This window comes from Chiloscyllium punctatum, chromosome 23 (assembly GCF_047496795.1).
Source record: "Chiloscyllium punctatum isolate Juve2018m chromosome 23, sChiPun1.3, whole genome shotgun sequence".
NCBI lineage: Eukaryota > Metazoa > Chordata > Chondrichthyes > Orectolobiformes > Hemiscylliidae > Chiloscyllium > Chiloscyllium punctatum.
Window position 1 is genome coordinate 60,215,813 of NC_092761.1, and position 72,089 is coordinate 60,287,901.

Sequence of the window (72,089 nt, forward strand, 5' to 3'; positions counted from 1 at the left end):
CTTCAGAGGGACGGTGTGGACCAGTTGAGGTGAATGGCCTGTTTCCACATTATCGAGATTTTATATGTACTCTGCTGTACTGCTCTATGTTCTATCGACTCTTGGGTAGGCATGTGGAAGTTAGTATAATGAAGGGTATGTAGGTTAGTCTGATCTTAGCCCTCAATGTTGTGCCAGCCTTTTAATCCTTCTGAGTGGCTTGTACTGTGCTGTAGTGTGTTCTCTGTTCTGTGCGACTTAATCTTGTAGCTAGCTACTTGCTCTCGGGGTCTCATATCAGTAGCAGTTACTGTCATTTGGGCCGAAACTATCCAGCTGGTACAGAATGAACTGAAATACATCTCTCCAATTACCTCATAGCACCTTGAAGAAGTTGAACAAAGTGAGCTGAGTGTTCCTGCCGATGGGTGGGATGACATAGCTGAATCATTCTGAGAAGAGAGAGATAAAGTATTTGTAACACTCAAGAGTCAAACACATGAGTAACAAGAAGAAAAAAAAAATCACCAGTGATAACAAAAGGAGATTTCACATGAGATAAACATGATCTAAGGGTTTGAGTTATTCAATATCACAGATTGACAAACAGTGTGGGTCTCAACCCTTGCTCACATTCGTATAAAAAAACCTAGCTAAAGAGCTAAGGCCTACAAGGTTGGGTCAAAGGCAGTAGGAGAGCATTTGAGTGAATTTAAAAAGTAACAATTAGAGGATGTCTAACTTTGCTTTAAAATACAGTTGGTTCTAATATAACGCAATAGTTTCATTCTTGGGTGATCTGGCCATGATAAGAAAATCGCACAATAGCCGCACCATTTAACTTAGCAACATATTTAGCAGAACACTGTGGGCTGAAGGGCCCGTCCCTGTGTTGTACTGTTCTATGTTTTATGTTCTACGTTCTACATTCTCTAAGTTTAACCTTTAAAGCCCTTCAACATTTTGAAGACTTCTAGTGGACACCCCTCAAGCGCCTCTCAAGGAAAGAACTCAAGTCCGTTTAATCTTTCCCGATAAGTACAATTCTCCACTGCTGATCTCACTTGCAAATCTGTTTACACGTTCTTCATGTAGTTTTGGTCACTATAACGCAATCTTTAGTCGGTTCTGTAAATATTTAGCTCAACCGCTTTGCTTGTCACTTATATTCTCACAGAAATTGGGTGCTAAGGTGGTCAAGCCTTAAAAAAGCAATGTTTCTAATTTTAATGATTTGCCAATCTCTACCCCTACATCACAGTTTTTCTATCCATTTTAGTCTTTTATTTTTCCAAGGTCATCTTGTTCTTTCTGTAAAGAAAGTACTAAATTGGAATCAATTTGGTATTTACATGTTCATTCTGCTGGTAGATCCATGTCTTCTATTCTAATCATGTTAACTATGGCCGTGTTTTGTTGTATTTCATGTAATGAGTTAGAGTACTTTTTTATCTATGTGCTTTGGTTTGGAGCTATGGTAGTGATAGGAAGGACTCCCATTTTCAATGCTCCATTACACTATGTGGTCATGACTAGTTTTATTCTTGACCATTGGCAAGTGTTGAAGGATTTACAGGTTGATATTCATCCCATTTGCCGGTGTTATGAATATACCTTCCTTCTCTCATCAAGTCCTGCGCTGGTACTTGAACCAGAGCTTCTGACTTAGAGGATACCAACTGCACTACAAGGCCTCCTTATTGTCCATTGTATTTCCACTAATTTTGGTATTCTGACCTCAGCATCAAATTGCTTCAACCAGATAATTTTGCAGTCTGCATCTGCACTGGGCAAAAGGATTGAAGCAGCTTTCTCTCTTGGCTTGCATTCAATCAATCTTCCTTCCCTCTGTTCTTCCAGCCATAGGCAAAGTTATCGCTTGTTTGGAATGGATGGGAAGATGAGAAGGACTGCCAGAAAGCACTGTAGGGGGTTCAAATGCAATTAGTCTCCTGAAGACTGCTTTCTGAGATGGATTTGGAGATGCCGGTGTTGGACTGGGGTGGACAAAGTTAAAAATCACACAACACCAGGTTATAGTCCAACAGGTTTATTTGGAAGCACTAGCTTTCGGAGCACTACTCCTTCATCAGGTGGTTGTCAGGAGCAGCGTTCCAAAAGCTAGTGTTCCCAAATAAACCTGTTGGACTACATCCTGAGATGGAGGTGTTTTCCAAGATGACCCATTTTACAAGATCACAGGTACAATAGTCTGTTCCCTTTCTCTCTACATAATCATGTGAAACTAGTCTCATTACATTCTGCAGATGTCTCATCATTCCACATTCACCAGTTTTAGGTTATCAGCCTGGCTTGTCTCTAAATCTGCTGTAGTCACATCATCCTGCACATCCTCTAACTTTAGCCTATTGTGGAATGAAAGCTTTAGTTAAAAATAAAATGCCTCAGCAGATTAGTGACAAGAAGTTGATCTGATATGGAGTCAAGGTGAACAATGGTGGCACTCTGAATTCACAACATTACCTCTTGAGACTAAGTGAGTTATTCAAACGATGACATCAATCACATGCCACTTGCAGGAAGTGAAAGATAAGAAAATAAAATGACAATTTGTTTCACTGCAAAATGTCAGGCCAACAGCAAACGGCAAAATTTTACACATTGTTTCCAAAATGATGTCAGTCAATAATCAGAGTGTAACTAGAGTCAATTGTTTGTGAGTAGCGTAAGAAACTTACTGTACCTCATGGAATGAATCAACACAAGCATGCAGAATTCTCCCTGATGATCACTGAAGTTGCTCACTTCCTTATCTTGATCATTAGCTTCACTACTTAAAACCAAACAGAAACATCTTATTTGAATCTTTTCCAATTGTAAACAGTCGGCCCTTTCAGAGCAGAGGGAAGGTTGCATGCTTCGTAAGCATTCACTTTGTTGTGCAGGCCTCTTGTTCGGAGAAGAATGGGGAGGGAGGGAGGGAGGTGAGTTACACTTTTCTTACAGTGATTGCTGAAGCCAAAAACCTGATACAACCCAATGACCATTGCATCTTTTATGGCATAAACATACAGGACTTCAGGATGAGAATGCCACAATGCCTTTGGTTTAGCTTTGACACCGATAAAATAGCAAAATATCTTTCTCTGTGGAGTAAAAGCCTTTTCAGGAAGACAACATTGGCTTTTTTTTGAATTCCAAATTCTATGAACACTGATGTGACTGTAGCACCAATGGTAATGATTAGTTAACTGAGCTCAGATTATGCATCTTTCTGTGTCCTGAACAACACAATTACTTACTGAGCTACTGGTCATATACTGGGTAGGGAAGAGTTATTGCTGGATCATTGCAGGAAGACCAATTGACTTAGTCAGAGAGATCCTTAAACAGGTTATCTCTACCCTGTGCCATATAAACCATCCATATAAGATGCTGTGTTGAGAAGGAGAGGCTTCTTCGGGAATCACAGTAATAAATTATTAAAGAGAGACTTGCATTTATATAGTGCCTTTCATGAACGCAGGATGTGCTCCAGCTGGTGAATTAGTTTTGAAACACAAACAGAAATTTCTGGAGAAACTCAGCAGGTCTGGCAGCATCTGTTAAGACTCGTCATCAGAACCGTTAGCAGCTAGGTAAACGTGATATTTACACTGAAGCCAAAGTGGGAGAGGGGGAGCGCGGTTGACGGGAGACTGAGCAGATAGGTGGCAGTAGAACCGAGAGAGAGACATTTCAAAGGAGCGGGTACACAAGGAGACACTGGATAGCAGGACAAGGGGAAAAAACTGCACAAGAGATAATAAGAGTTAACAGCGAGAAAATGGGTTATCTGTGCTGATTGCAACCCAAGCAGCACTCTCTTCATTATAACCTGCTTGCTGACAATGGATAAACGAGCTGAACTCAGGTGAGGTGTGTTCGAACCCTCACTAATCTTTCATTATTTTATTCCTTTAATCAATGTTTGAATTGTGAACTGAACTCTGGGATGGTTTGAAGTAAAAGGAAAACAAGCTTTGTTTGTTTGTGAGGCCAGGCCTGGAAGCTAATTGCGGCCTGAGTCTTGATTAAAAGGATGTAACAGATACAGTGGCCCGGGGAAAAGCATTTTGTTTGAACAGATAGCAGAAGTTGGCTATTGCTGAGGTCAGTACCTGGGAGTTGGATCTGGCAAGTCTGGAAGAGACGATCAGTACAAGCAAATAGATTAGTCTCAGTGCAGGACCAGAATTAAAGTTGCTTTTTTTAAATGATGTTTTTTGAGAGGTGCATCTGGGTCACTGCTGAGACAGCACGGAGATTTGACAGCCCCTTATTTAATCTGTTACACCAGCTTTCCGAAAAGATGTATTAGGTCTTTGCCTGGGTAAACTGGGAAGGTGACCCTGATCAACATTCAGAAAAAGCAGCCAAGAAGTCCACATTAATCCCTGTGAGTCAGCACATTGCCAGATTACTTTCACAGTTTTGTTATTTCCTTTTATTTATCCCGTAACTGTGTTTGTGGTGTGGTCTGTCCTTTGTTTGAATAGGAACTGAAAACAAATATTTTGGCTTGAAAGCGTAAATATTAATCAGCTAACTGTGCTTGTTAATTTTCTTTCTGCTAATGTGAATTTGTATTTAATAAATTGTTAAGTTTTTTTGTTTGAGATATAAAACAGATGTCCGGAAAATAATTATTCACAAAGTCAAGGATTGGCTATTCAAATGTTTGGTGAGGAATCACTGGAGTGATTATTTGGGGGGCTTTTGATGGTTTTATTTTTACTCCATTGCAAATATGGAAGTAGAAAGGCTGCTTTAGTTTGACTGCCTGTCTCCATGTCATAACAGGGGAGAGAGACTGCCCTTGACATCAAGACTGTTTGTGAACATGTGTGACATCAAGGAGTCCTAACAAAACTGCTGTCAATGGGAATTGGGGTAAACTCAGATTAGATTCCCTACAGTGTGAAAACAGGCCCTTCGGCCCAACAAGTCCACATCGACCCTCCGAAAAGTAACCCACCCAGACTCATTTCTCTATATTTACCCCTGACAGATGCACCTAACACTTTCGGCAATTTAGCATGACCAATTCACCTGATCTGCACATCTTTTGGAATGTGGGAGGAAACCAGAGCATCCCAAAGAAACCCACGCAGACATGGGGGGAGTGTGCAAACTCCACACAAGCAGTCACCTGAGGCTGGAATCAATTCCAAGTCCTTGGCGCTGTAAGGCAGCAGTACTAATCACTGACCCACCGTGCTGCCCTCATGGACGGTTGGAGTTATGCTTGGTACAAAGGAAGATAGTTGGGATTTGAGGTCATTTGACTCCAGGACATCTCTGAAGGCGCTCCTCAGGGCCCCTAGGCTCAAACATCTTCAGCTGCTTCATCAATAAGAATCCCACCATTATGAGATCAGAAGTGGGGATGTTCACTGACTGCACAATGTTCAGAACCATTTGTGATTCCTCAGCTATTAAAGTGGTACTTAGACAGCACCTTTCAAAACTTTGACCACTATCATTTAGAAGGTCAAGGGCAGCAGTTAGATGGGAACACTACTACCTGTAAGTTCTCCTCCAAGTCACTCACCATCCTGACTTGGAAACATCTCGCTGTTCCTTCAGTGTCGCTGAGTCAAAATCCTGGAACTCCCTCCCTAACTGCATTTTGATGTTATCTACACAAAATTCATTCAACTTTATTAGATCGAATTCCACGAAAATTCTCCCGATCAAATATAACTCTAACGTCGCTTTCACCCAGAAACCAAGAAAATAGACATCTATCTTCTAACATAATAGACAGATGGAAGGGGTTTTGCAGCATGTTGGTGAGACCTCTTTTGGAGTACTGTGTCCAGTTGCCCTGTTGTAGGAAGGATATTGTTAAGCTGGAAAGGGTTTAGGAATGGTTTATCAGGATGTTGCCTGGAATGGAGGATTTGACTTATAAGGAGAGACTGGATGGACTGGGAATTGGTTTCACTGCAACGTAGGAGGTTGGGAGGTGACCTTAGAGGTTTATTAAATAATCACAGCTATGAATAAGGTGAATGGTAGGTGTTCGTTCCCTAGGGATTTCAAGACTAGGGGGTATACTTTACAGATAAAAAGAGAAAGACATGGGGGTAACATTTTTATACAGAGACTGATTCATATGTGGAATGAGCTTCCAGAGGAAGTGGTGTTTGTGGGTACAACTGCAATGTTGAAAAAGCATTTTATAAGGTCATGAATAGAAATGTTTGGAGGGATATGGGCCAAATACAGGCAAGTAGGACCAGTCAGTATGGACTAACTGCACTAAAGAGCCTGTTTCCATGCTGTATGACTCTATGACATTCTTTAAAGCTAGTTAAGGCACCATCCATGCATGCACAAAACCACAAGATCCACTCTACACATCAGTATAACAGTTCAGGATCTGGAGTTCATTACTCAATGACAAGCTACATTCACCACAGCATGTGGTTCAGTAGTTAGCACTGTTGCCTCACAACACCAGGGACCCCGATTCGATTCAGGCCTTGGGTGACTGTCAGTGTGGAGTTTGAGCATTCTCCCAGTGTCTGTGCGGGTTTCCTCTGGGTGCTCTGGTTACTTCCCAAATCCAAATATGTGCAGGTTAGGTGAATTGACCATGCTAAATTTCCCATAGTGTTCACAGATATGTAGGTTAGGTGCATTAGTCAGGGTAAATGTAGAATAATAGGGTAGGGGAATGGGTCTGGGTGGGTTACTCTTTGGAGGTTTGGTGTGGACCTGTTGGGCGCAAGGGCCTGTTTCCACACTGTAGAGACTCTATGAAATTCTATTCTAAGTTGGCTTAACTCCAGATTGACATGGCAATTTACATTAGAACGTAGAACAGTACAGCACAGGAACCGGCCCTTCTGCCCACAGTGTTGTGCTGAACACGACGCCCAATGTCATCCATCAATGAACAGGATCTTTGTGAATGCCTGGTCTTCACTGAAAATATACATCTTTGTGACTTGTGACCTGCGGTGGGTCATAAGGATCGATGTTGGGTCCACTGTTGTTTGTCATTTATAAGAACAACTTAGATGAGAATGTCCGTCCATGGTCTCTATCCCTCCATTAATTGCATATTCATTTGCTTATCTAAAAGCCGCTTAAACATCCCTATCATATCTGCCTCCACCACCAGCTCTGACAGCACATTCCAGACATCTCCTTTGAACTTTGCCCTTCTCACTTTAAATGCATTCCCCCTAGTATTAGACATCTCAACTTTGAGAAAAAGATTCTGACTGTTAAATGGTCCTGTAAATGAGGAGCTAAAATCAATCGATGATACTTAAAGTATTCAGACAGGCCATAAACGGTCACTAATACTTTAGAAACATAGTGCATCAACACAAGCCTGCTGAAAGTGGGATCTGATTTTCAGAGAATCTATTCTGTTTTTCTGAAGCATATGTGCACGGAAAGAGAAATGGGTAGGAAGGTATGACACTTATGTATGAAACAGCTCCTTAGTAGCATCATGACATTATTTCTTAGATAATGTCAACGCAAATTATGCTATAATTGTATAATTGTATTAAAAGCAACATTTATTCAATTAAGAGTTGTAGGCATTTATGGAACCATTGCAAAAATTGTCAAGGAGCATTGGTAAAAACTGGAAAATATTTGCTGGATAATTCTGTGTGTGAATAATTACACTGAAAACCACCTTATGATTGTCAGTTAGACTCATATTGTGGCAGACCACTGTGTATTGGATATTGTGTCGATTAATGCAGAGGGTACCTGTTCTTTCGAGGCAGGGAAAATAAAACATGTACATGCACTCAACAAAATTTGAGTGCCATTTGTTGGCTCATTTTTCAGGGAAATGCCCTGTCTAATCCAGCAACTGGCTTGATTGAAAATTTAAGCAAAACCTGGCAATTAACTGGCAATCATTATTAACAGGTACACCCTCCATGCAATTACTCTAACAATTCGAGTCCACTTCACAAACAATCTGCACTCTCCTCTCCTATAGTATAAATGTTGGTTATCCCCTTGAATTCATATTCTTTCAAATTGTCCTGATGAATGCCATCGCAAAAGATTCACCAAATGTGTTTTTTATCAGCTATACTCAGGATCTAACTGTTTAAATGCTAAGGTCAATGTCATGGAAGCTATTTGCTCAGTCACATGAAGCTATGTATGTGCAGGTGGCTTTAGGCCATACTTTGAACCGTGGTCTGCATTTGGAGCAGGTAGTCCAGTGTCAACATTAAAGGCATTCTCATAAAGAAGGGGCTTCCTTAAGTATCTTAATTTGATCAGTTCAATATTTAACCCAATATTACATCTTGAATCAGAGTCATACAGCATGGAAACAGGCCCTTCGGCATAACTCGTCCATGCTGACCAGGTTTCCTAAACTAAACTAGTCTCTCTTGCCTGAGTTTGCCTCATGTCCTTCTAAACCCTTCCTTTCCTTGTTCTTGTCCAAATGTTGCTACTGTACCTGCCTCTACCACTTCTGCCAGCTCATTGCATATATGCACCACTGTCTGTGTGAAAATGTTGCCCCTTTCATCTTAAACCTATGCCTTCTAGTTTTGGACTCCACTATCCTGCGGAAAAGACCTAGACTATTCACCTTGTCTGTGCCTCTCATGATTTTATAAATCTCTATTAAGGTTACCCCTCAATCTACTACGCCCCAGGGAAAAAATCCCCAGCCTCTCCTTATAATATAAACCCTCCAGTCTCGGGAACATCCTTGTAAATTTTCTGCACCATTTCCAGTTTTATAGCATTGTTCCGATAGCATGGCAACTAAAATTGTGTGCACTACTCCGAATGTGGTCTTACCAATGTCTAATACAGCTGTAACAGGAATCCCAACTCCATTACTAAATGCTCTGACCGATGAAGGCAAGCATGCCAAACGCCTTCTTGACTACCTCGTCTACCTGCGACACCACATTTAAGGAACTATGTACCCAGTCTCTCTGTTTAAGAACACTTCCCAGGGCCCTACCTCTAACTGACATTCTCATCTAAGTTGTTCATATAAATGACGAACAACAGTAGACCAAACATCGATCCTTATGACCCACCGCAGGTCAAAAGTCACAAAGATGTATATTTTCAGTGAAAACCAGGCATTCACAAAGATCCTGTTCATTGATGGACGACATTGGGCGTCATGTTCAGCACAACACTGTGGGCAGAAGGGCTGGTTCCTGTGCTGTTCTATGTTCTAATGTAAATTGCCATGTCAATCTGGAGTTAAGCCAACTTAGAATAGAATTTCATAGAATTCCTACAGTGTGGAAACAGGCCCTTGCGCCCAACAAGTCCACACCAAACCTCCAAAGAATAACCCACCCAGACCCATTCACCTACCCTATTATTCTACATTTACCCTGAGTAATGCACCTAACCTACACATCTCTGAACACCATGTGCAATTTAGCACAGCAATTGTATTATTAGATAACCTTCTTCACTGTCCACTACACCAGTAATTTTTGTGTCATCCGCAAACTTACTAACCATGCCGCCGACATTCTCATCTATACTGTTCATATAAATGACAAACAACAGTGGACCCAACGCCAATTCTCATGACCCACTACAGGTCACAAGTCACAAAGATGTATATTTTGAGTGAAGGCCAGGCATTCACAAAGATCCTTTTCATTGATGGACATAATCAGTGGGTGAGTATTTCATCTAAATTGAAGATAGTTTGTATCCATCACATTCACATATTGATACAAAAGCAAATACTGCCAATGCTGGAAATCTGAAATAAACAGAAAATGTTGCAGATACACAACAGATCTGGCAGCATCTTGTACAGAGAGAAATATAGTTAACCTCCTGAAGAAGAGTCATATCAACCTCTAACTGTAGCCCCACATTTACATAATGACCTGATTTTCTGAGTTCAATATTGCCATTGAGAAACTTTTTCGACTGACACATTTTAAAATGAAATCATAAACTAATTCTGGACAGTTTCCTCAATTACACATCCAGCCATTTTCCAGTAACTAGTTTCACTAATAAACCCACCTATGTAATTTCCACAAGTTGAACAATTTTCCGAGCAGCACGGTTAGCTATGAAATCAGTTTGTAACCATGCTTTATTTTACACAGCATCACATGATCTTCCAACCAATACAATCATAGAGTCATAGAAATGTACAGCATGGAAACAAACCCTTCAGCCCATCTCGTCCATGCTGACCATGTTTCCGAAACTAAACTAGTCTCTCTTGCCTGAGTTTGTCCCATATCCCTCTAAACCTTTCCATTCCATGTACCATCCAAATGTCTGTTAAATGTTGTCATTGTACCTGCCTCGACCACTTCCTTTGGCAGCTCTGTGCATACACACACACCTCTGTCTGTCTGAAAACATTGCCCCTTAGTTTCCTTTTACATCTTTTCCCTCTCACCTTAAACTTACGGCCTTCTAGTTTTGGACTTCCCTAGCTGAGGGAAAAGACCTAAGCTATTCACCTTATCTGTGCCTCTCATGATTTTATAAACCTCTATTAGGTCACACCCTCAACCTCCAGGGAAAAGGGTCTCAGCCTATCCAGCCTCTCCATATAACTCAAACCCACCAGTCTCTAACATCCTTGTAAGTTTTTCTGCACCATTTTCAGTTTAATAACATCTTTCCAACAGCAGGGCAACCAGAATTGTGCACAACACGCCAATTGTGGACTTACCAATGTCTTATGCAGCTGTAACAGGATATCCCAAATCCAATGAAAGTAAACATGACAAATGCCTTCTGGACCACCCAGTCCACCTGTGACACCACCTTCAAGAAACTATGCACCTGCACCCCTAGGTCTCTGTTTTATAACAGGGCCTTACCATTAACTGTGTATGTCCTGCCTTGGTTTGTCTTACCAAAATGCAATAGATCGGAAATAAATTACATCTGTCATTCCTTGGTCCAGGTGATCAAAATGCCATTGTACTATTAGATAACTTTCTTCATTGCCCACTATAGCACCAAGCTTTGTGTCATCCACAAACCTACTAACCATGCCTCCTACATTTTCATCTAAATTGTTCATATAAATGACGAACAACAGTGAACCCAACACTGGTCCTTGAGACCCACTGCAGGTCACAAGTCACAAAGATGTATATTTTGAATGAAGATCAGGCATTCACAAAGATCCTGTTCATTGATGGACATAATCGATGGGTGTCTATTTGATTTAAATTGAAGGTAGTTTATATGCATTACATTCAGTCATTGTTATAAAAGCAAATACTGCCAATGCTGGAAACCTGAAATAAACAGAAAGTGTTGCAGATACGCAACAGATCTGGCAGCATCTTGTACAGAGAGAAATACAGTTAACCTTCTGAACAAGAGTCATATCAAATTCTAAATATAACTCCATATTTTGAAACTTTGGACAAGGTTCCACACAAGAGATTAGTTAGGAAAATTAAAGCTCATGATATTAGAGTTAATGTGTTGACATGGATAGAGAACTGGCTGGCAGACAGGAAGCAAAGAATTGAAATAAAAAGGTCCCTTTCAGTGGGCAGGTAGTGATGAGTGGAGTGCTGCGTGGTTCAGTGCTAGGACCTCAGCTGTTCACAATATATATTAATGATTTGGATGAAGAAATTGAATACAATATCTCCAAATTTGCAGGTGACACTAAGCAGTGGGTGGCTGTGTGCACTGTAAGGAGAATGCTGAGAGGCTGCAGGGCGACTTGGGCAGAGTGGGCAAATATTTGGTAAATGCAATATAATGTGCGTACACGTGAGGTTATCCATTTTGGTCACAAAAACAGGAATGCAGATTATAATGGTAGCAGTTTAGGAAAAGGTGAGGTGGAATGTCCCCTGGGTGTCATGGTGGAACAGTCGCTGAAGGTTGGCATGCAGGTGCAGCAGGCAGTGAGGAAAACTAATGCAATGCTGGCCTTCATTGTGAGAGAATTTGAATATCAGAGTAAAGATGTCTTGCTGCAGTTATACAAGGCCTTAGTGAGGCCTCACCTTGAGTACTGTGTGCAACTTTGGTCTCCAAGCCGGAGGAAGGGCATTCTTGCTGTTGAGGGGGTCCAACGATGGTTCACCAGACTGACTCCTGGGATGGCAGGACTGATGTATGAGGAAAGACTGGATTGACTGGGTTTGGATTTGCTTGAATTGAGAAGAATGAGGGGGGGATCTCATAGAAACATAAAATCCTGATGGGAAAGAACAGGTTGGATGTGAGAAGAATGTTCCCTATGTTGGGGATGTCTAGAACTAGGGGTCACAGACTAAGAATAAGGGGTAAGCCATTCAGGGCTGAGATGAGGAAGCATTTCTTCACTTAGAGAGTGGAGAACCTGCGGAATTCTTTACTACAGGAAGCTGTTGGGGACCAGTTCATTCAATATATTCAAGAGGGAGCTGGACATAGCCCTTGTGGCTAAAGGGATCAAGGGGTATAGAGAGAAAGTGGGAATGGGATACTGAGATTGCATGATCAGCCATTGAATGGTGGTGCAGGGTCGAATGGCCTACTCCTGCATCCATTTACATAATGACCTGGTTTTCTGAGTTCAATATTGCCACTGAGAAACCTTTTTCACTGACACATCTTAAAATGAAATCATAAACTAACTCTGGATAGTTTCCTTAATTACGCAGCCAGCATGCAAGTCATTTATCGGTAACTAATTTCACTAATTAACCAACCTATGTAATTTCCAAAAGTTAAACAACTTTCTGAGCAGCACATTTTGCTATGAGATCATGGTTTGTAACTATTCTTTATTTTATGCAGCATCACATCACCTTCCAACCATATACTATGGTACTCCTTTTGATCATCCAATATAGCTTTTACCTAGCCTTGCACTGCAAGAATGAGCTTTCAGCTAAACAGTGAACAGTTGACATGACAGACGATTGCCTCTGAGGGCAACAGGAGATTATGTACAGGACTAATGAATCAGCCCCGAAACTATCGTTGACTGAAATGCTAATGATTTTGATCATGTTTGATACCAGCCAATTTATTATGTCAGGGTTCTGGTGTGTGAGTGATAAGCAGAGTATATTTAAAGAAAGTTAATTACAAACAGCATTGGGCAAAAGTGGAGAATTTGGAGCAATTAATAATTAACTGCAGAAGGACAAGGAAGGTTTGCTTTTTGCCTCTTGTGGTGATTTCTGTGTGAGTGAATTTTAATTTAATCTGCCTATATCATAAGACAAGATGACTGAGTCAGCTAAAGGTCTAAAATAGTTTAATTAAATATCTATTACAAACTGTGTGTTTCATAGCAAAATGTGCTGCTCAGAAAGTTGTTTAACTTGTGGAAATATATGGGTGGGTTAATTTGTGAAATTGGGTACTGATACAATCGAACAGTGTGATGCTGGAAAAGCACAGCAGGTCAGGCAGCATCCGAGGAGCAGGAGAATCGATGTTTCGGGAATAGGCCCATCATCAGGAATGATACTATAATGTCTTGCACGCTGGCTGCGTAATCGAGGAAACTGTCCAGAATTAGTTTATGATTTCATTTTAAAATGTTTAAAGTATTTATTAAACACTTATATATTTAATAAATAATAAATGTTAATTAATAGAGCAAATGGAAAATTAAATAAGATGGCTAGTGCTGTGTTTCTGTAGTATAGTGGTTATCATGTTTGCTTAACTGGCAAAAGGTTCTTGATTCAAAATGGCAGAAACACCACTGAAGCTTCGATGTCCCTGGGAGAGGGCAAGGCATGTTGCTCCTATCTGTTATAGAGTCAGTGAGGTCTACGCATGGAAACAGGGCCCAACTTGCCCATGCCATCCAGTTTTCAAAAGTAAATTGGACTCATTTGCCTGCACTTGGTAGATATCTCTCCATACCTATCCTGCCCTGCATCTGTCTAAATGTTTCTTAAATAACTGTGCAAGTTAATGGAATTTGTTTTTTGTGCTTGATCTTATGGCTTAGTGGATTACAGCATCTGTATATTGAAACTATGTAGTTGAGCTTGGATATGACTGTACCTTTCAGACTGTTGTTGCATAATGATAGTGTCACTATTCTGGCCAAGGTTAAAGTCACCATCCCATAGCTGGAGAGGTTTTTGGAGTAGGAGCGAGAGATTCAGTTTTGTGCTGCACATAGGAATCCATATGTAGATGAAGAATTCCAATGCTGGGGGTGTAGGAGTCTGGATTTTAAAACTGAAAGTCTTTTTCGATAGCCTTAGTTATAAAATTTGTCAGGATACTGGTCTAGTTTAAGTGGAGCACATCCCAATGGAATGTCAGTCCCCGGTACTGGTGCCATTGCCACATATATGGAAGATCAAGGGTTTTAATTCTACTCATTGAGACGCATATTAAACTTCCTAATCTGATTGACCCCACTCCATTTTGAACATAAAGACAGGGTTAGTCAGTAATCTCATTAACCTCATTCAAGTCCTGCCTGCCCCAGATGTGTGTTCACAGCTTGTCTGCATAGGCTGATTACAATAAGGATCACAGAACAGGAGCTGTGCTCAGCCATAGCACGTTGGAATTTGCAGAGAACACTGCGCTGGACATCTGAACTAAACGCCTGTTGATAAAGATAGATAGATTTTTGAACAGTAAAGGAATTAAGGGTTACGGTGAGAGGGTGGGTGAGTGGACCTGAGTCCATGAAAAGATCAGACATGGTCTTATTGAATGACAGATCAGGCTTCATGAGCCAGATGGCCTACTCCTGTTCCTAGTTCTTATGAACTTTTGATACTGTTTAAATTGGAATGATTGAATTGCACTCCAAGGTGCACACAGCGCGAGGCATTGAAGAGAGTGAGAGTTACCTCAATACTCTAACCCAGGAGACAGTCATGCCCCATACCTATTAGATGATGCTCTTAGTTGGTGATGATGGGCAGGAGGTTATGGCTGTGGGTCAGGCAGTGAGGGGATCAGTTACTGGAGGAACCTTGGCTTTTACCACATGGGAGAAAGTGAGGACTGCAGATGCTGAAAATCAGAGTCAAAAAGTGTGGTGCTGGAAAAGCACAGTGAGTCAGGCAGCATCTGAGGAGCAGGAGAGTCAATGTTTCGATGAAGAGCTACATTCCTGATGAAGAGCTTATGCTCAAAATGTTGACTCTCCTGCTCCTTGGATGCTGCCTGACCTGCTGTGCTTTCCAGCACCACACATTTTGACTTTTACCATATGGATGAGGGGAACATTTGAAGGGATGATGTAGGATCTGATCATTGCCCCGGTGTGGAACAGGCTGTTGTCTGTACTGTTTTCTGAAGAAGGGTCATGGAACCCGAAATGTTAACTCTACTTTCACTCCACAGATGCTGCCAGACTTTTCTCCAGCAATTTCTGTTGTTTGCAGTTGTGCCTATTAGTTCCAATGGCTGACATGCCTATTTAGGGCCACAGTTAAAATTCCATCTCATGGTTGGAGAAGCATTTGGAGCATATCCCAATGGAATACTGGTGTCCCGGTACTGATGCCTGTGCCTTATGAAGTAAAATCATTCTTTCCTATACTACTCTTTCAGACTCACATTCAGTTTACTAATCTGTTTGACCCTATTCTAATTTAGATTATAAACAGGCAGAGTTAATTAATAATTGCATCATAGTGAAATAGTGATCATAATCTTATGAAGTTCCACATTGAGTTTGAGAGTGACACACAAAGTTAGAAGTACATACAGAGGCATTGAACTTAAATAAAGACAAATGCTAAGTGAGAGTGACCAAGAGATATGGGTGATTAAGTGATATGGGTGTTTGCACAATGATAAACATTTAAATAAATATTTCATAGCTTTCAATGAATTTACATTCCACTGAGAAATAAATAATTCCATGCAAAGTAATTAAACAGTGGGTAACTAAAGGAGTTAAGGATAATACCAGCTTAAAAGAGGACATTAATAATATTGTCAGGAAGTGTAGTAAGCCCAAGGATTTAGACAGCTTTAGATGTTGACAAATGATGCATAAATCATTGATAAAACAGAAAGAATAGAATGAAAGTAAGCTGTCCAGGAATTGAAAATAATGTGTAAGAGTTTCTAGAAGTATATAAAAAGGAAGAGGATAGTGAACATAGACTTGGGAATATTAGAGGCTGAGAATCTAAAGGAGGATAAGTAAATAGCAGAAATATTTAACAAATAGTCTGTGTCTTTTTTCTCATTATAGGACACAAGATCAGAAATAAATAGTGAGGTGTCAAGGTTTTAAGGATGAAAACTCAAAGTAATCAATAGTTAGCACTGGTACAAAAAGGCATCTCATCACCAACTTCTCAAGGGCAATTAGGGATGGGCAATAAATGCCAGCTAGACAGCGATGCACACATCCCACATATAATTTTTCAAACAGTTAATTAATTAAGAGTAATAGAGGAAGTCTAAAACCTTATTAGATTATTGTACTTACTGAAGTGCAACTTTGAGGCAGTTAATAAATGTTTCCAAATTTCCTTGGATGTCATGATTATGCATCATTGGTTCACTACAGTTAATTAAGAGATTCGATTAGGAAAGAGCAACAAAATGTGCTTAAAACATAACATGATTACATTTCATGCAGTTTTACATCTCAATAATCCTCTGTGCAAATACTTTCTTCTAACATTTCCTCTGTTCCTTTTACTAAACCATTTGAATCTATATCCTTTGGTTATGCTCACATGCCAGTGGACACAGTCACTGCCTACTCTGTAAATCATTTTGAATTCATCCATCACTCTTGGTCTTTCAGCTTTAAGGCCAAGTTCAGCTTCTCCAAGCTTTCCACCAAACTGGACTCCCTCATTTCTGGCATAAACCTGGCTCAACCTCCTTCTCCATGACTTTGATGTTGTTCATTGAAGTGTTGAACCTGGAATTATACATAATGTTCCATCTGATACCTCAACAGAGGTTGACTGTGACTTTCTTGATTTTGTCACCAATGCCCTAATTTACTAAGCCAAGTATCTCAATTGGTTTCTTAACTGTCTTATCAACCAACATTTATGAATATGCATTACTACACTCATTCTCCAGTTAAAATCATGGCTAATATTTTAGACTGGTTCTCCATGTTTATGTAATTGCTCATTCCATTAGACTGTCCAAATCCTAATACTGTCAGGGATGTCCAGCATTGGGTGTGGGGTCTGGGCAAATCACACAGTGTGAGAGCACCTATTCCCCGGGGAAAATTACATAGAGTCATAGAGATGTACAGCACAGAAATAGATCCTTCAGTCCAACTTGTCCAGACATCCCAGCCCAATCTAGTCCCACCTGCCAGCACCCGACCCATATCCATCCAAACCCTTCCCATTCATATACCCATCCTGATGCCTTTTAAATGGTGCAGTTGTACCAGCCTCCACCACTTCCTATGGCAGCTCATTCCACACATGTACCACCCTCTGCATGAAAAAGTTGCCCCTTAGGTCTCTTTTATATCTTTCCCCTCTCACCCTAAACCTATGCCCTCTAGTTTTGGACTCCCCAACTCCAGGGAAAAGACTTTGTCTATTTACCCTATCCATGCCCCTTATGATTTTATAAACCTCTATAAGTTCACCCCTCAGCCTCCGACGCTCCACGGAAAACAGCCCCAGCGTATTCAATCTCTCCCTATAGCTCAAATGTTCAAACCCTGGCAAGATCCCTGTAAATCTTTTCTGAACCCTTTCAGGTTTCCCAACAACATACTGCCCGCCCACTCGATTACCTACCTGACTCTGTTCCCAAGGGTAAATCACACTGTCACCATCCCACCCCAGAACAAATCAGCCTGCCTCACTGTTTGGATCCTCCTGCTCAACTCAGTGTCTCTGGCCTCCGATCTGAACTGCTCCTCGCCATTCCTGAGCCATCTGTAAACTGGGTAACCTCTCACCAATTGGCCTTCCCCCATGAGGAACTTTTCCAGGGCCATTTTGGACAGGACTTTTCTCTTTCCCCGATCCCTACACTTAGGTATTTTTACTGGAATCTTACAGTCCTAGGAGGATTTGGGGGGCGTTTGGAGATGTTAATGATTGCCCCACCCTGGGGACATTTCTGACCACTGTCTCATTATTTATTTTCTGCAAATTTCAAAGTTGTACTGCTCAATCATAAATCCTGGGTGGGGAGGGGGGCATTTGTATGTAATAAGAAAAACAACTATCTTAATACTGACTCCTGTTTGGAGGTGGGGTGGAGGGGGTGGGGTCGGGGGGGGGGGGGGGGGGGTGGGGGAGGAGGTAGACGTGGTGGGGTCCTGATGCCTACTTCTCTCCAGTCAGCAAAATATCACTATCACTCACTACTCTCTGCCTCATTTCTGCTCACTAATTAGTAACCAAGTTAACACTGAAGCACTTGGTACTGAAAAGACAATGTTCTCAATAAGTCTATTGCTGTGGCATTTTCACAAATACCTTTGAGGTCCACCTATCCATTTACTGTACTGGCCTCACTACATTGTTACTTTAAAAAAGAACTCAAGTCGGTGTGTCAGACAAGAGCCGTGGTAAATATATATCAACTGTCAATTAATTACCCATGTTTCTCCTGATGAGAATGAACAGATCTACACATCAATGATCCCTCCATTAAAAATGTGATATTCTCACTTTCTTATTGGTTACAAACACACAGAAGACAGAATAAAAAGCTTAATTGTTCTGAGAAGAAGAAGAGAAGAAATTTCTTCGCCCAGAGAGTCGTGAGCATGTGGAATCCACTGTCACAGAAAATGATCGAGGCCAAAACATTGAATGTTCTCAAAAAGGAGTCAGTCGTAGTTCTTAGAGCTAAAGGGATCGCAGGGTATGGGGAGAAAGCAGGAACAGGGGTCTGACTTGGATGATCAGCCATGGTCATATTGAATGGCGGAGCAAGCTTTGAATTGCTAAATGGTCTGTGCCTGCTCCTATATTTTAGCATCATTCTGTCAGTTAACTAACTGTTCAATTTACTATCGCTTTGGGAGGTTGATACATTTGAAAGTTCAATGTGGGTGTGGGGAGGTTATAAATATAATGGCAGAAGTGTGGATGGGTTACTTGACTGGGGAGTCAAGATTAGAGTGGTGCTGGAAAAGCACAGCAGCTCAGGGAGCATCTGAGGAGCAGGAAAATCAACATTTCGGGCAAAAGCCTTTCATCGCATCTCATCCACGTCCTGCGCCTCCACCCTCGAACCCCACCCCTCCAACCGCAACAAGGACAGAACCCCCTGGTCCTCACCTTCCACCCCACCAACCTTCGCATTAACTGCATCATCCACCGACATTTCAGCCACCTCCAAACGGACCCCACCACCAGGGATATATTTCCCTCCCCACCCCTATCCACTTTCAGCAAAGACTGTTCCCTCTGACTACCTGGTCAGGTCCAGGCCCCCAACAACCCACCCTCCCGTCCTGGCACCTTCCCCTGCCATCGCAGGAATTGCAAAGCCTGGGCCCACACCTCCTCCCTCACTCTGTCCGAGGCCCCAAAGGAGCCTTCCATATCCAAAGTTCCACCTGCACTTCCACACATCATTTATTGTATCCAATGCTCCCGATGCAGTCTCCTTTACATTGGGGAGGCTGGACTCCTCCTTGCAGAGCGCTTTAGAGAACTTGCCCAGACACCCGCACCAATCAACCCTGCCGCCCCATGGCCGAATAATTCAACTCCCCCTCCCAATTTACCATGGACATGCAGGTCCTGGGCCTTCACCACCATTCTCTCACCACCCAAAGCCTTCACCAGTTTCCTCATTTCCCCTTCCCCCCCTCTTTACCCCAGTTCCAACCTTCCAGCTCAGCATTGTCCTCATGACCTGTCCCACCTGTCCATCTTCCTTCCCACCTATCAGCTCCACCCTCCTCTCCAACCTATCACCTTCACCCCAACCTCCATCCACTTACTGCACTCTCAGCTGCCTTCTCCCCAGCCCCACCCCCCTCCCACTTATCTCTCCACGCCTGAGGCTCCCAGCCTCATTCCAGATGAAGGGCTTTTGCCCGAAACACCAATTTCCCTGCTCCTCAGATGCTGCCTGACCTGCTGTGTTTTTCCAGCACCACTCTAATCTTGACTCTAATCTCTAGCATCTGCAACACCCACCTCTGCCTACTTGACTGGGGAGGTTGCATTGGATGTATTCCAAGACATTTCATCAATCAGAGTTGGCAGCTGGCTACTGTGAAAAATCTACTTACTTAGTAGAATTGGCAGTTGCCTGACGATTTCCCACATAACCTTGTTCTTGCACAGAAGTCCTGTAAAGTAGATATAATCAAACTGTAGTAAAAGCAGGTTGCAAACCAGACAATAGACTGAGGCCTACTCTATATGTATATCAATATATACAATTATATCCTGACATGCCAAGCAATTGAGCTTGGCAAGCTCTCTACACCCTCTTCCAAAGATAACAGCTTGTTAGTTTAAGCAAATTTGATAAATCTCAAAGCAAGAATGGATGAATTTACATTTTGTCAGGTTTACATTCAATTCCAGGAAAAAGCCCATGGGAGATGTTTATTTGGCTTTAATTAGAAGCAGATGTTTTTGAACAAGGTTTCCTTTGTTTCCATCTCTTTCATATCACTTATTCCAGTTTTCCATGTGTTAGCTTGCTGACTACAAGGGCTGATGAAATTCTCACATAATATCAGAAACTAAACGTCAAAACATGTTCCTGTGTAAAATGCTTTGGGATTTAAGATAATCAGGCCATAAGATGTTGGAAATGAAACAGGCCATTCAGCCCATCGAGTCTTCTCTACCATTCATTGAAATCATGGCCGTACTGATAATCTTCAGCTCCACTTCCACGTACCCTTGATTTGCTTCCTGGTTAATTAACTGTTCTGAAGGATAGACACTGGACCTGAAACATTAACTCTGTTTCTCTCTCCACAGATGCTGCCAGACCCGCTGAGCTTTACCAGCAATTTCTGCTTTTCAGCATCTGCTATTCTTTGGGTTTTTCTGATTAAACAATTATCTCAGCCTTGACAACACTAACCAACCCAGCCTCAACAGCCCTCAGTGGTGGTGGATTTCACGAATTCACTGCCCTCTGAAAGAAGAAGTTCCTCCTTATCTCTGCCTTCATTGGGCAGCCCCATATTCTGAGATTCCATTCTCTGTTCATAGACTTTTTCACCCTGGGAAACAACCTTTCGCCATCTCCCCGTCAAGTCTCCTAAGAATCTTGCATGATTCAATAAGGTTGCCTCTTATGCATCTAAACTCCAATGAGTACAGTCAAGATTAGAGTAGTGCTGGTAGAGCACAGCAGGTCAGGCAGTATCTGAGCAGCAGGAAAATCAATGGTTGGGGCCAAAGCCCTTCATTAAGAAGGGCTTCCTGATGAAGGGCTTTTGCCCGAAACATCGACTTTCCTGCTCCTCGGATGCTGCCTGACCTGCTGTGCTTTTCTAGCACTACTCCAACCTTGACTCTAATCTCCAGCATCTGCAGTACCCACTTTCGCCCTCTGAAGAGAACAGGCCTAACCTACACAGCCTTTCCTCATAACTCAGTTTCTCCAAACTTGGGATCATCCTTGTGAATCTCTGGACTGCCTCCACCACCAGTATATCCTTCTTTAATACAGGGTTAAACTTTTCTCAGTGTTCTAGCTGTTCTATAACTTACATTATTTTAGCAAGACTTCCCTATTTTTATCTTCCATTCCTTTTCGTTTGCCTTCCCTATTTCCAGACATCATGAAAGATGCTGTACAATTGCAAGTTTTTTTCATCTTATTGCAATTCATTCAATGTATTGGACATTGTTGATATAAATGCACACAAAGCTTCATTAAAAAAAGAGTTATGTCTCTATATTGTTCTCAAAGTCATTTTCATCCAATGTTAAAAATGACAAAGTACCTTGCACTCCAATCGTCTTCAATATTCATTGCCTAGGAGAAGAGAGGAAAGTTATTGCCAAGCAATGTTTATCATCGATCTCTTCCTTATTCATGACTGGTTGCTATGGTAATACAGTCAGATATTATTGCATGTAGAAGGAAGTCAGAGATAATACACAGACAGGAATTTTGGGGCCCTCCAAGGCTGGGAATGGAAGTGGATAGGATGCCAAGTAATGGCATGAGCTGACACGCCCGTTTCCTGACCCTGTACCGGACAGCGGCCATTTTGACTGAGGTGGCCATGGACTGTCAAGGTGCTGGCCTCTACTAGATTTCCCATTGCTCTCCAGTTTTCTGGCACATCAATGGGGGAGGTTAATTGCCTGTAGGTGGACTTCTGCCAGCACATCTAGGTTCTACTGCTTCAGGTAGGTCCACAAGTCCTCCCAGCCCTACTACATGAGGCTACAGCCAAAGGCCACTATATAGAGGAACTCCTTGCTCACCACTACAACCTCAGATGTCCCACCAGCTACATACCCTATATTGCAGCTGGCTGCTTCTCTCCCACTGAGCAATCTCGCTCTGATTTCTTTGAGAGCCCAACTGCTGCTGCTAATCGTTTGGGGAATGATCCTTTCTGACAGAAGGGTGTACCAATCAATCATGATCCTACCCTGTGTGACAGTCACCCATTTCTGTTCTCTGGCTCCGCCCCCCACCCCCACCCCCACCCCCACCAACCCCACCTTGCAATCCCCAGGTGAGCGTTGAAGGCCTCCTAACACTCCTGGCTCCTGTTTGTTGCCCAAAGTGAAAATGCAGTCCTAGCTGTGGGATCCCTGGGCTGGTGAGGGCAAGAGGCTGGATCAAAGGAGAGGAATTTTCTAGAATGCTGCTCTCCTGATTATCCCTGATTCGTCTCTGTTGAATTGCCTCGTCAAAAGGAGATTAAATGGCTGTTGGAATTGTTGAGGGGACAGGGAGAGGGGCAACATTGGGAGACGAGGGCAGGGGCTACATGATCAGTAAAAGGCATAAAGCCCCAGTTATGATGAATAATGCAGGCCTGGTGGATTAACAGGCCCTTACCTGCCTGTGAGGGTGGGTGTAGTTTCTTTCATATTCTCTGCTACAACAAAGTTTGTTAAAGTCTAATCCTCTCACACACAGACAGTTAGTCAGCGCTGTTACCATATACAGGCACAACTGAGGCATGTTCAAAACACAAGGGATGGTTCAATGTTACTAATATTATTTCTATAGCACTTTCAGTTTCAAGTAATTACATTTAAGGTTTTCACAGAGAGTTAAACACTGGTGAGTCTGAACTTGCACACTGACAAATTGCAGCCTATTTTGCAATACCATATTTCAGGATGGGTCAGTGAGGCAGATTTTGATACAATATTGGAAGGTGAATGCAAGTAAGACATGGGCTAGCATGATCGTCATGGATGTTTAATATTTGTGAATACTTTATATTCTCTCACATTGGAGAACAGTGTCTCCCAAAGGCTTTTCCAGCATGACCCATTTTTAAGGCTTGGAAATCTTTGTGGCCCCTCAGTGAGAAAGGTGGGAGTGGTGTGGAGGGGCTGGAAGACGTGAGATGATGGGATGGGGGAATAGAGAACCATGGAAAATAACTGCAAGATTAGGCCATTTGGCCCTTTGAGCCAGAACCTATGACAGCCATTGCTGCGGAATTTCAGCCTGTGGCCCCACTCGGAATCCCTATCCTAACTCTGGGAATTTCTGTCGTGGACTATGGATGATATTGAGACATAACAAATCACATCGGGCAAAGGGAATTGCAAAACAGTGAAATAATACAGTGAGAAGCAGAAATAATCTGAAAGCATCTGAAAGGCATTTTAGGAAACAATTAAAGCAAAAATGCACTCAACTGATCTCTGAAGAGAGAAAAATAGAGTTAACCTTTCAAGCCAATCAGAAACAAGAAAATAATAAGATTATTACAGTTTATCTATAATAGAGTTTAAACAAGAGGAAGTGCAGGTGGAAAAGAAACAAAAGGGAAAGTCTCTGATTGGTTAGGAGATGGGAGAGATTAAATGGCAAAAAGAGTTGGTGATGCAAAGCCAATGAAATGGGAATAACACATAAACGATGTTCTCAAGGAGGATCTCAGGACTCAAAATGTTAACCCTTTATCTCTCTCCACAGATGCTGCCAGACCTGCTGAGTTTCTCCAGTACTTTCTGTTTTTGCATTATGTATAAAAGAAAATATGTGGAGGAGGTATTAACGGAAGAATGATGAACAGCTACTGTCCAAACAAAAAATGAGAAGAGAGATGAGGGTCAAGTCCAAGTCGGTAAAGGAAAGAGAATAATATGGAGCAGAGATGAGCTTCTGAAGTTGCTCAACTCAATGTTGAGTTGAGAAGGCTGTAAAGTGCAAATTGAAAGACAAGGTGCTGTTGTTTTCAAGCTGAAGCTGAACTTCATTGAAACAAATCATACAACACCAGGTTATAGTCCAACAGGTTTAAATGGAAGTACTAGCTTTCGGAGCGCTGCTCCTTCATCGGACAACCACCTGATGAAGGAACGGATCTCCAAAAACTAGTGCTTCCAATTAAACCCGTTGGACTATAACCTGGTGTTGTGTGATTTGTAACTTTGTACACCCCAGACCAACACCGGCATCTCCAATTCATTGAAACAGTGTACCTTTTTTTATTAGGCACTTAATGGGCTTTCACAAACAAAACTGAGTTTAGCAGTTTTGGTATTCTCTTCCTTATTTTGTACCATTTCCTTTGCAAGTTTCCGATTTACATTTCTTTCTTATGCTTCTGAATTGGGATAAGTGTTTATCTTTCTATCTTTTGCACTTCATCTTGGTATGTCATTTACTCATCTTGTTATCACTCCTTTAGTCCCTGTTCTTATTAATCTCTCTTGTTTACCACTGAAGCACAACCATTCATTTAGTTCTTTCCCCTCTTGTTCTCCTTTCACTTGCTTCAAACATATTACATCTCCAATATTTTCCGCTGCTAATTAAAGGTTTTGACCTGAGACATTAACTCTGTTTCTCTCGCCATTGTTGCTGCCAGATCTGTTGAGTATTTTCAGCACTTTCTTTATTTCAGATTTCCACAGAATTTACATTTTGGCTTCAACAGGAGCTACCTATTACTTTTAGGGAGGCAATGGCCTTGTTGTATTATCATTAAACTATTAATCCAGAGTTGTAGAGGTGCTAGTGTTGGACTGGGATGGACTGGGTGAAGACTTGACCCGATGAAGGCGCAGCATTCTGAAAACTTGTGATTTCAAATAAACAAGTTGGGCTATAACCTGGTTTCATCTGACTGTTAATCCAGACAGCCTGGTTATCTTCTGGAAACCAACATTCAAATCCCACTGCGGAATTCAAATTTAATAAAATAAAATCTGGAATTAGGAGTCTAAGGATGACCATGAAACCATTGGTGATTTTCAGGAAAGTCCTACTTGGTTCACTAATGTCCTTTAGGGAAGGAAATCTGCCATCCTTAACCTGGTCTGGCCTACATGTGACTCAAGCAACCCACTGAGCAAAATTATGGATGGGAAATAAATGCTGGCCTGACCAATGCCATCCACATTCTGTTAATGAATAAAAAAGGGATGGGGAAGAAGGAAGAAAGCAAATTACTTCCTCATGATAACATACCAAAGTTGTGTACTACCATTTTGATGATAATTTGGAATTAAACAAATAAGGGTATCCAGATCACATTTTTACCATGATATCTGTGAATATAATGATAGCCTTGCCTCATTTAATTTCAACATTTCCACTTTGATACTTTTGCAGACAGACAACAGAGAAATGCACAAAATTACTCAATTAGCATTTAAAATTTAAGAACTCATTGAAAATGACAGGATTAATAGTTAAAGGAAAGGCAGACTTAAAACTAGCAAAACAATATATTTCGTACATTATACACATTGATAGTTTTGGAAATAGCTGCCAATATTTAGCTCTGCAACACGGACTGCACAGAGGTGTCTGGATTTTAATACCAGGGATTTGAATATAGGGTTGGTTCTATGACAGGGAAGCCCAGTATTGGAAAATGTCACCCATTTATTTACACTTCACGTGTGTGCTGGCTGCAGCTGTTTAACTGGTTTTGCAGTGGTCCATGTTTGCTATGCAATATTTGAGAACGCAAGTCATGCCTCACCACAGTTTAGTTAGCACAAGATATTATCAGAAATTGAACCTGTCACTCTTTATCAGTTGTCTGTCAGAATGTTGGGTTTATCAAATTCTCTTTCATGACGATCACTATGAAACTGGGCCAAGTGGCTCAGAGGTTAGCACTGCTGCCTCACAGCGCCAGGGACCCGGGTTCGATTCCAGCCTCGGGTGACCGCCTGTATGGAGTTTCCACATTCTCCCTATGTCTGCATGGGTTTCCTCCCACAGTCCAAAGATGTGCAGGTTAGGTGGATTGGCCATGCTAAATTACCCATAGTGTTAGATGCATTAGTCAGAGGGAAATGGGCCAGTGTGGACTTGTTGGGCCGAAGGGCCTGTTTCCACACTGTAGGGAATCTAATCTAAACTCAAATCTGTTCCCTCTGAAGGGATTTGGGTACAAACTGTGCTTTTTACTGGCTGTGTTTTTTGTTTTATTCCTAATAGTTGCTTTTGGGTGGATAAATTGCACTCTTGCTGCAGAATCTGACATCATTTGTTTGAGCCTCACCCCACAGCATGGGCATCAAGGCTGACACTCCAGTGCAGTACTGAGGGACTGCTGCACTGGCAGAGGACCATCCCATGAGAACACTATGAAGCTCGGGTACCAGCTATCACCTTGATGAACCCTAACCCTAACTCCAGGGATACAAATCTCAGAATGCATCAAACAAAGAGCCAGAATGGAAGATTTAAGCGCAAGATTATCTGCAGGGACAACTATGTTGGATGGAAAACCAAATAAATCGCAGAGGCACATAACTGAAAAATCAAGGAAAGGAAGAAATAATCATTATCTGTCACTTGACATAAAAATTACCTGATGCAGATCCTAACACTAACCTAAATCTAAAGTAAATCCTAACCCTGACCTAATTCAAATACTAACTCTCAGCTAAATTTAATGCAAACCTGAACCTTAAACTGAATGCAAATCCTAATCATAACCCTGGACCTAGCCCTAACCCTAAACATAACCCTAACTCTAATTTTAACCCTAATCATAATGCAAATCCCAATCTAACCCTACTTCTAATCCTAACCCTAATTTATTGCAAATCCTCACTCTAACCCTAACCAAATCCAAATCCTAACCCCAACCTAAACCTAATGCAAACCCAAAGCTGAACCCTAAGCCTAACCTAAGTCTAAACCTCATCCTAGATCGAAGATATTCCATGGCACAATTTCAAAGTAGATCAGGGAGTTACACAGGAAAAGGAAGAGGCCGTTGAACCCTGGCAGCCTGTTCTGGTATTCAATGAGATCATGGCGGATCTGCACCTTAATTCAATCTAAGTATCTTAGTTCTGTAACTCGTGATATTATTGCCTGAACAAATCTATTAATCTGCTTTGAAATATTTAAATGAAAGCCAGCATCAATAAATATTTGGGAGAGTTTCATATTTTCTTTGCCTGTTGTGACGAAATGGTCCTTAACATTAATCCAGATGACCAAGCTTTAATTTTGAGGTTAAGTCCCCTAGATAGCCAACAGGAAAGATAAGGGAGCTAGTGGGAAACTATCAGTCCCTTTAATCATCTTAAAAACCAGATGACTTAGCTTTAACTTTAAGGTTAGGTCCCTTTGATAGTCAATTGAAGAGAGCTTCCCTCCAGCTACACCATCAGTTCCTTTAATCATTTTTAGAACCTCAAATAGATTACCACATTATCTGCTATCTTCAAGACAACACAAATCTAGTATTTGCATGTAGCCTCATGTTTAATTATTCTAGCTTCAGTACTATTCTAGTGAAAGTACACTTTACTCTGACCTGGCTACAGTGATACAGCAAGGTCAAAGACTTTGCATGAATAGCCAAAATCAGTGATTATATCTTCAAATTACTTCTCCCACCCACAGTACCATCAGCCTTTCTCACTCTGTGTCACAGTCCCATCACTCCCTAGCAGTAAGCAGGGCTCGTGCCTAACACTCAGATACTTCACCTTGACCTCATACACGAACCAATGCTGTCCATCTCACTCCTGCATTAATGCAATTTCTACACACTTTCAAGTATGAAGCTACAATAGGCTTATCACCCAAACACACTCATTAATGTTCTTCCTTATCTCCCGTAGCATGTGGCCACAGATAACTGCAGGAAGTCCCAGGAAACCAGTGGGATCGGGCGCACCTGTGTAATGAAATGTAGCCAGCCCAGACACTACTTCTGGCTGAGGTGGAGGGAGGAGATGGCTCTGACTCAGCCACCTGCAGAGATCTTCCTCCTCCTGCCTCAGTACCCAGGTTCCTCTTTCAGCAGCCTACGCTCCATGTCGCTATCATGCTACAGCCTAAGAGGGATAGTAGCTCGAGCTCACACTGCTACAACCAGAAACATGATAGACCTGTCAACTCCTCTGACTGCCTTGTAGAAACCCAACACTGCTCGACAGAAAACTTTGAAACTTCTCCATTGACACTCAACATAATCTGCTCCAATTAGTCTGCAGTAGCAAAAGAAAATGGACACACCCTCAGCTGGGAATGCAGTGCTGGGCTCCATTGTGTTAATGAATCTGTGTTCAACTGCAACTGATCAAAAGTGGGCCTGTATAATCCAACAGAGTGGTTTGAGCAAGAGATCAGCAGTAGACAAAATTTGACATCAGTCCTACCATGCTGCATGCTCTCAACAAACACAAGACAAGCTTCTGCAAGTGTCCTCACAATAGCAGCTCATCACTTATACTGGAAATAACGACTCACTGGCTCTGCAGTATCATCACCAGCAGCACTATTGGAGGCAAATATTGCAGCCTTTGTTTTTGACTTACGATCCAATTCCTTACCCATGTATCAGTGTACCTCCAAATCATTGTTTTCTCATGATTGTTTCCTGAAGCCTCATAAGTGGAGTTAGTGGCGTAGTGCTAATGTCACCAGGACAATAATCAAGAGCCCCAGGTTAATATTCAAATGATGTGGGTTTGAGTACAAATGTGGTAGATGATGAGATTTTAATTCAATAAAAGTCCAAACTATCAAGTTGGTCTAAAGATGACTATATCGCCTTTGTTGACTGTTGCAAAAAAACCCGTCAGTTTTACTAACATCCTGTTGGGAAGGAAATCTGATGTCTTTACGTTGTCTGGTCTACACTTAACTCCAGACCCACAAAAATGTTCTTGACTGCTATCTGCCCTCTATGTGATTAGAAATAGATATTAACTGACCGCCTAGCCAGTGGTGTGAAAATCTCATGAGTGATTTTTTTCATGAAAAAGTGACAATTTCTTTAGTACATTCAGAAAGACCTTCGAAATAACACCACCGGTATTCTGCTTATTCAAATACCCCCTCAAAAATTTCCAAAAGGTTTTCATTTTATAAATCTGTTGACATTCTCTGTTCATCTTTACACACGGTGAGTGCCATGTTGAGTCATTCTAATTACAAATGTCAGTAACTTGCTTAATGCTGAAGGAATGTTGGTATATTTCCAAGTCAGGATGGTGAATGGCTCAGAGGGGAACTTGCAGGTTCTAGTGTTTCCATGTATCTGCTGCTCTTATCCTTCTGGATGGAAGTGGCTGGGGTTTGACAGGTGCTATCTGAGGAACCTTGGTGAGAGTGACAGCAGTGTGTACAAACATTAGTGCTGAATGGTGTGATTAGGTTACTTAGACTAGACTTGCATTCTCTTGAACATAAGACAGAGGAATGATCAGCTTTTTGAATGTTTAGATGAACATAAGAAGATAAGTAGAAGGAGACTATTTTCTTGGGGCGGGGGGGGGGGGGGGGGGGGGGGGAGGGAGGAGAGCAGAACAGAGCCTTAAAACTAGGGTGATGCCTGGAAGCATTCAATCACACAATGGGATGTGGAAAATTGCTACTCTCCCTCAAAAAACTGCAGTGGCTGGGATTAACTGAAAATTTGAGAATTCAGATTGGTAGTTTTCATCAGTGAGGCAGTAAAGATTCCAGAACCAGGCCAGGCAGTTGAGGTTAAAATGCAGATCATCCAGGATGAAACAAATAGTGACAACTGGAAAAGAAAAGTGTCCATGTTACCGAAGAGGAGGTGCTGGACATCTTAAAATGCATACAAAGTGGATAAATCCCTGGGACCTTGTGGGAAGCTAGGGAAGTAATTGCTGGGCAATCTACTGAGATATTTGTATCATCAATATCCTGAGGAGTGGAAGTTGGCTAACATGATGCCAATATTTAAGAAAGTTGGCAAGGAAAAGCCAGGGAAGTATAGACCGGTGAGTCAGATGTCAGTGGTGGGTAGGTTGTTGGAATGACTTCTGAGGAAAAGGATTTACTTGTATTTGGAAAAGTCTGATTAGGGATAGTCAACGTGGCTTTGTGCATGGGAAATCATGTCTTGCTAACTTGATTAAATGTTTTTGAAGAAGTAACCAAGAGGACTGACGAAGGCAGAGTGGTGGACATTGTTTATATGGACCTCAGTAAAGTGTTTGACAAGGTCCTGAATGGTAGACTGGTTAGCAAGTTTAGAAGACATGGAATTACAGTGAGAACTACCCATATGGATACAATATTGGCTCGAAGGTAGGAGACAGAGGGTAATGGCGGAGGGTTGCTTTTCAGACTAGAGGCCTGTGACCAGTGGTGTGCTGTAAGGGTCAGTGCTGGGTCCTCTACTTTTCTTCATTTATATAAATGAGTTGGATGTGAACATTGGAAGTATAGTTAGCAAGTTTGCAGATGACACCAAAATTGGAGGTGTAGTGGACAGCGAAGAAGGTTACCTCAGGGTACAATGGGATCTTGATCAGATGGGCCAATGGGCTGAGGAGTGGCAGATGAAGTTTAATTTAGATAAATGTGAGGTGCTGCATTCTGGAAAGGCAAATCAGGACAGACTTAATGATGAGATCCTGGGGAGTGTTACTGAAGAAAGAGGCCTTGGAGTGCAGGTTCCTAGCTCCTTGAAAGTGGTGATGCAGGGAAATAGTTTAGTGAGGAAAGCTTGCCTTTAATGGTCAGTGCATTGCGTACAGGAGTTGGGAGATCATGTTACAGCAGTACAGGACATTGTCTAGGCCACTTTTGGCATACTGAATTAAATTTTGGTTTCCCTCCTACAGTAAAGATTATTTTAAACTTGAAAGGGTTTGGAAAAGATTTACAAGGATGTTGCCAGGTTTGGAGAGTTTGAGCTATAGGAAGAGGCTGAATGGACTGGGGCTATTTTCCTTGGAGTGTCAGAGGATGAAGGGTGACTTAATAAAAGTTTATAAAATCATGAGGGGCATGGACAGGGTAAATAGTCAAGGAGAGTCCAAAAGTAGATGGCATAGGTTTAAAATGAGAGGGGAAAGATTTAAAAAGGATCTAAGGGGCATCTTTTTCACGCACGTATGGAATGAGCTGCCAGAGAAAGTGGTGGAGGCTGGTACAATTACACAATTCAAAAACATCTGAATGGGCATATGAATAAGAAGAGTTTAGAGAGATATGGGCCAAATGCTGGCAAATGGGTCTAGATGGGATATTTGGTTGGCATGGATGAGTTGGACTGAAGGGTCTTGTTGTACAGCTTGATGACTCTGTTTCATGGCAGAAGTGACTGAAGGAGCTATTTGGTCTACACTTGCTCCTACGTAATTAGCTCTCATTACTAGCAAGGACAGCCTGTCACGACATTGAGCATTTTGAGGAGAGAATTTCACATTTTCACTGCTTGTTGTGTAAAGAAATGGTTCCCAACATTAATCCAAAAATCTTAAATTTAATTTTAAGGTTAGGTCCCTTTGATAGCCAACAGAAGAGAGCTTCCCTCCAGCTACCCCACCAGTTCCTTTAATCATTTTAAAAACCTTAATTAGATTACCACATTACCTGCTATCTTCAAGGTAACACAAATCTAGTATTTGCAATGTAGCCTCATGTTTAATTATTCTAGCTTCAGTACTATTCTAGTGAACCTGCACTTTTCTCTGACCTGGCTACAGTGATACAGCAAGATCAAAGACTTTGCATGAATAGCCAAAATCAGCAATTATATCTTCAAATGACTTCTCCCACCACAGTACCATCAGCCTTTCTCACTCTGTGTCACAGTCCCATCACTCCCCAGCAGCAAGCAGGACTCATGCCTAGCACTCAGATACTTCACCTTGACGTCATACACTAACCAATGCTGTCCATCTCACTCAATGTGGGAAAGACTGATGTTCACTCAGAATGCAGACTAATATTCTAGGGATATGGGTTTGAGTACAGCTGTTGCAGGTGACTAGATTTGAATTCAATAAAAATCTAGATTAAAAAAAAATGGTTTCATGGTGACCATGTAGCCATTGTTGACTGTGCTTTAGAAAAAAACCTATCAGGTTCACTAATATCCTTTAGGGAAGAAAATCTGTTGTCCTTACTTGGTCTGCCCTACATGTGATTCCAAAGGCACAGAAATCCCCTTGATTGCTATCTGCCCTCTGTGTAATTAGAAATAAATATTAATGGCTGGCCTAGCCAGTGATGTGAAAATCTCGAATGATTTTATGAAAAAGTGACAATTTGTTTAGAAAGTCCTTAGAAATATCTTCATTGTAATTCTGCCGATTCAGACACCCCCTCAAAAATTTCCAAAAGCTTTTCTACGTATGATTTTCATTTTACAAAACTATTGACACTCTCTGTTCAGTTGATCTTTAAGTAAGTGTTGTGTGAAGTTATTCTAATTAGAAATTTAGTAACTTGCTTCTTTATGCTGAAGGAATGTTGATATATTTCTAAATCAAGATGGTGAATGGCTCAGAGGGGAACTTGCAGGTTCTAGTGTTCTCATGCATCTGCTGCTGGTTCTCTCCTGGGTGGAAGTGGCTGGGATTTGGAAGATGCTGTCTAAGGAGCCTTGGTACACATTGTTGTTACGATCATCATGGATGGCGTGATTAGACTACTTAGACTATATTTGCGTTCTCTGGAATATGAGGGGTTTAAGTGTTTTAAAATGTTTAAATAAACATAAGGTAAATAAATGGGAACTATTTTCTCTGGGATGGAAGAGACCAGAACAAGGAAGCAGAGCCTTAAATCTAGGATGATGTCTGGCAGCATATCACACAATGGGATGTGGAAAATTGCTACTCTCTCCCTCAAAAGAGACCTAAGGGGCAACTTTTTCATGCAGAGGGTGGTACGTGTGTGAAATGGGCTGCCAGAGGAAGTGTTGGAGGCTGGTACAATTACAACATTTAAAAGGCATTTGGATGGGTATATGAATAGGAAGGGTTTGGAGGAATATGGGCTGGGTGCTGGCAAGTGGGACTAGATTGAAGTGGATATCTGGTCGGCATGGACAAGATTGGATTAGATTTTATTTAATCTAATCTAATCTTGGGCGGCACGGTGGCACAGTGGTTAGCACTGCTGCCTCACAGTGCCAGAGACCCGGGTTCAATTCCTGACTCAGGTGACTGACTGTGTGGAGTTTGCACATTCTCCCCGTGTCTGCGTGGGTTTCCTCCCACAGTCCAAAGATGTGCTGGTCAGGTGAATTGGCCATGCTAAATTGCCAGTAGTGTTAGGTAAATAGGGGTATGGGTGGGTTGTACTTCGGTGGGTAGGTGTGGACTTGTTGGACCGAAGGGCCTGTTTCCACACTAAGTAATCTAATCTAAAAAAAAAAGCTGCAGTGGTTGGGGTTGATTGGTAAAGTTTTGATCAGTGATGCAGTAACGGTCAAATGAATCATCCAGGATCTCAATGTGGTATAGGCTGAAGGAGTTGTATCAACCACTTTTGATGCTATGAAACTAGCTTTTGTTACCAGCAAGGACAGTCTGTCATTACAATGAACATCTCAAAAACATTGACTGAGGTTCAGACATCCCTATATTGCCACTGAGGTGGAGTGTATTCAGAATGAGAGCAATGCTGACTGTAATCAGAAGTATCTGCTCATGTCCCTGACATCTCAGGGTCAGCTAATTAAAATCATTAAATTATTTAAATCAGGTAAACATTTAATTTGATTTCTTGATTTAGGTTTATTGTCACATGTATTCAAGTACGGGTTACAAGTATACAAAGTGTACAATGTTGTCATTTTCAGCACTATTTTAGATAGAAAGCCTTTGGTATTGAAATAGAACAATAAAGAAATAAGTTAGAAGGAAGGTTTGCACTAAAGGTTCTTCTTAGTCTCAAAGTAGAAAAATAAAGAAATCAGTTAAAAAGTCAAATGTTGCAGTCCTCAAACATCCTGAATTGGTGACAGAAGTGGGTGTGGTTGCACCTGTGGGTTTTAAATAATCAAATACTAATTTTAAAAACTCAACACTAATCCGAGAGACTAACCCCTCCCATGCTGCTACTGTTCCCACTTGACGAAAACAGGGTCATTTGCTTAATGAAACTAAAAATAATTGAAGTTTGTTGCTGTCTCTTCCTGTCTCCCTTCGATGTAGCTAAATGACGATTGAATAGTGCTCCATGAGTCTGTACTATCAAAGGAGCACTGGTTTTCAATTGTTCTTGAGGTAATTTACTTTTTGGTAAATCTATTGATACAGGGGTGCTAATAGAAGAGCTTCATTTTGTTTGGCTGGTGATTGATAGGTTTCACAATAGTTAGGGTACCAAGGAGGAAGCCATCATGTAGAGCAGGACTGGCCATGAGGAAGGATGGAGTTATCGCACTGAGTTGAACCATCGATTCCCTGGTCCCTCTCATACATTTAATGATCTCAACAGGACAGCAAAGGTCAGAGTATTTTCCAATGAATATCAAGGCAGATAACTTTGCCATAACTAGATACTCAAGCTGTGCCAGTTGCATGTACAACGTCCCTTGTCTCAGAAATAATTTTTTTGTGGGACTTGGGTTTATCTACAGCAAATGGACTGCAACAGTTCAAGAAGGCAGCTTACCACCACCTACTCAAGGGCAGCTCGGGACAGGGAATAAATGCTAGCTGGGCCAGTGACACCTCCATCCTTGAGAGAAGTAAAAACAAAAGTTGTGGGAAGACTCTCATTCCTGTAATGCATCTAAACACATTGACATTGTCACAAAAATTCTGACTGCACAGTGACTGAAACAAGTAATGAAGTTCTAAATAAGAAGCACGAAAGTGTTTAATGTAAGAAATTAGTGGCGTTTGATTTCCTTCTTTGGTAATGACGGGCAGGTGATGTGTTACTTTTGAAGCTCAGAAATCATGGCTTTCTGTGAGCAGAAAATTATCAATTAGACTACGGAGAAGCTGATAAGAAATGGCAAATCTCAATGGGCAAAGTAAACGTGTCCCACATGGAATTCTCTTAGAACTATCCCATTGCTTGAATCGTTGTTCTTGATGGGCTGTTTATTTTGTACTCACGATCAGGCTCTGCACCATCTCCTGGGATATTGACTATCAATTCTCCTCCCATTCACAACAACCTGAAACACACCCGCTAACAAAATTTGCAACTGGGATGGGTGCAAACTGAGAAACACCTCAGGACGCTATAGCCTCCACCAATCATCCCAATGGGAGAATCAATTCCTATCTTTCTCATCATCTGCTTCATTGTAAAGTTCTGCTACATCCTGTTGGTCCCATGAAGAGTGGTACTAAACCACTGGACTAGGAGATAGCCCTTACACTCCATAATTAGCTTACTGCTGCTGCCGTAACTCATTCCTGGAGTATCTGCTTCTTTCGATCTCAGTTTTGCCCAGTACAATTTCAGTGTTTGCCAAACTTGTGATGAATAGGACACCATATGATTCACACTATGTGCAATATTGATAAAACAAATTCATAAATAATCTTCTGGATAATACCTTTAAACTATCAGCAGTCCACATTGATACACTCATTGCTAGAGCACGCACCACATCTTCAAAAGGGCTTTGCAATCCAATTATTTTACAAAACCACCTTGCTGTAGACATTGTTTAGAGGCTGGTTAAATCTTTTTCTAATTTTTTTATTTATTAAGCAAGTTTGGAAGGTGTTGGAATCTTGAATTTCTGCAGTGCATCTTATAGACAGGTACACACTGCTGCTGAGTGTCAGTGGTGGAGAGAGTGAATGTTGTGGATGTGATGCCAATTGGGTTACTTTATTTTGAATTGAGTCAAGCTTTTTGAGTCTTGTTGGAGCTACACTCGCTCAGTCAAACGGTGAGTATTCCATTACACTCCTGACTTGGGGCCTTGTAGATGGTGGACAGGCTTTGGGGAGTCAGGTGGTGAGTTCCTCACAGTAGAATTCCTAGCCTCTGACTTGTTCTTGTAGTCATTGTGTTTAAAATGGACAGTCCAGTTGAGCTTCTAGAATTCCCCAAGAATGTTGATAGTGGGGGATTCTGGGATAACAATGCCATTGAATGACAAGGCGTATGGTTGGATTGTCTCTTACTGGAGATGATCATTGCCCAGCATTTGTGAGGTATGTATGTTACTTGTCACTTGTCAGCCCAAGCCTGGATATTGTCCAGGTCTTGCCGGATTTGAACATGAACTGCTTCTATCTGAGGACTCACAAATGGTGCTGAATATTATGTAGTCATCGGTGAACATCCCACTTTTAACCTTATGATGAAGGGAAGATCATTGAGGAAGCAGCTGAAGATAAGCACTACCCTGAGGAACTCCTGCAGAGATGTCCCAGAACTGACATGATTGACCTCCAACAACTGCAACCATTTGTGCTTGTGCCAGGTATCACTCCAACTGGTGGAGAGGTTTCCCATTGACTCTCATTTTACTCTTTGAAGCCATGCTTAGTCAAATGTGGCCTTGTTTTCAAGGACAGTCACTCTCACCCTCACCTCTGAGTTCCTTACTTCCAGACATTTATTTCTGACAGCAGTGCCCAGTTAATTTCCTAAAAGCATTTTCCTTTAGAGAAACTGTTTTATCTGTCGAAGAGAAAAGAGTAAAAAAACTCTATGCATTGGAATTTACACTTTGTCTTGCTTACCTTATATCATGTACCATTTTGACATACAGTGTCCAGACGTTTAATCTGTCTATAACTGATAACTACCCTCCTGCAATTTATCTTTGTTTATGCAACCATTTCCTCCTCCTTCTCAATTGTTTCTTACACATTTCAACCCTTGTTGGTGGCCACACAGTGTTTCCATTTTTATGCATCTCAATTCTTGAAACATAACCCCACCAAACACGAGCTAAACAAAGCAACTCTTCAATTCACAACCCTGTATCAATAGGTTTTCCAAGAAAATCTCAAGACCAATCAAAAACCTCTGCATCTTTCACAGTGCACTCCTGTGGATCTAAGTGCAATCGTCTTTTAGCTACATTGAAGAGAAACAGGAAGGAACAGTAACAAATACTGGTTAATCTTTTGTTTCATTAAGTGTATTTACTGCTCAGCTTCCAGAACACTAACAACATAAAAATTGAATCATATCCAGATAATCAAACTTGTACTCTAACTGAGACATAACGGTCAAGAGTGTGATGCTGGTAAAGCACAGCAGATCAGGCAGCATCTGAGGAGCAGGAGAATCAACTTTTCAGGCAAAAGCCCTTCATCAGGAATGATACATAGTTGTGTCTAACATCACCCTGGTTGATATTTCCTTGCTCAGTTAGGGTTTGGTGAAAAAAATGGCAGTCTTTTAATTGACATCTACACTTCTAGCCATCACTGCAACTTTAATCACAACTCCATATTTTATGGTACTAAAAATGAATAACATCAATTTCTCACATGCTGGGAGCCAATTTTGATATTCATTCACAGGATGTGAGCATCATTGGCTAGGCTAATGTCCATTCCTGATAAAGGGGTTTTGCCCGAAACGTCGATTTTACTGCTCCTCGGATGCTGCCTGAACTGCTGTGCTTTTCCAGCACCACTAATCTGGCTTCCAGCATCTGCAGTCCTTGTTTTTACCTAGTGTCCATTACCCATTCCTTATTGCCCAGAGAGGGGTGGGGTTGACAGTCAGATATTGAGTCACACGCAGGTCAGACCAGGTGAAGATGGTCCGAAAGGACATCAGTGAAGCAGGTCAGTTTTTCCTGACAAATCGACAATAGTTTCATGGTCATCTTTAGACTTTTAATTTCAGATTTTGTCCTTTTTGAATTCAAATTCCACCATTTGACATGGTGTGATTCGAACCCGCTCCCCAGAACATTACCTGGGTCTCCCGAATAATAGTTTTAGCAATAATAATACCACTAGACCATCACCTCCCCTTTTACCACTGGTGTAGCTTAGTCAAATATGTTGGACAACACTGCTCTGGATAATTAACTGCATTTCTCAATTCAATACTGAAGACAATTTAAAAGGCTTCTTATATAATTTCTCACTTATAATTAAAGTACTGGAAATAAATGACATCAGGTACAATATTGTCATATTTGCTGTTAGTTCCTCATCTGTTGTATATTACTTCGCTTCACTTTGGACCTATCTCCCCAACAAAATTTTGTTCCCTAAAGATAACCTTTAGCAATGGTAAACCACGTTATTCAAGTTAATTTTAAAATGGTTTTATCTATTGTATTATAGATATTTGATATACCTATGAGCTTGGTGAAAATCTTGGTGAGACGAGTTTAAATGAAACCAAAAACAATTAGTAGGATCTGACCCGAAGTGAGGTTAAAAAAGTTATGGTGAGTAATATCACTTCCGGGCAGCACACAGTGTTTTTTCATTTTGCAAGAATCACTTTAGGGCGGCCAACCATAATGCAAATAAGTTTGAATTTTGGTGACATAATTCGATCATTAATTTAATGCAATTAAATATGCTACTACAGCTTTGAACAAACTATTACTTGATTGATAAATCTTTTTGTATTTTGGTGCATTATTGCTCCTTCAACATGGATATAAGATGGAAGGAAGCATGCTGAGCTGGGCGACACTGAATTAATTGGTGATATGAGTCAACCCTTTGTTACCTGACATGAGATTAAGAGGGTGTGATGAGTGACTATGAGGAGCCTGTTCAGTAATTGACTTGATTATACTAAAATAAACTTTTGACAGTGACAGTTATAACTTTTAATAAACTCTAAGTTATATTGCAGATTGTCAGAAATCAAATGAAATTCACAGCTTTCCAGTGCCACACTTTCATTGATAGTTTTACTCATACTTAGAGAATGGAAGTTCATTATCCAGGTCAAAGCAATTTGCAAAATCGGCAGGATTCCTGATGAAGGGCTTTTGCCTGAAATGTCAAATTTCCTGCTCCTCGGATGCTGCCTGAACTGCTGTGCTTTTCCAGCACCACTGTAATCTAGAATCTGGTTTCCAGCATCCACAGTCCTTTTTTTTCACCTCTTAAACATCCACGCCCTTCACTGCAGATGCCCCAACTGATCTATAGATTTCACCCAATAGTTGTGACCTAAGATTCAAACCTCTCCTTGATCTCAAAGTTGCTTGACTGATGAAGATAGTCTACCCTTAAAATCAGAAAATGTAAACTGTGGCTTCCTGTTTGGCACCACTAGTTAGCAGAAGTAGCACCACTAGTTAGCAGAAGTATATTAAATAAAGAGTCAAAGGCAAATAATTTGACTCATAGCTCTCCTCAAAGTAACAATCATGTTGTACAGAAATAGCCTTGTCTCAGAAATAATCTTTTTGCAGTTCTTGGATGTACCCACAGCACGTGGAGTGCAATGATTCAAAAAGGCGCTCAAACTACCACCTTCTCGCTCCCATTGATGAGTGAACTAAAAACAAAATCTGCAGGAAGACTTTCACAATCTATAATGCATCTGATCACAAAACTGTTGACTGCACAGTGACTGAAACAAGTAATGCATTTCTAAATAAAACATACTGGAGTATTTAATGTAAGAAATTAATAGGGTGTTTCATTTCCTTCGTTGGTAATGATGGTGAGGTGATAGGTTAGTTTCAAAGCTCAGAAATCATGGCTTTCTGGGAGCAGAAAAATATCAAGTAGACTATGGAGAAGCTGATAAGAAATAGCAAATGGAATTCTCTTAGAACTATCCCATTGCTTGAATGGTCATTCTTGGTGGGCTGGGTATTTTGTACTCACAGTGCCACTTAGAGGCTCTGCACCATCTCCTGAGACAGTGACTATCAATTCCCCTCCCATTCACAACAACCTGAAACACACTCGCTAACAAAAGTTGCAGCTGGGATAGGTGCAAATTGGGAAGCACCTCAGGACGCTATAGCCTCCACCAATCATCCCAATGGATGATTCAGTTCCTCTCTCCAGCTGCTTCATTGTAAAGTTCTGCTACATCCTGTTGATCCCATGAAGAGTGGTAATAAACCACTGGACTAGGAGATAGCCCTTACACTCCATAATTAGCTTACTGCTGCTGCCGCAACTCATTCCTGGAGTATCTGCTTCTTTCGATCTCAGTTTTGCCCAGTACAATTTCAGTGTTTGCCAAACTTGTGATGAATAGGACACCATATGATTCACACTATGTGCAATATTGATAAAACAAATTCATAAACAATCTTCTGGAAAATTCTTTTGAGGCATAAAACGGTCAGCAGTTCACACTGACACTCATCGCCAGAACATGGACCACATCTTCAAAAGGGTTTTGCAATCCAATTATTTCACAAAACCAACTTGCTGTAGATACTGTTTAGAGGCTTATAAAAAAAATTCTCATTTTTAAAAATTCATTTGGAAGGTTTTGATGGTGTTGTCCACAGCGCAGTGGTGAATTTCTGCAGTATATCTTTTAGACAGTGCACACTGCTACTACTGAGCATTGGTAGGGGAGGGAGTGAATATTTGTAGATGTGGTGCCAATTGGATTGCTGTGTTCTTAATTGAGTCAAGCAATTGTGGGTTGGTGGAGCTGCACCGATTCAGACAAGTTGACAGTATTCCATCACCCTCTTGATTGTCCTTAGAATTGGTGAGCAGATTGAGGAGCCAGGAGGTGAGCTACTCCTCCTGGGGTGACACGGTGGCTCAGTGGTTAGCACTCCTGCCTCAGCGCCAGGGACTGGGTTCAATTCCAGCCTTGGGTGACTTTTCAGTGTGGAGTTTGTGTATTCTTCCCGTGTCTGCGTAGGTTTCCTCTGGGTGCTCTGGGTTTCCTCCCACAGTCCAAAAATGTGCAGGTTAGATGAATTGGCCATGCTAAATTGCCCATAGTGTTCAGGGTTATTTAAGTTAGTTGCATTGGTCAGGAGTAAATATAGAGTAATAGGGTAGGGGATTGGGTCTGGGTGGTTGACTCTTTGGGAGGCCGGTGTGGGCTTGTTGGGCTGAAGGGCCTGTTTCCACACTGTAGGGATTCTACTCACTGCAGGATATCTAGCCTCTCATCTGTTCTTGTGGCCATGGTGTTTATATGGCTAGTCCAGTTAAGTTTCTAGTCAATGGTAACCCCCAGGGACGTTGAGAGTGGGAGATTCGGTGATAGCAATGCCATTGAGTTTGAAAGTGGAGAGTAAGAAAATCTGTTATTGGAGATGTGAATTGTTTGGCGCAAATGTTGCCTGCCACTTGTTAGCCCAAAACTGGATGTCGTGCACCTCTTGCTGCATTTGATCATGGATTGCTTCAGTAGCTGAGGAGTCACATGTTGCAGAACATTATGTCATCATCTGCGGACATTCCCATTTCTGACCTTATGATGGAGAAAAGGTCATTGATGAAGCTGCTGAAGATGATTGGGCCAAGGATACTGTCTTAAAGAACTCGTGCAGGGATATCCCAGAACCGAGGGTTTGAGCTGTAGGGAGATGAACAGGCTGGGACTATTTTCCCCAGAGTGTCGGAGCCTGACACATTTATAAAATCATGAGGGATGTGGAGAGGGTAAATAGGCAAGGTCTTTCCCTGGGTTGGGGGAGTCCAAACTAAAGTGAATCATTTTAAGATGAGAGGGGAAAGATATAAAAGGGACCTCAAGGGCAACTTTTTCATACAGAGGGCGGTGCGTATATGGAATGAGCTACCAGAGGAGATGATGGAGGCGGGTACGATTACAACATTTAAAAGGCATTTGAATGTGTACCTGAATAGGAAGAGTTCAGAGAGATATGTGTCAAATGCTGACAAATGGGTCCAGATTTATATAGGATATCTGGTCAGCAGGGAGATTTGGATGGAAGGTTCTGTTTCCATTCTATATATCTCTATGAACTTATGACACTCTAACTAAAGTGATTGACTTCCAACAACCACAACCACCTTCCTTTGTGCCAAGTATCACTCTAACTGGCAATCAGCTTTCCCCTTGACTCTAGTTTTACTAGAGTCCTTGATGCCACACTCAGTCAAGTATAGCTTTGATAGCCAGGACAGTCAGTCTCACCCTGACCTCTGGGTGTCCTCACTTCAGGAAACATCTGTCTCTGATAGTAGTTTCCAAAAAAAATTTTCTTTACGAGTAGAGTGTGTTTTATTGGATTTAACATATTGGAAGTGTGGAGAAAAGAGTCACAAAATTCTATGGCATCTGCAATTACACTTCTTGCTAATGATCTATCCTGTACCATTTCTGACCACAGTGTCCAGAATTTTAATATGTCTATGGCTCATGACTACCCTCTTGCAATTTACCTTTTTATTCAAAAATTTCCCTATTCCTCTCTTGCACATATCAGCCCTCATTGGTGGTCACAGTGTAGTCCACTTTCATGCATCTCAATTCTTTATGAATAACCCACCAACCATGAGCTAAACAGAACAAAACTCTTCAATTCACACCTCTGTATCAATAGATTTCCCAAGAAAATCTCAAGACCAATTGAAAACCTTTGCATCTTTCACAGTGCACTCCTGTGGATCCAATTGCAATCTTCATTTAGCCACATTGAAGGAAAACAGGAAGAGACAGTAACAAATAGAGACAACATTTTTTATTCATTAAGTGTATTGATTACTCAACTTCTAGAACTCTTAACAACATAAAAACTGAATTATATTCTGATAAACAAACTTGTAGTCTAACTGAAGCATAGCTGTGTCTAACATCACCCTGGTTGATATTTCCTTGCTCAGAGTTTGGTGAAAAAATGGCAGTCTATTAATTGATACCTACACTTCTAGCTATCACTGCAACTTTATCATAACTCAGTATTTTATGGTACTAAAAATGAATAACATCAATTTCTCACATTCTGGGGGCCAATTTTGTTATTCATTCGCAGAATGTGAGCATCATTGGCAAGGCTAGTGTCCATTACCTATTCCTTATTGCCCAGAGAGGGGTGGGGTTGACAGTCACATTGAGTCACACACAGGTCAGACCAGGTGAAGATGGTCCTAAAGGACATTAGTGAAGCAGCTCAGCTTTACCTGACAATTGACAATAGTTCCATGGTCATCATTAGACTTTTAATTTCAGATTTTGTCCTTTTTGAATTCAAATTCCACCATTTGACATGGTGTGATTCGAACCTGCTCCCCAGAACTTTACCTGGGTCTCCCGAATAATAATTTGAGGAATAATAATACCACTAGACCATCACCTCCCCTTTTGCCACTGGTGTAACTTAGTCAAATATGTTGGACAACACTGCTCTGGATAATTAACTGCATTTCTCAATTCAATGCAGAAGACAATTTAAAAGGCTTCTTACTTAATTACTCACTTATAATTAAAGTACTGGAAAATGACATCAGGTACAATATTGTCATATTTTTCTGTTAGTTCCTCATCTGTTGTATATTACTTTGACTCACATTCTCACCCTCACCTCTGTGTGTCCTCACTTCCAGACACATCTGTCTCTGACAGCGGTGTCCAGTTCACTTCCAAAAAGCATTTTCTTTTACAGTAAACTCCATTTTATCAGAATTTATACATTAGGAATCTGGAGAAGAGACATATCTCAAAACTGTGCATTGGTATCTACACTTTCTTGCCTTGCTCATGCTCTGCCCTGTACCATTTCCAAATACAGCATCCTGATATTTAATCGGTCTATGGCTGATAACTGACCTCCTGCAATTTATCCTTTTATGCAAACATTTCCCTGTTCCTCTCAATTGTTTCTTGCACATTTCAACCCTCATTGGTCACCACACATTTTGCTTATGCATCACAAATGTTTCAGCATAACCTACCAACCACAAGCTAAACAAAGCCAAACTCTTCAATTCACATCCCTGTATCAGTAGGTTTCCCAAGAAAATCTCAAGAGCAAAATTGAAAATGTCTGCATCTTTCACAGTGCACTCCTACTGCTCTAAAAGCAATCTTCATTCAGCCAGATCAAAAGGAAACAGGAAGAGACAGTAACAAATACTGATTAAGTTTTTGCTTCATTAACCAAATGATTGCTCAGCTTCTAGAACACTAGGAACCTACCAACTGAATTATATTCTGATAATCAAACTTGTAATCTAACTGACACATAGCTGTGTCGAACAGCACCCTGATTGATATTTCCTTGCTCAGTTAGAGGTTGGTCAGAAATGGCAGTTTACTGATTGACACCTATCCTTCTAGCCATCACTGCAACTCAATACCCTTTAATCTCTGTACCAGACCAGTCTGATCAAAGCCCGGCTACCGATCACCCCTCTGAAAAAAAAACAAAAACAGAGTATCCTTGAGCCAAGGAACAGCTTTTAGAGAAAAAAAAAGACTCGCTTTGTGACAGTACTAAATGTAATTCTCTTAGAACTATCCCATTGCTTGAATTGTCATTCTTGGTGGGCTGTGTATTTTGTACTCACAGTGCCACTAAGATGCTCTGCACCATCTCCTGGGATATTGACTATCAATTCCCCTCCCATTCACAACAACCTGAAAAACACCCGCTAACAAAATTTGCAGCTGGGATGGGTGCAAAGTGGGAAGCACCTCAGGATGCTGTAGCTTCCATCAATCATCCCAATGGGTGATTCAGTTCCTATCCTTTTCTTCATCTACTTCATTGTAGGGTTCTGCTACATCTTGTTGGTCCCATGAGGAGTGGTAATATACCACTGAACAAGGAGCTAGCCCTTACACTCCATATCCATAATCAACTTGCTGCTGCTGTCTGTAACTCATTCCTGAGAATCTGCTTCAGTTTTACCGATAAGATTTCAGTGTTTGCCAAACTTGTGATGAGAAGATCAGCATATGATTCAAAATGTGTGCGACATTAATAAAAACAAATAAACAATCTTGTGGAATTGGTTGAGACTTTAAATTGTCACTGCTAGAGCACAGGTTTAAATGGTTTTGGCAACCCAATGATTTCATGAAGCAGACCTGCTGTGGACACTGACGAAGGCTGGTTAGAACCTCGTTCTAATTTTCTTTTGTTTGGAAGGTGTTGTCCATAGAACTTTGGTGAATTTCTCAGTACATCTTGGAGATAGTACACACTGTTGCTACTAAGGACAGTGATGGATAGAGTGGATGTTTGTGGATGTGGTGCCAATTGGGTTTGATTTGTTCTGAATTGAGGCAAGTGTCTTGAGTCTTATTGAAGCTACATTCAGTCAATTGGGGAGTATTCCATCAGACTCCTGACTTGTGCCTTGTAGACAGGCTTTGGGAAATAAGTAGGTGAGTTACACACTGGAGGATTCCTAGCCTCTGACTTGGTCTCATAGTCACTGTATTGATATAGAGAGTCCAGTTAAGTTTCTAGTCAATTATAATCCCCAGGATGTTGATAGTGAGAGATGCAGCAATAGCAATGCATTTGAATGTCAAGGCGTATGATTAGATTGTCTCCTCCTAGAAATAATCATTGTCTGGCATTTGCAATTTTTGATTCTTGAATTCTTGCCACTTGTCAGCCCAAGCCTGGATTTCGTGTCTGAAGTCTTGCTGCACTTGAACATGGACTGCTTCACAAAGCATGCTGAACATTGTGCAATTATGGGAAAGCATCACCCCTTCTGACCTTATGATGGAGGAACGGTCATTGATGAAGCAGCTGAAGATGGTTGGGGCTAAGACACTATCCTGAGGAACTCCTGCAGAGATATCCCAGAATTTAGATAATGACTTCCAACAACCACAACTACCTTCCTTTGTGCCAGGTTTCACTAACCAGTAGAATATTTTTCCATTGACTCTAGTTTGACCAGGGCGCTGAAATGCCACAATCAAATGTGGCCTTGTTTTTGAGGATAATCACTCTCACCCTCACCTCTGTGTGTCCTCACTTCCAGACACATCTGTCTCTGACAGTGGTGTCTAGTTCATTTCCAAAAAGCATTTTCTTTTACAGTAAACTCCATTTTATCAGAATTTATACATTAGGAATCTGGAGAAGAGACACATCTCAAAACTGTGCATTGGTATCTACACTTTCTTGCCTAGCTCATGCTCTGCCCTGTACCATTTCCAAATACAGCATCCTGATATTTAATCTGTCTATGGCTGATAACTGACCTCCTGCAATTTATCCTTTTATGCAAACATTTCCCTGTTCCTCTCAATTGTTTCTTGCACATTTCAACCCTCATTGGTCACCACACATTTTGCTTATGCATCACAAATGTTTCAGCATAACCTACCAACCACAAGCTAAACAAAGCCAAACTCTTCAATTCACATCCCTGTATCAGTAGGTTTCCCAAAAAAATCTCAAGAGCAAAATTGAAAATGTCTGCATCTTTCACAGTGCACTCCTACTGCTCTAAAAGCAATCTTCATTCAGCCAGATCAAAAGGAAACAGGAAGAGACAGTAACAAATACTGAATAAGTTTTTGCTTCATTAACCAAATGATTGCTCAGCTTCTAGAACACTAGGAACCTACCAACTGAATTATATTCTGATAATCAAACTTGTAATCTAACTGACACATAGCTGTGTCGAACAGCACCCTGATTGATATTTCCTTGCTCAGTTAGAGGTTGGTCAGAAATGGCAGTTTACTGACTGACACCTATAATTCTAGCCATCACGGCAACTTTATCACAACTCAGTATTTTGTGCTTCTAAAAATGGATAACATCAATTTCCCACATACTGGGGATTTTGTCAAATGTGTTGAACAACACTGCCCTGGATAATTAACTGAGTTTCTCAATTCAATAATGATGACAATTAAAAAGTTTCTTACTTATAATTAAAGAAGTGGAAATAAATCATATCAGGTACAATATTGTCATATTTTCAGTTAGTTCCTCATCTGTTTCATTTTTACTATTTGGAACTGTCACCCCGACAAAATTTTGCTTCCTCAAGATAACCTTTCGCAGTGGTAAACCATGTCACTCAAATTTAACTTTAAAATTGTGGAAACACCCTCTCATGGTTTTATTTATTAAATTATAGATATTTGGCATACCTGTGAGCTTCACAGGAGAGATTAAATGAACCCAAAAAACTTAATAAAACTGACCCGAAGTGAGGTTAGAAAAGAATTATTGTGTACAATATCACTTCCAGGCAATACATTTTGTTTTTTCGTTTCGCGAGAATCACTTTAGGGTGGCCAATCATAATGCAAGTAAGTTTGAATTTAAGTGACATAATTTGATCATTATTTTAATTGAAATTAAATATTCTTCTACATTTTTGAATATGATAGACAAATCTAAACTATTATTTACCTAATTAATCTTTCTATTTTCGTGTATTAATGCTCCCTCAGCATGGATATGAGATGTTGTCTATTTGGAAGGAAGTATGTTGAAATGGGTGACACTGAATTAATTGGTGACATGATTAAGAGGGTGTGATATGTAACTATGAGGGGTCTGTTCACTTATTGACTTGATTATGCTAAAATAGAGTTTCAGTAAAGGGTGGCATGGTTGGTCAGTGGTTAGCACTGCTGCCTCACGGCGCCAGGGACCTGGGTTCGATTCCAGCCTCAGGTGACCATCTGTATGGGTTTCCTCCCACAATTCAATGTGCACTTTAGGTAAGTTGGCAATGCGTAAATTGCCAATAGTGTTCAGGGATGTGTCATTTAGGTGCATAAGTTAGGGGTAAATGTAGGGGAGTGGACCTGGGTGGTTTACTCTTCGGAGGGTCAGTTTGGGCCGAAAGGCCTGTTTCCATGGGATTCTAATACTTCTAAAAATAGTGTACTTGAAGAGATATTGCAGATTGTCAGAAATCACAGGGTTCCTGTCCTACAATTTCATTGATACCTTTACTCACACTTAGTGAATGAAAGTTCAATATCAAGGTCAAAGCAATTTGCTTGATTGGCAGCTCATCCACCTCCTAAACACTCACTCCCTTCACCACAGGCTATAGAATTCAACCAATACTGTGACCAAAGGCTCAAACCTCTCCTTCACCTCAATGTGGTTTGACTGATGAAGATAGTCTACCCTTAGATTCTGAAAAGCTGTGCTGTGGCCTCCTGTTTGGAACCACTAGTTAGCAAATGTATATTACATGGAGAGTCAAAGGGAGATTGTTTAACTCATTGTCACTTTCAAGGAGGGCTTTAGGTGTTGTGCAAGCCACGTCCGACAGATACAGTATTAAAATTGTTACAAAGTGAGTGGAAAATGAGTTTAAGGTGTTTGAAAATGCATTAAAAACTTACTAGTCCATTTACTTAGTCAACTGGAGTTGAATAATTTAAGGAGCAATTAGAATTTCTGAGTAACAGATTATTCTGAACACAACAGATAGAACAATTGATGGAAGTCTATAAAGTTATGAGGTGCATAGCCAGGGTTGATGGTTGGAATCTTTTTCCCAGAGTTGAAACATCTAATATTAGGGGGCATGCATTTAAGGTGAGAGGAGAAAGTTCAAAGGAAATGTGAAGGGCAAGCTATTTACACAGAAAGTGGTAGGAGTCTGGAACTCACTGCCAAGGGTGATTGTGGAGGCAGATAACAATCAGGAGTTCAGGGGACTTTTAGATAAGCACATGAATATGCAAAGAATGGAGTGACATAGACCAAGCTCAGGCAAAAGGGATTAATTTAACTTGGCGTCACGTTCAGCACAACATCGTGGGCCGAAGAGTTTGTTCCTGTGTCATACTGTTCTATATTCCATCAGCTTTGGCTCTGGGCTCACAGTTTGCCTCAGGATCTGCAGGTTAAACACCACTTTGGAAACACAATGGTAAACTCACGCTAACACTTCAGAAAAGGTACAGTGTCCTTTAGTACTGTGGGAGTTACCTGATATTGGGATGAAGTATTAAAATGAGGGCCTCATCTGCCATCTCAGATGGATGCATAAAAGGTCACATAGCAATACCAAAAGTCCTGGCAAATTTTTATCAACAAATCAATGATCATTTACCTTATCTCCATCTGTGGCATGAATAAATCAGTTACTGTATTTCCTGTGTTATGACAGTGAACACACTTCAAATCACTTTGTGGAAGTTGTGAAAGGAACAATATGAATGCACGCTCTATTATAAAATGGGCTGGCAAGATTCCCTCAGTAGGATGTTTGTTTATTTGTGGGGAATCCCAGTTCTAGCGTCCAGTATGTCACGCTGACTAAAAAACGGACCTAGCATGCATTTCCCATGGTTCCTGACTGCTCTGATTAATCGGATTAGAAAAATATCCTGTATATGAGGTAAATTGTGAAATTAAACATGGTAGAGAGAATTAGAAACTGATAAAAAGAGACAGAGACCAAATAGTGATAGCAAGTTTTGAGAAGATTTGTAGCTCAGGTTGAGGTTCTGGATGTAGGTTTGCCCACTGAGCTGGAAGGTTCTTTTTCAGACATTTTGTCAACATACTAGGTAACATCTTCAGTGAGCCTCCAGATGAAGCAGTGGTGGTGTTTTCTGCTTTCTATATCTATGTTTGGTTTCCTTGGGTTGGTGATGTCATTTCCTGTGGTGATGCCATTTCCTACAGTGATGTCATTTCCTATTCTTTTTCTCAGGGGGTGGTAAATGGGGGCCAAGTTAATGTGTTTGTTGATAGAGTTCCGGTTGGAATGCCATGCTTCTAGGAATTCTGGTGCCTGTTTCTGTTTGGCTTGTCCTAGGATGGATGTGTTGTCCCAGTTGAAGTGGTGTCCTTCCTCATCCGTATGTAAGGATACTAGTGAGAGAGGGTCATGTCGTTTTGTAGCTAGTTGATGTTCATGTTTCCTAGTGGCTAGTTTTCTGCCTGTTCGTCCAATATATTGTTTATTACAGTTCTCGCACAGTAAATGACATTAGATTTGCCTGTTGCCTCTAGGGTCTTTCAAGTTCATTAGCTACTGTTTTGGTGGGTTTGTGGGCTACCATGATGCAAAGGGGTCTGAGTAGTCTGGCAGCCATCAACTAGCCACAAACTGACATGATCCTCTCTTAGTATCCTGGTGATGGGGAAGGCTGGGAGTTGGAGCTTTGGGAGTGAATACCACGGGCAGCGTTCACTCAGGGGACCGCTCATCCCCAAGCCGCTGTATCACTCAGAGGGAGGCAGGCTGCTGTCCCTATATCAGGAGGTGTGGGTGACAGCCTGAGGGTGGATGCAGGGGGAGGGCCAGCGAGAGGGGTGACCTATGTTGTCATGTGGCACAGACACAAAAACCTGCAGAAACTCAGCAGCACCTGTGCAGGGAGAGGCAGTTCTTGTTTCCAGCCCAGTCCGTCATCCTGCAGCTGTTGTCCTATACCTGCTGCAGTTTGCAGATTGGTCATGGTCTGGGATGGTAACCTCTCGCTGCAACCTCAACTCAGGCTCTGTTCCTGTCTCAGTGTTAACCCACTCTCAGGATGCAGCGCCCCACTCCTTCCCAGAGACGTTGGAGCCTTTGATTTGGTCCAAGTTTTGCCTATCCAGAGAGGAGGCGGAATCAGGGGATTAAAGACACTGTCTCTGTCGAAGAAACTGTCACCTTCATAGTGAGAACACACGACTTATGTCTGTGTCTTGGGTGACTGTTTGTCGAGTTTGCACATTCTCCCCGTGTCTGCGTGGGTTTCCTCTGGGTGCTCCGGTTTCCTCCCACACTCCAAAAGATGCGCAGGTCAGGTGAATTGGCCATGCTAAATTGCCCGTAGTGTTAGGTGCATTAGTCAGGGGTAAATGTAGGGTAGGGAAATGGGTCTGGGTGGGATAATCTTCAGAGGGTCAGTGTGGACTTGTTGAGCTGAAGGGCCTGTTTCCACACTGTGGGGAATCTAATCTAATCTTTTCAGAAAACTGAGTGGGGTTCGAGTTACTTACACTGATACAGTCTGATCACAGGCACATCAAACTGAAAACCGCACAGACATTTGCAGCTACACGAATATTTCTGCAAAGCGAGATGACCAGAATTAGTACGCTCTGCTTCACTGAGCCCACTGGTCCACTATCACCATGCTCTCTGTACATTGAGATTTTTATGAATGTTATAACCATTTCCTTGTTTACATTTTTCATGCGAGAAATGAAACAAACTCAAGGCGTTATACAGCCCAGACACACACACTGCGTGTGGAATGAGCTGCCCTTCCTGTCCCCAAGGCTTGGGAACTGCCGTCCATCAAATCCCATAACCTGGAGACCTGCAACCGCCATCCAGCCGCCTACTGAGAGAGGGCTTGATATTCAATACAACTTGAGAACTTGCAGTGTACTCAGCAGGCAGTTACAAAGCAGCTCAGGTTACAGAAAATCGAGCAAGTTATAAGGTCCACTTTGCAATACGTTCTGTGATCGAGTCAGCGACTCTAAACGGCATTGCTCGTTATTAAATTTCTAACCACAAAATCACAAAAATCTCGGTTCAAGTCCGGGTACTTACCGAGGAAGGCGGCAGTGCAGCTCTTTTACATCAAGAGCGAGGATCGCGATGAGCGTCGGTATTTAAGTGCAACTTTTAGGCGTGTCTGCTTAAAGAGGTGACGCACTCAGCACCACACTTAGTGGTGCCACTTTCTTTCGTCCTGATAAAACTACACTTGGCACGGAATCAAATAAGACTCGTGATGTCTCCGAGCAGGAGAGCGTTCTGTCCCTGAGTGATTCCTGCCTAGTTGGGGAGGTGTGTGGGTACTGCTGCCAAGCACAGCTTCCTCGAGACGCCAGTTAGTAATTCTTCTAGAAATGAAATCAAATGAAGGATTTGTCAGAAATGTACTAACACCCCTCTGGAGCAGGTGGGACTTGAACCTGGAAGTCCTGGCTCAGAAGTAGGGACACTACCACTGCGCCTTGCCTGCAGAGTTGTAGTTGGGTTTAAATTATCTGGCATGGTGGGATTCGAACCCAGCTCCCAATACATGTGTCTCTGGGTCACTGGGCAATAGCCTCCCCCAGTACAGATATTTTCTGACCAGCCTGACGTTTTTACACACCTCTGGAGCAGGGAATTGAAATGAGCTCCTGGCTCAAAGAATGGAAACACAACCACTACCTCATAAGATCCCCAGTCTTGTCTGTAATGGTTTCCATCAAACGGTCCACGAATTTCCTTTCCTGCTTTTCAGTGGTTAAGAATAATTGGCATGAGAGACACCTCTGTTCATGTGTCTGTGTTTGTGTGTATGCGTGTAAGTCTGTGTCTGTGTGTGTGTTTGGCTATGTGTGTGTTTGGCTTTGTATGCGCGCGTGCATGTGAATGTGTGTAAGTTTGTGTGTATATTTGTGCATGCATGTGGGAGTGTATAGGTCTGTGTGTGTGTTTGTGTGGGTATGTGTGTGGGCATGTCTGTGTGTGGGTATGTGTGTGTGCATGTGGGTGTGTTTAAATCAGTGTGTGTGTTTCTTTGAGTATGTGTGTGCATGCATGTGAACATGTGTAAGTCTGTGTGTTTGGGTATATGTGTGCATGCAAGTGTGTTTAAGTATGTGTGTGTGTTTGTGTGAGTGTGTGCATGCATGTGACCATGCATACAGCTGTGTGCATGCTTGTGTGTTTGTGTGGGTATGTATGTGCATGCATGTGAGCGTGTGTAAGTCTGTGTGTGTGTATTTGTATGGGTATGTGTGTGCGTGCAGGTGTGTGTGTTTATGTGTGTATGTTTGTATGTGTGTGAATGCATGCATGTGAGTGTGTTTACGTGTGTATGTTTATATGGGTATGTGAGTGTGTATGTTTGTGTGTTTGTCTGGTTATTTGTGTGTGCCTGCATACGAATGTGTATAAGTCTGTGTGTGTTTGTGTGGATATGTGTGCATACACGCATGTGATTGTGTGTAAGCCTATGTGTGTGTTTGTGTGGGTATGTGTGTGTGCACGTGAGTGTGTTTAAATTTGCATGTGTGCGTGTGTTGGAGAAATTGAGCCCAATGGATCAGAGACCGTAGACGAGGATCATGATAAAATTGACAAGCAGTTTAATTAAACACAGCAATATCGTGAAAGAGAAATTGACCCTACTGATTCTCTGCAAAGATGGCCAGAATGCTCTTCCTAGAACAGAAGGTGCAGGCATGCTTTTTACGGGGACAACACAAAGATGATAATTGTAAAGCAGCTACAATAGAATGGTGAAAACTGCAAAGCGATTAAAACAAGAATAAACTGAATGGAACTTAATCAAGCATCAAGCAGCAGCTTCATTTGTAATTGACACAGGAGATTCCAGCCATCTCTGTGACTGGGTGAGAATGTCTTCTAGAGGATGCTTCATTGTATTTCCCGTCTGCTGAAATATGTGTAAGTCTCCTGGCATCCAGATCTGTACATTGTGTTCCTCCTTGGAGCAAAGTCTTCCGGGTTTCGGTCTGCCTGCTTGTTTATGCAGTATTGGTTTTAATGGGAAAGGAGCCTGCCCTGAGGGTGCTGGGACTGCAGTGCTAATCTGGGCCAGGAACTGATTGTGAAAGCTGTTCTAGGAAGTGCGTTCTCTGGTCTGGAGGTAGCTTGGCCATGTCTGGTTTCTATGTTAGCCTGTTTGGCCAAGACTGGGGCACTCTGAGTAATTTCTGTATGTTTTGGATGCTTGATTTCTGTGTTTTGCAGGCCAGTGTCTAAACATTCAATATAATTTTTTTTAATGTGGCCATGCTGTGGGTGAGCAGGATGGCAGATCTTTTTCCCAAGGCGTGCATGTGTGAGTGTGTCTGTCAGTGTGTGCATGTGTGTCTGTGTGAGTGTGACTGTGTGTAAGTCTGTGTATGTGTGCTTGTGTGGATATGTGTGTGTGTGCATGCATGTGAGGGCAATTAAGTTTGTGTGTGTTTATGTGTTTGTGTGGGAATGTGTATATGCAATCATGTGTGTGTGTGTGATTGGATATTTGTGTATGTACAACTGTGTGTTTGAGTTTGTGCGGGTATGAGTGAGTGTGTGCATGCATGTCATAGAGATGTACAGCATGGAAACAGACCCTTTGGTCTAACCCATCCATGCCAACCAGATATCCCAACTCAAACAAGTCCCACCTGTCAGCACACAGCCCATATCCCTCCAAACCCTTCCTATTCATATACCCATCCAAATGCCTCTTAAATGTTGCAATTTTACCAGCCTCCACCACATCCTCTGGCAGCTCATTCCATACATGTATCACCCTCTGTGTGAAAAAGCTGCCCCTTAGGTCTCTTTTATATCTTTCCACTCTCACCATAAACCTATGCCCTCTAGTTCTGGAGTCCCCGACTCCAGGGAAAAAACGTTATCTATTTATCCTATCCTGCCCCTCATAATTTTGTAAACCTTTAGAAGGTCACCCCTCAGCCTCCAACACTCCAGGGAAAACAGCCCCAGCCTGTTCAGCCTCTACTTGTAGCCCAGATCCTCCAACCCTGGCAACATTCTTGTAAAACTTTTCTGAACCCTTTCAAGTTTCACAACATCTTTCCGATAGGAAGGAGACCAGAATTGCACGCAATATTCCAACAGTGGCCTAACCAATGTCCTATACAGCCGCAACATGACCTCCCAACTCCTGTACTCAATACCCTGACCAATAAAGGAAAGCATACCAAACACCTTCTTCACTATCCTATCTACATGCGGCTCCACTTTCAAGGAGCTATGAACCTGCACTCTAAGGTCTCTTTGTTCAGCAACACTCCCTAGGACCTTACCATTAAGTGTATAAGTCCTGCTAAGATTTGCTTTCCCAAAATGCAGCACCTCTCATTTATCTGAATTAAACTCCACCTGCCACTTCTCAGCCCATTGGCCCATCTGGTCCAGATCCTGTTGTAATCTGAGGTAACCCTCTTTGCTGTCCACTACACCTCCAATTTTTGTGTCATCTGCAAACTTACTAACTGTACCTCTTATGCTCGCATCCAAATCATTTATGTAAATGACAAAAAGTAGAGGACCCAGCACCGATCCTTGTGGCACTCCACTGGTCACAGGCCTCCAGTCTGAAAAACAAACCTCCACCACCACCCTCTGTCTTCTACCTTTGAGCCAGTTCTGTATCCAAATGGCTAATTCTCCCTGTATTCCATGAGATCTAACCTTGCTAATCAGTCTCCAATGGGGAACCTTGTCAAACACCTTACTAAAGTCCATATAGATCACATCTACTGCTCTGCCCTCATCAATCTTCTTTGTTACTTCTTCAAAAAACTTAATCATGTTTGTGAGACATGATTTCCCACGCACAAAGCCATGTTGACTATCCCGAATAAGTCCTTACCTTTCCAAATATACGTACATCCTGTCCCTCAGGATTCCCTCCAACAACTTCCCCACCACTGAGGTCAGGCTCACCGGTCTATAGTTCCCTGGCTTGTCTTTACCACCCTTCTTAAACAGTGGCACTACGTTTGCCAACCTCCAGTCTTCTGGCACCTCACCTGTGACTATCGATGATACGAATATCTCAACAAGAGGCCCAGCAATCAGTTCTCTAGCTTCCCACAGAGTTCTCGGGTACACCTGATCAGGTCCTGGGGATTGATCCACTTTTAACTGTTTCAAGACATCCAGCACTTCCTCGTCTGTAATCGGGACATTTTGCAAGGTGTCACCATCTATTTCCCTACAGTCTATATCTTCCATATCCTTTTATGCGTGTCTCTTTGTGGGGTCCGTGGAACATTCCTTGTTCCAGTCCTATTCCAGCCCCCACCCACAACTCTTTCTCTGGTATATCGATGATATTATTGGCACTGCTTCCTTCTCTTGTCCAGAATCGGAAAGGTTTATCAATTCCGCTTCCAATTTCCACCTGGCTCTCACCTTCGCCTAATCCAATGGGATTCCTCCCATGGCAAAAGTGAGGACTGCAGATGTTAGAAATCAGAGTCTAGATCTGAATGGTGCTGGAAAAGCACAGCAGGTCAGGAAGCATCCGAGAAGCAGGAAAATTGACGTCTCGGGCAAAAGCCTTCATTTCCCATCGCCAATTCAACATTTCTATTGCTATTTCTGGGGATAGGCTGACCACCAATACTCCCTACAAACTCACTGACACCCACAGTTATCATGACTATACATTCTCACACCCTACTTTCTGTAAAAACTCTATTATCCCAGTTCCTCCATCTCCACCATACATGTTCTGATAGTGCCAACTTTGACGAGGCGGCCTCCAAAATGTCCACCTGCTTCCTCAACTGAAGAATCCTCAGCACCATTGTTGACACAGCCCTTAGCTGAGTCTGACTGATCTCCCGCCCTTCAGTCCTAACTCCCTGTCTTCCCTTCCAATGGAGCAATAGGGTCTCCCTTATCCTCGCCTACTAACCCACCAGCATCCATGTCCAGAGGATCATTGACCACCATTTCTGTCACTTCCAAGGAGGCCACCGCCAGACACATGTTCCCCTCCCCTCCTTGTTGGAATTGGTGAGTTGGACCACATTCAAGAATTCAGCAAATGTCCTAGACAAGAATGACACTACCATCATAGGCTTCATTAGCAAGTGTGTCGAGGACTGCGTGCTAAAGAAGTCAATCTGCTTGTTCCCCACACAGAAACCTTGGATGAAGCAGGAAATCCATTGCCTACTAAAGACCAGATGTGCACCATTCAAAACAGATGACCCAGAGCTTTCCAGTAAATCCAGATATGACCTCCACAAGGCCATTGGAAATTCCAAGAGGCAATACTGGATCAAGTTAGAGTCCCAAACTAACCACACAGGCACCTGTCACCTCTGGCAAGGCCTACATGACATAATGGGATACAAAATGAAGCAGAGCAAAATAGTAATCAAAAACACAACCCTCCCTGAAGGACTCAACACTTATTATTTTCAGTTCGATCAGAATGTAAGTGGTGTGAAGTCACCTTCCCCGAGAGCCCCAGATGTACTTGCTCCCTCAGTCACTGCTTCAGATATCAGATAAGTATTTGCTGACATCTTTAGTCTCTCTTTCCTACAATCTGAAAACCACCATCATACCAGTTGCAAAGAAAACTCATACAGTGTGCATTAATGACTACCGCCCAGTAGCTCTGACCTCAATAATTATGAAGTGCTTTGGGAGGTTAGTCATGGCCCACATCAATTGTAGCCTCCCAGCCTGCCTTGATTCCCTGCAATTTGCCTACCGATGAAACAGGTCCACAGCAAACGCCATTTCCGTAGCCCTACACTCATCCCTGGAACATCTGGATAATACAACACCTATGTCAGGCTTCTACATTATTAACTATAGCCCCATCTTCAACACTATGATCCCAAACAATCTAACCTCAAAACTCAAGATTTGTGTAAAGATTTGTAGCTCGGTGTTGGTTGTCATAGTTGTGGGTATGTTCGCCGATCTGGGCAGCCGATTCGCAGATGCCTCGCCCCCTGTCCAGATGACATCTCCAGCGATCCGAGCCTCGTGTGAAGCGTCTTGCACTGTGTCCGTGTGTAAGCCTGTGTGTGTGTATTTGTGTAGATACGTGTGTGTGTGCATGCATGTGTGTGTGTGCATGTAAGTGTATGTGTGTTTGTGTGGGTATGTGTGTGTGTGGCTGTAGGTGAATGTGTGTAATTCTGTGTATGTGTGTTTGTGTGGGTATGTGTAAGTGTGCATGCATGTGAGTGTGTGTCTGTGTTTGTGTGTGGTTGCATGAGTATGTGTGCGTGCATGTGATTGTGTTTGTGTCTGTGTGTGTGTTTGGATATTTGTGAGGTGTGTGCATGTGAGTATGTCGGTGTGTGTGCATGTATTTGTGTGGATATGTGTAAGTCTGTTTGTATGTATGTGTGTTTGTGTGGTTATGTGCATGCGAGTATTTGTGTCTGTGTGTGTTTTTGTGTGGGTATGCGTGTGTATATGTGAGCATGTATAAGTTTCTGTGTGTTTGTGTATGCGTGCATGTGAGTGTGTGTAAATCTGTGTGGGTATTTGTATGCATGCATGTGAGTGTGTGTGGGTGTGCATGTGAGTATGTGTGACTGTTTTGGTGGGTGTCTGTGCGTGCATGTGTGTGTAAGTCTGTGTGTGTGTTTGTGTGGGTATGTGTGTGTATGTGCATGTGAGTGTGTATATGTCTGTATGTATGTTGTGTGGGTATGTGTATGTATGCATATGAGTGTGTGTGCGTCTGTGTGTGTGCATGGGTATATGTGTGTGTGGGTATATATGTGTGTGTAAATCTGTGTGTTTGGGTTGGGTATATGTGTGTGCATGAATGTGTGCATGTGCAAGTCTGTGTGTGTGTTTATATGGTTATGTGTGTGCGTGCATTTGAGTGAGTTTAATCCTGTGTGTGTGGGTATGTATGTGTGTGTGTGTGTGTGTGTGTGTGCGCGCGTGTGTGTGTGCATGTGTTTGTCTGGTTATTTGTGTGTGCACATGTATGTGAGTATGTATGTCTGTGTGGGTGTGTGCATGTGAGTGTGTGTATGCTTTGTGTGTCTCTATGTGCGTGTGTGCATGTGAACAAAGGACAAAGAAAATTTACAGCCCAGGAACAGGCCATTCAGCCCTCCAAGCCTGAGCTGATCCAAATCCACTGACTAAACTTATCGCCCAATTCCTAAGGACCTCTATCCAGCTGCTCCCCACCTACTCATGTATCTGTCCAGACGCACCTTAAATGAATCTACCGTGCCTGCCTCTACTACCTCTGCTGGCAATGCGTCCCAGACACCCACCATCCTCTGTGAAAAGTACTTTCTGCGTGTATCCCCCTTAAACTTTTCACCTCTCACCTTGAACGCATGGCCTCTCATCATTGAATCCCTCACCCTGGGAAAAAGCTTATCAATCCGAGATTGATAGGTTCTTGTTGTCTAGAGGAATTAAGGGCTACGGGGAGAATGCTGGCAAGTGGAGCTGAAATGTGCATCAGCCATGATTGAATGGCGGAGTGGACTCGATGGGCCGAATGGCCTTACTTCCACTCCTATGTCTTATGGTCTTATGGTCTCTATCCATTGAGTCTATATCCTTCATGATTTTGTAGAGCTTAATCAGGTCCCCACTCAATCTACTTTTTTTTAATGAAAACAATCCTAACCTACTCAACCTCTCTTCATAGCTAGCTCCTTTCATACCAGGCAACATCCTCGTAAACCTTCTCTGCACCCTCTCCAAAGCATCCACATCCTTTTGGTAATGTGGCAACCAGAATTGTACACAGTATTCGAAATGCGGCCGAATCAAAGTCTCGTACAATTTTAACATGACCTGCCAGCTCTTATACTCAATACCCTGTCTGATGAAGGCAAGTATACCTTGTGTGTGTGTGTAAGTCTTGTGAGTATGTGTGTGTTCGTGTGGGTATGTGTGTATGTGCGTGCATGTGAATGTGTGTAAGCCTGAGTGCGTTTTCGTATGAGAATGAGTGTGTGTGCATGTATGTGTGAGAGTTGAGTGTGTGTGTGTTGTGTGTGTTGTGTGAGTGTGTGTTATGTGAGTGTGTGTGTGTGTTGTGTGAGTATGTGTACCTATCAGGAGGACCAGAAGAAACTGTCCAGTTCACCATTTTGTAAAGAGCCCAGAATGAAAAAGCTCACATGAAAGAGAACCCCACCCCTCATCCGTGAAACTGAGGCAGTCCAGTGTGCCAGGCTCCCACAGTCATTTCTTGCACTGGGAATGGACAAGCACCAAGTCAGGCTTGTTAAGAGCCTTATGAAAGCTGTGTGATTGGGAACAGACTGGAAGGCTCCATTTGGCATCTAGTTTCCTAATGTGACGTTTAACAGCCCTGAAGTGGGCATCCAGTACCAACAGTCTAGATAGGGCTACCCCATTCCTAACCCCTCACCAGGGTTCGGTGGAACCAAAGACTTCCCTGTCAAAGGGTGGCTTTCCCCTGGGAGTAGGGTGGAAAACAATCCTGGCTCCAATCCTGCTATTTACTTTATTCATAAGATATTCAGGCAGAAACCTTTTGGCATTACGAGACTTGGAAGGAGTCTGATTTGTAAGCGTCATGCTTGCCAAATATATGCCAAGAGACAAAAATAAAACTTCAGATGCTGGATTCCAAGGTAGACAAGCAGGAGGCTGGAAGAACACAGCAAGGCAGGCAGCATCGGGAGGTGGTGAAGTCAACGTTTCGAATGTAACCCTTCTTCAGCACTGGGGTTGGTGTAAGAGGAGCTGTGGACAGATATTGGGGGCGGGGGCGGGGTGAGGGTAAAGGGTAGCGAAAGGGATGGGGAGGTGAGGTGGTGATAGGTGAACACAGGAACACAGATACATAATCCACTGCAAGACTTTCCAAGTTACAAATATTGCAATCAGTATGCAGTTGTCTCTCTGATATTTTCAGTCTGAGGTGCCTCAATACATTTCCACGTTTTGCGCTACAACAGACATTCTCTGAGACACATTGCCTGATGTCTACTTCCCACCCTTGAAGTCAAATTTCAGTCCTAAAGGTGAGTATTCAAACCACAGTTATCCTAATATCTGCACAGCTCGTGTCATGATTGTGACTTCTGGAAGTTGTGTGGTCAAGACAGGATAGGGGAGTGCGGTTGAGATCTGGCTCTTGCTGTGGACAAGAAGGTCAACACAACAGAGTATTGATAATGAAGATTATGGAATATGGGGGCAGAGTGAAAGACGGAGGGAAGGAATGAAAAGGAAGCAAGTTATGTCACACAAAGATAGAAGTTACTGGAGAAACTCTGCAGGTCTGAAAACATCTGTGGAGAGAAAGCAAAATGATACTACTTATCTTGTATTTGTTAAAGTCTTTTCATAACAGGCTGTCCCAAAAGCACTTCACATAACCCATACTGTTAACTTGACCACAACACCATCTGCAAGTAATCACATATTTATGTATCCAAAGCAAATTGCTCCACACACCAGTGCAACTGAGTAAATGTAATCAGCTGGATGCTGAATTAACTTAAAGTAACATATACCTTGTGATGGGTAGGTCAGTCATTTTGTTAGAAAATTTTACATCTTCCCAATAGATGTCTTGGCTGAAATCAAAGCCCGCACAGGACTATAGCACTATTAAATGATTCATTCAATTGAACAGGCAATTTTTGTTGGTCAATCTTTCCATCTCGTGGAAAACATGGCAGAAACTGGAGTTAACCCTGAATTTAGCGTGTGCTCCAAATTTCATGATGGTTTTTCTGCATTAGTTGCTTGGAAGTGATGCAACAATGGTATTTTTAAGACTCAGTCGAAAATGCAATATCTGAAGAGAACTGCAAATCCCAAAGATGATGGAAAATAAAATAGGAAATCGTTACTGGATTTTACTGGCGCTCATAAACACACCAATGAAAGGGCATTTTCCAGAATCTTACAAAGTAAAGGTTGTTTATTGAATGGTCCCATTCTCTCAAGTACAATGTCATTAAAAAATTTAAAAACAGGATATGGAAGTGTTTAATTATCATTAGCATCTTTGTTTAGTGTGACTTGTTTTAAATTAGGATTACAAATATAAACACAGACAGTCAAAGACATGACTCATCAATGAGCTATGTGCAACCAAGCTTCCAAACTCATGGGCCTTATGCTAAATCCAAACAGGGATTATGTAATCAACAGTTATCTCCATAACGTTGCCAGACCTTAGTTATTGTAGTAACTCAGTTTGGTTTGTGTAGGTGGTGTCAGCAGTCACAATGTTTTATTTTGCCAGGAGAATGTATACACAAAACATTTAACCAAACTGTCCGATGTGTTAGGACACACCTCCGTGACTATCACATCCTGAGGTGATACTCAAACCTTTTTGAATATGAATGATTTTATTGCCGTGTGTATTTTACACTGAGAAACCAGTTAAATACAGTGACAAGTTTTTTCACTGTTGTCATGTTCTGGTGAGATTTTGTGAAGTTTAAGAATAAGAAAAAACCAGAAGGATAAAGCTTAAAGCGAGTCCATCAGTCCTGAGCTAGCTCATTATAGGATGGCATGGTGGCTCAGTGGTTAGCACTGCTGCCCCACAGCGCCAGGGACCCAGGTTCAGTTCCCACCTTGGGCGACTGTGTGTGTGGAGTTTGCATGTTTTCCATGGGTTTCCTCCCACAATCTAAAGATTGCAGGGTAGGTCTTAGGTATATTAGGTAAAAACAATGACTGCAGATGCTGGAAACCAGATTCTGGATTAGTGGTGCTGGAAGAGCACAGCAGTTCAGGCAGCATCCAAGGAGCTTCGAAAGGGGTAAATGTAGTGGAATATGTCTGGGTGGGTTACTCTTCAGAGGGACGGTGTCACTTGTTGGGCCGAAGGGCCTGTTTCCACACTGTATCTCATCTAATCATCAATGACTGCTGCACCATCATCCCTCACTGCCATCTACACTGGACACAACCAACATTGAAGTCTCTGATTGTCAGGTGCCACCTTTTGCTGATTCTCGTCCAGTTTGCCACCGTTCGTGTGGGACCCACCAACTTCTGAGGCTCATCACTCACTGCTGGCCCTACCTCATCAATGTTGCCATGATACCCTTCCACCACTACCTCACTGCCAGCGTGGGACACAACCGATGACAAAGTCGCCAATCCTCAGGTGCCATCTTTACTTCTGGGCCCACCTTGGCAATGTCACCTCCTTCAAAGCAGCAGCTGATACCAGATCCCAAGCTTGCTTCGAAAAGCCAGACATGGGGGTGTTACCAATGCCACAAGATCCCAGCATTATTATCACACAGTGTGATACAACCAGAGATACCTTCATCACCTGTTTTACAGGCTTACCTGAACATTGTAGAATTAAACAGGGAACATATGCAATTACAAGATGGCGAGCAATTTGAAAGACTGGGAGCAATCTGAAAGCATTTGCTGAAGAAGGGCTTTTGCCCGAAACATCAATTTTGCTGCTTCTCGGATGCTGCCTGACCTGCTGTGCTTTTCCAGCACCACACTCTCGACTGAAAGTATTTGCACCTATCCTGCAATCAGTAAGCAGCACGTTTTAAACAGTCACAAAACTTACGCAAGCGAGGAAAGATTTTAAACCATTTCAACTCTGCTGTGGAGAACATCCCCAAATGAAATCCCCAACATTGAGTTGTTGCAATGAGCGTTAGGTGACACCTCTTTCACTCCATCTGGGTATACTACTATGTACGGAGACACCAGTGCTTCTTTATCTTGGCTTCCTGTTTGAAAGCCTATTTTATTCAAAAGAAACTGAATTCCCTTTTGTAATGCTAAGTATGTTGGTCTAGAGTATGTGGTGAATAAGCAGCGGGCAGGTGGGACTGGTTCAGGTTGGATTTATTTTCAGCATGGACTGGCTGAACCAAAGGGCCTGTTGTCATGTTGTACGACTCTACGACTCCAAGGGCACTGAACTGTGATCTAGAAAATCTTGCTTAGAGATCTTGTGATGTCTGTGCAGAAAACATTACTTTTCTCCCCCCCAAAGAGATGGATTGTAGAATCCGTTAATATACATTCCCAATGAGGAACTGCACTGGAAATCACTACACACTATCCAATCAGCCAATCAGATTAAACATTTTCACAGACAGCTAAAAAGGCAACAGGTAACTGTAATGAGGTCAGGAGTTGAGTGGCCCTGGTGAAATTGAAAATGGCTGTCGCTGAGCAGGTTATTGCTGAGCAGGTGCTGCTTGACTTTGTTGATGATCGAGAGCAGATTGATGAAGCAGTAATTGCACAGGTTGGATTTGGCCTACTCTTTGTGTACAGGACATACCTGGACAATTTTCCACATACCAGTGTTGCAACTGTACTGGAAGAGCTTGGCTAGAGGAGTGGCAAATCCTGGAGCACAGATCTTCAATACTATTGCCAGAAGGTTGTCAGGGCCCATAGCCTTTGCAGTATCTAGTGCTTCCAGTCGTTTCTTGATATCACGTGGAATGAATCAAATTTGCTGAAAATTGACATCTGTAATGCTCGGGACCACTGGAGGAGGCCAAGATTGATTATCCATTCTGCACTTCTGGCTGAAGATTGCTGCAAATGCTTCAGTCTTATCTTTTGCACTGATATACTGGGCTCTTCCATCATTGAGAATGGGGATATTGCTAGAGCCTCCTCACCCAGTGAATTGTTTAATCATCCACCACCATTCATGCCTGAATGTGGCAGGACTGCATAGCTTAGATCTGACCCATTGCTTAGCTATGTCTATCACTTGCTGCTTATCCAGTTAGCCACACAAGTAGTCCTGTTTGGTAGCTTCACCTGGTTGACACCTCATTTTTAGGTATGCCTGGTGTTGCTCCTGGCATGCCCTCCTACACTCTCCATTGAACCGTTGGCTTGGTGGTAATGGTTGAGTGGGGGATATGCTGGGCCATGAGGTTACAGATTGTGATGGATAACAATTCTGCTGCTGTTGATGGCCCACAGAATCTCATGGGTGCCCAGTCTTGAGTTGCTAGATGTATTTGAAGTCTGTCTCATTGAGCGATAATAGTGCCAGACATGATGGAGGTTATTCTCAATGTAAAGGAGGGACTTTGTCTCCACAAAGACTATGTGGTGGTCACTCTTACCGATACTATCATGGACAGGTGCATCTGCAACTGGCAGATGGTTAAGGATGAAGTCCTTGTGGGCGGCATGGTGACACAGTGGTTAGCACTGCTGCCTCACAGAGCCAGAGACCCGGGTTCAATTCCTGCCTCAGGCGACTGACTGTGTGGAGTTCGCACATTCTCCCCGTGTCTGCGTGGGTTTCCTCCAGGTGCTCCGGTTTCCTCCCACAGTCCAAAAATGTGCAGGTTTGGTAAATTGCCGTGCTAAATTGCCCATAGTGTTAGGTGAAGGAGTAAATGTAGGGGAATGGGTCTGGGTGGGTTGCGCTTCGGCGGGTCGGTGTGGACTTGTTGGGCCGAAGGGCCTGTTTCCACACTGTAAGTAATCCAATCCAGTATCTCTTTCCTTCTTGTTAGTTCTCTCACCACCTGCTGCAGACCTGGAGCAGACCAGCTCAATCAGTAACACTGCTGCTGAGCCAGTCTTGATGGTTGACATAGGAATCCCCTACACAGAGTACGTTTTGTCCCCTTGCCATCCTCAGTGCTTCTTCAAAGTGTTGTTCAGCGTAGAGGATACCAATCCATCAGCTGAGGGAGAACGGTACGTGGTAAGCAGCAGGAGGTTTCCTTGCCCATGTTCAGCCTGAAGTCATAAGACATCATGGGATTCGGAGTCAATGTTGAGGACTCCCAGGGCAACTCCTTGCTGACTGTGCCACTGCCTCTGCCAAGTTTGTCTTGTCACTGGGAAAGGACATATCCAGGGATAGTGATACTGGTGTCTGGGACATAGTCTGTAAAGTATGATTCCGTGAGTATGGTTATGTCAGGCTGTTGCTTGACTAGTCTGTGAGAGAGCTCTCTCAATTTTGACACTAACCCCCAGATGTTAGTCAGGAGGACATTGCAGGTTCAGCAGGGTTGTTTCTGCTGGTGTATGTTCTAGTGCCTAGGTCACTGCCAGGTGATCTGTATAGTTTCATTTCTTTATTGAGACTTCATAGTGATTGATACAACTGAATGGCTTGTGAGGCTATTTCAGAGGGTGGGTGAAAGTCACTTCCCTGGATGTATTCCCACTAATATCCTCCCTAAATACAGCTGTAAGGCTATCCCTTATCAAAAACGCATCCCCTTCCCCTCTTGCCTCCCTTTCTATCCTTCCTATAACATTTGTGTCCTGGAACATTAAGCTGCCAGTCCTACCCATCCCTGAGCCATGTTTCTATAATTGCTATGATATCCCAGTCCCATGTTCCTAACCATTCCCTGAGTTCATCTGCCTTCCCTGTTAGGCCTCTTGCATTGAAGTAAATGCAGTTTAATGTATCAGTGCTACCTTGTTCTCTGCTTTGTCCCTGCCTGTCCTGACTGTTTGACTCGCTCCTTTTCTCAGCTGTACCAGTCTCAGATTGATCTCTTTCCTCACTATCTCCCTGTGTCTCAGCCCCCCACCGTATTAGTTTAAATCCTCCTGCGTAGCTCTAGCAAATCTCCCTGCCAGTATATTAGTCCCTTTTCAATTCAGGTGCAATCCATCCTTCTTATACAGGTCACTTCTACCCCAGAAGAGATTCCAATGATACAAAAAATGTGAATCTTTCTCCCATTCACCAGTTCCTCAGCCACGCATTCATCTGCTCTATCCTCCTATTCCTCCCCTCACAGCACTGGGAGTAATCCAGATATTACTACTCTCGAGGACCTCCTTTTTAAATTCCTGCACAACTCTCTACATTCTCCTTTGAGAATCTCACCCTTTTCCCTTTCTTTCATCATTGGTTCCAATGTGTATAATGACCTCCTGCTAGTCCCTCTCCACTTTGAGAAATCAAATTCAAATTCTACCATCCACTGTGGCAGTATTTGAACTCTGGTCCCCAGAACATTACCTGGGTCTCTGGATTCCCTACGCGTTAGCCTTCTTGTTTGCCTTTAAAATGTACACAAAAACAAGGAAGCTGAGGGTGTGTTTTGGCTCTGGGACAGTTTCTGGCGATTCAAGAGGTTATGCCTGATGCTTCTCATGCTCCTGTAGTGGAATTCCTCTTGCCATCACAGATATTTTTCTGCTGTAACAGATTAAGAACAATGCCAAATATTTTTTGAGAACAGTTGCAAAATGACCTGTCTTATACCTTGGTTACCCACTACTGTTGTCATCTCAAATATCCATATTGAAGTGAATTATTGAAGAGAGTTGGGCAGGAATTTAAAAAGGAGGTCCTCGAGAGTAGTAATATCTGGATTACTCCCAGTGCTGTGAGGGGAGGAATAGGAGGATAGAGCAGATGAATGCGTGGCTGAGGAACTGGTGAATGGGAGAAAGATTCACATTTTTTGTATCATTGGAATCTCTTCTGGGGTAGAAGTGACCTGTACAAGAAGGATGGATTGCACCTGAATTGGAAAGGGACTAATATACTGGCAGGGAGATTTGCTAGAGCTACGCAGGACAGGCAGGGACAAAGCAGAGAACAAGGTAGCACTGATACATTAAACTGCATTTACTTCAATGCAAGAGGCCTAACAGGGAAGGCAGATGAACTCAGTGAATTATAATTTTGGAAAGTTTTCCTACTGGAAAATAAATTTAAATATGCAAGGAAGTGGAATTAATTTGCAGTTCACGCAAGAGAAAAAAATGTGAAAACTGCCTCTAAGTAGCCTCAACTCCGGGAAGCATAGAAGAACTGTGGTTTTTCTTGTTGTTGTATGCCTGTCTTTGCTTTCACATGGCTAGATTTAATGTGGTCCATTTTGGATTTACGTTCAGGAAAATTGAGCTGAATGGGGATCTGACCACCTCCCTTACACTTTGTTTCTGCCATTGGTTACTTTACTGTTGATCTGTTGCAGTCAGTACATTAGGTGTAGCTAATTCTTTAATAAAGAAACTGACTTGGCATTGGTGGTGGGCAAGTTGTTGGAGGGAATTCTGAGGGACAAGAGTTACATGTAGTTGGAAAGCCAAGGACTCATTAGGGATAGCCAACATGCTTTTGTGTGTGGGAATTGTGTGACATGAACTTGGTTGAGTTTTTTGAACAAGTAACAGGATTGATGAGGGCAGAGCAATGGAAGTGATCTATATGGACTTTAGTAAGGCGTCCGACAATGTTCCTCGTGGTAGGCTGGTTTGCAGGGTTAGAAAACATGGAATACAAGGAGAACTAGCTATTTGGATACAGAACTGGCTCAATGGTGGTGGTGGAGGGTTGCTTTTCAGACTGGAGGCCTGTGACGAGAAGTATGCCACAAGGATTGGGGCTGGGTCGGCTGCTTTTCATCATTTATATAAATGATTTGGATGTGAACTGGTTAGTAAGTTTGCAGATGACGCAAAAATTAGAGGTGTAATGAACAGCAAAGAAGATTATCTCAGAGTATGACGGGATCTTGTTCAGATGGGCCAATGGACCGAGCAGTGACAGGTAGGGATTAATTTCGATAAATGTGAGGTACTGCATTTTGGAAAGGCAAATCAGAGCAGGACTTATACACTTCGTGGTAAGGTCCTGAGAAGTGTTGCTGAATGAAGAGACCTTGGAGTGCAGGTTCATAGTTCCTTGAAAGTGGAGAGGCAGGTAGATAGGATAGTGAAGAAGATGTTTGGTATACTTGCCTTCTTTGGTCAGTGCATTGAGTATAGAAGTTGGAACATCATGTTGTGGCTGTACTGGACTTTGGTTAGGCCACTTTTGAAATACTCTGTGCAATTCTGCCCTCCCTGCTTTGGAAGGATGTTGTGAAACTTGAAAGGGTTCAAAAAATATTTACAAGGATGTTGCCAGTGGTGGAGGGTTTGAGCTATAGGGAGAGGCTCAATAGGCTGGGGCTATTTTCCCTGGAGCATCAGAGGCTAAGGGGTGACGTTATAGAGTTTTATAAAATCATGAGGGGCATGGATAGGGTGAATAGACAAGGTCTTTTCCCTAGGGTGGGGGAGTAGAAAAGTAGAGGGCGTAGGTTTAAGGAGAAAGGGGAAAGTTTTAAAAGGGACCATAAGGAGCAACGTTTTCACTCAGAGGGCGATGTGTTTATGGATTGAGCTGTTAGAGAAAGTGGTGGAAGCTGGTACAATGCCAACTTTTAAAAGGCATCTGAATAGGTATATGAATAGGACGGGTTTAGAAGGATATGGTCCAAATGCTGGCTAATGGGACTAGATTTACCTAGGATATATGGTCGGCATGGATGGGTTGGACCGAAGGGTCTGTTTCAGTGCTGTATATCTCAATGACTCTATGACTCTATGTCGTTCAATGGTAAAAAATGAGATTCATCCATTTCTGCCTTCTTGATCTCTTTTCCTGTCTGACACATAATCACAACTCCTGCCTTGGACCACTGCTTTTATTCTAACAATGGTACCGAAGGGATGTGACTGCCATCTTGATAAAGGTTTCCAGACAACATTCCCCATCCCCGATTATGCCATAACATCTGTTTGCCCTGAATTACAATGACATCCAGGAATTCCCATATGTCATGTGTTGCAGCCTCTACACATCAGTGGCCTTGTCATCTTTCTGATTGAGGTTATTTTTCTTAATTAATTCATAATTGCCTCTTCACCAAAACCCCAGACTCACTGAATGCCCAGCTGCAAGTTCTATGCATTCAGGCAGCACTCAGTATGGATTAAGTCAAGTTTATACAATGTGTGTGTCTTACCTCAGGATATTCCAAAATATGTTGCAATCAATTAATTACTTTCAAAGTGTAGAGAGAAATATATGCATATCAAGTTTCCATAAGCAGAAATGTGATGTTGATCTGATAACCCATTTAAGTCTGTCAAAAACTAGTATAAGAATCAGGATTGCTAGTTTATTCACATGTTGAGATTTATCTACAATTTGGCAGTTGTATTAACATTATTGCTATTAATAACATTATTATTAATAATAATACGATTAATTAATTGACATTCACATTATTAGCATTTGACCCATATCTCCCTAAATCCTTCCTATTCATAAACCCATCCAGATGCCTTTTAAATGTTATTGTGCCAGCCTCTACCACTTCATCTGCATCTCATAGCATTCACACACCACCTTCTGTGTGAAAATGTCACCCCTTATGCCCAATTTAAATCTTTCCCCTCTCACCTTAAACCTGTGACCTCTAGTTTTAGGACTCCTCTACCCTGGGAAAAATACATTGGTTATTCACCCTATCCACCCCCCTCATGATTTTATAAATGTCTATGAAGTCATCTATAAGCCTCTAACACTCCAGTGTGTCAGAACTGGGACAGAAATGCTGGAAGAACCTAATTCCTGTGCTAGTGCAGGTCACGCTGGTGATGAGCAAGAGCCATCCACCATGGCAACAGCTTGTGTGCCCTGAAGGGAGCAGAGCTATTAATTGTCAGGGAAGCTCACTTCCTTAATGTTGCAGGCAACGATTAATGTGACAAAAGATTGCTTTCCTTAAAAAGCTGTGACAATTATTTGGATTCGAAAGCTATTCTTTCAAATCCTGTTGAGTGTCCAGCTGAGCTGAAAATGGAAGCTGTAATAAAACATTCAATTTTGTGTAATTGAACCAACTGATGAAGGAGCAGCGCTGCGAAAGTTAGTGCTTCCAAATAAACCTGTTGGATTATAACCTGGTGTGTGATTTTTAACTATGTAATTTTAGCTCACTTCCTTTCCAATCTCTTTAATGCAGAGATTTAATAAAACACAATCTCAAAAATCAACAGTGTACTGTACAACCAAAGTGATAGACAATAACAAAGATTGATGCAGGAGTTCTGGGTTCTTTGGCATGACATCGTTCTAATCTTGTGCAGTCCACCACTTTACCGTGTGCATCGCTGTGAGGGAATGATTTGCCTGTACCCAGAAAAATCGCAAAAGGTTATTCCAACAGACCAGATTCCTTGCAGATTTTGTTTTACCTGTGCCACAGACCCTATGTATTTGCTGCATGTGTGTGATGTTGTCTATGGCTTTGTAGTGCCTGCTATAATTTACGTGGATCACTGGAATTGGTATGTAACCAGCATGAAACTAAAATGAACAGATCCTGTTTTACGCCAAGAACTGAGGAGGTACAGACAATCCAACTGGAAGGAACTTCCAGTCGAATTCTCAGTTTTCCTCAAATTGCAGTCAAACATTTGTGTCTTCTCCTCCTCTGTGCTATTTTAGTCTTGGTTCTGTGTCGTTTTTGATCTCCTCTGCACTTGACATTTGTCATCCTTTGTCCTGCCACCCTTGTGTGACACAGACAAAGAAACTCAGCTGAGCTGCCCCTTGGGCTCCTCAATGGTCCCTTAAAGCTTGATCTGATCCGTAAGAAGCATCGGTAAGAAGCATACACATTGTGATTCAGAAGTGTGTCACCCATTGCTCCAAATGGCCCGTACATAAGATTGGCTAACACGAGCTGTTAGAGGCTAAAAGGAGGAGAACAAGATCTGTAGTGGTGACACATAACCGACAAGGGTCAGGGTGATAAAAATGTATCTGGAGCTTGAGGAGCAGGAGTGCTTCTCCTTCCAGGTGTTTTAAATAATTTGACCCCCTCCCTCCCTCACCCTGACCCCAGTGTCTCCTGGTGCAATGTTATAAATGGACCTTGCCTTTAAGAGACTTCACCCTTGAAGAACTCTCTCAGTGTGGTATAATGTTGTGACTCAGTCTGCTTGTTAGTCTGCTGTGGACTTGCAAGTTGCACACAAACAGAGTAGTTGGAACGTCTGCTTGGTAACATCTTCCGTGTATTACTGTTTTAACTAAACTAATCCCACAGCGTTAATCGAATCCTGAGGAGCAATCTGATTATTAGACCATTATTAGTAGCATGGCCTGCCCTTGTCACCCCTTGTCACCTAACTGTGGGCATCAATCCTGTTTTACCTGTAATCTTCCTTTTACTAACTGCAGCTCGACCACTAAATATCAGATGTACCTCACTTGGGTTTCCGAATCCAAGTACATGAATTATCCTTTGCTCAACCCACCACCCCACTCTGTGCCCATCAATGGGTGTGCCATGATCTTCCAGGTCATGCTCTTCAACAACCACCTGGCTGGGTATGGAATCACCACGCACCTTTTCCTACAACTCTAACAAAAGCTGGCAGTTTGCTTTTGTACCTCCCCAAGCCCCTGAAACCCTGCCTCAAATGGAACGTTTGCTAACTGGAAAATCCGTAAGCTGAACCCCAGCAGACTGGATGACAATGTTCTAGTGGACTAATATGGTTTCCCTAGTCACCTCGTGGATCTCAGATGGTGCATTTTCATCGCAGTCATTTTGTCAGTGCAGAATTCTTTTTCACAAGTACAGTACACCCTTGGCAAAATTTGGTGTTCAGCATCTTAGTGACCGAGCAACACATTAGATTCAATGTGCCTATTGTATGACACTCGTATTCTGGTAGCTAGGTTCTATATTTGACCTGTCACAAAGGATGTTTGGGGCTTTGTGGTTT